The sequence below is a fragment of the Rattus norvegicus genome, chromosome 3 (assembly GCF_021556685.1).
Source record: "Rattus norvegicus strain SHRSP/BbbUtx chromosome 3, alternate assembly SHRSP_T2T, whole genome shotgun sequence".
In the NCBI taxonomy this organism is placed as follows: Eukaryota; Metazoa; Chordata; class Mammalia; order Rodentia; family Muridae; genus Rattus; species Rattus norvegicus.
In genome coordinates, this window is record NC_141536.1 from 72,455,046 (window position 1) to 72,527,134 (window position 72,089).

At 37.0% G+C, this 72,089-nt stretch overlaps 4 protein-coding genes and 3 pseudogenes across 4 annotated transcripts; 5 read left to right on the top strand and 2 right to left on the bottom strand.

The window, feature by feature from the left end:
* On the top strand, positions 10,566–10,754 carry Olr585-ps (olfactory receptor pseudogene 585; annotated as a pseudogene).
* Or5w16 (olfactory receptor family 5 subfamily W member 16) lies at positions 11,761–12,696 on the top strand. Its single transcript, NM_001000660.1, is given in 1 exon segment — positions 11,761–12,696. A coding segment is annotated over 1 exon segment (936 nt).
* Positions 12,697–19,887: 7,191 nt separating this feature from the next.
* On the bottom strand, positions 19,888–21,669 carry Rad21-ps1 (RAD21 cohesin complex component, pseudogene 1; annotated as a pseudogene).
* Positions 21,670–27,672: 6,003 nt separating this feature from the next.
* Positions 27,673–28,608, bottom strand: Or5w17 (olfactory receptor family 5 subfamily W member 17). Its single transcript, NM_001000659.1, is given in 1 exon segment — positions 27,673–28,608. A coding segment is annotated over 1 exon segment (936 nt).
* Positions 28,609–41,518: 12,910 nt separating this feature from the next.
* Positions 41,519–42,463, top strand: Or5i1 (olfactory receptor family 5 subfamily I member 1). The gene is given in 1 exon segment (NM_001000329.1): positions 41,519–42,463. A coding segment is annotated over 1 exon segment (945 nt).
* On the top strand, positions 47,811–48,283 carry Olr589-ps (olfactory receptor pseudogene 589; annotated as a pseudogene).
* Positions 62,319–63,251, top strand: Or5w18 (olfactory receptor family 5 subfamily W member 18). The gene is given in 1 exon segment (NM_001000658.1): positions 62,319–63,251. A coding segment is annotated over 1 exon segment (933 nt).
* The last annotated feature ends 8,838 nt before the right edge of the window (positions 63,252–72,089 follow it).

Below are 72,089 nucleotides of genomic sequence, written 5' to 3' on the forward strand. Positions count from 1 at the left end.
ACTTCTCCCTTGGGGTCCCTGTGCTCAGTCTGATGGTTGATTGCAAGCATCTGCATCTACATGGTCAGGTTCTGGCAGAGACTCTCAGGGGAAAACCATATCATGTTGTTGTCGAGCACTTCTTGGCATCACTATTAAGACAGAACTGGCATGGTGGGACAAATCTAAACAAGGACCACATCCCAGAATGCTCTTTAACTTTAAGTAATCTATTAGCTCTTAGATGAATGCATCGATGTGTTTAACAGTTGAAAAAAACCAAAGCTGCCATAATGCTATGAACTCTGAAAACACCATTCCACAACACTCAGAAGTGTAGAGATTTTCCCAGAAGGACTTTTTTCCATCTCACATTGTTTCTGTGATGTCACCCTAAGTTTTCAAATATAAAATTGCAATATTCTTCTTTCCCTCAGTAGTTAATAACTAAGTACAATTGGGAGAGCATTGTTTTTCCTTTGTACCACTCAAGAAGACTTTGTAAAGTCCTGGAACTGTTTTCAGATACACTGGCTCTTTCTAACAGTTGTGTTTCATTTTTGTGAAAATATTCTATAGTGAACTTTATAAGTAAAATATAAAGTCAATGCATAAATAGATAAAACACTGTACCTAATAAAATTATTCACTAAATGAGAACTGGATACCCTATGACTTTCTTCCAAGGTTCATGAATGGACAGGATTTGAACTGGTGGCTGGAGCAGCCTGGGGTAAAACAATATATTCTGGATCTAAAAGACCCATGTCATCATTAATTCAACGGTTATGGTTGTTGGCACAGGATCAAGTCACTCAACATCCCAATGTAAAGCAAGGAAGTCCTCATGTACTCGGTCAAGAGACAGAGAGTCAGTGGCTGCTGGAAGATAGTGAGCCAGTTTTCTTTAAGGATATGGCCTCTGGTTGGTCAAGCATCATCTAGGTATATCTCCATACCTAAAATATATCCTGAAAACATGAATAAAATTTAACATGCTATCAAGACAACAATAACAAAAATCAAGCAAGAGAACATGAAGACATAAATGAGTATATGATAAAGATATGAGGGAAGGAATTAGTGTGAATATGAAAAAATATGTTAACTATATGTTTAATGTTTTAAAGAATAATGTGTTAAAATAGAAAATGGCTTCATAAAATAGTACATTTAGGGGTGATTAATTTTTTTGGAATCATTGACAAAGGTAGAGAATGTGAAGGAAGATATTATTTAGAATATAAATGATATATTTAGTAAGCAGGAAAAGTGGAAAATAACTCATAAAATCAAATGGAAATTATATTTTATTTTCAAACCTATCACTACAATTTCCTTGTATACTTAAGCTGCAGTGGTTACTTGCTGGTACAACAAGGGGACTTGGAAAAACATATCATTATATTAGATACATAAGATTATTATATAGACCACTATTTCTTATTTTAAATGCAAAATAAATATTTTATTATACTGTCAAAAATACTACTACTACTAACACCACCACCATTTGTATAGGAGTTTGTCTTCACTCAGTCAAATATTAGAAATATTTGGAGAACAGGTGCGTTGTAGTAAGACAAACAGGATAAAGAAGCATTGTTTTTTCCTGGTTGCTGCCGCTGCAGAGAGCCCCTGGGCAGCACCCCACGAGCGAATCTGCGACTCGGGACCACAGGTAAGACCAAATTTTCTGCTGCAAGAAAGCTGCCTGGTGAGCTTGGGACACACGGAAGCAGAATTTCTCTAGGACCTGGCACGTTCTGTGTTTACCGGAAGTCCCACACCCGCGGATCCCAGCCCGCAGCAGCTCTCTGCTCCCAGACCCGGTGAGAGAGAGACCCAACCGCCTGGTCAGGTGGGCACTCCTGAAGCTGCAGAGCGGAAGAGACCACCAACACTGCTCACCCCTGCCCACATCCCTGGCCCAAGAGGAAACTGTATAAGGCCTCTGGGCTCCCGTGGGGGAGGGCCCAGGAGCGGCAGGACCCCTGCCAGAGACACCGCCAGACCCTGAAGGAAACAGACAGGATAAACAGTTCTCTGCACCCAAATCCCGTGGGAGGGAGAGCTAAACCTTCAGAGAGGCAGACAAGCCTGGGAAACCAGAAGAGACTGCTCCCTGCACACACATCTCGGACGCCAGAGGAAAAAGCCAAAGACCATCTGGAACCCTGGTGCACTGAAGCTCCCGGAAGGGGCGGCACAGGTCTTCCTGGTTGCTGCCGCTGCAGAGAGCCCCTGGGCAGCACCCCACGAGCAAACTTGAGCCTCGGGACCACAGGTAAGACCAAATTTTCTGCTGCAAGAAAGCTGCCTGGTGAACTCAAGACACAGGCCCACAGGAACAGCTGAAGACCTGTAGAGAGGAAAAACTACACGCCCAAAAGCAGAACACTCTGTCCCCATAACTGACTGAAAGAGAGGAAAACAGGTCTACAGCACTCCTGACACACAGGCTTATAGGACAGTCTAGCCACTGTCAGAAACAGCAGAACAAAGTAACACTAGAGATAATCTGATGGCTAGAGGCAAGCGCAGGAACCCAAGCAACAGAAACCAAGACTACGTGGCATCATCGGAGCCCAATTCTCCCACCAAAACAAACATGGAATATCCAAACACACCAGAAAAGCAAGATCTAGTTTCAAAATCATATTTGATCATGATGCTGGAGGACTTCAAGAAAGACATGAACACACTTAGGGAAACACAGGAAAACATTAATAAACAAGTAGAAGCCTACAGAGAGGAATCGCAAAAATCCCTGAAAGAATTCCAGGAAAACACAATCAAACAGTTGAAGGAATTAAAAATGGAAATAGAAGCAATCAAGAAAGAACACATGGAAACAACCCTGGATATAGAAAACCAAAAGAAGAGACAAGGAGCTGTAGATACAAGCTTCACCAACAGAATACAAGAGATGGAAGAGAGAATCTCAGGAGCAGAAGATTCCATAGAAATCATTGACTCAACTGTCAAAGATAATGTAAAGCGGAAAAAGCTACTGGTCCAAAACATACAGGAAATCCAGGACTCAATGAGAAGATCAAACCTAAGGATAATAGGTATAGAAGAGAGTGAAGACTCCCAGCTCAAAGGACCAGTAAATATCTTCAACAAAATCATAGAAGAAAACTTTCCTAACCTAAAAAAAGAGATACCCATAGACATACAAGAAGCCTACAGAACTCCAAATAGATTGGACCAGAAAAGAAACACCTCCCGTCACATAATTGTCAAAACACCAAACGCACAAAATAAAGAAAGAATATTAAAAGCAGTAAGGGAAAAAGGTCAAGTAACATATAAGGGGAGACCTATCAGAATCACACCAGACTTCTCGCCAGAAACTATGAAGGCCAGAAGATCCTGGACTGATGTTATACAGACCCTAAGAGAACACAAATGCCAGCCCAGGTTACTGTATCCAGCAAAACTCTCAATTAACATTGATGGAGAAACCAAGATATTCCATGACAAAACCAAATTTACACAATATCTTTCTACAAATCCAGCACTACAAAGGATAATAAATGGTAAAGCCCAACATAAGGAGGCAAGCTATACCCTAGAAGAAGCAAGAAACTAATCGTCTTGGCAACAAAACAAAGAGAATGAAAGCACACAAACATAACCTCACATCCAAATATGAATATAACGGGAAGCAATAATCACTATTCCTTAATATCTCTCAATATCAATGGCCTCAACTCCCCAATAAAAAGACATAGATTAACAAACTGGATATGCAACGAGGACCCTGCATTCTGCTGCCTACAGGAAACACACCTCAGAGACAAAGACAGACACCACCTCAGAGTGAAAGGCTGGAAAACAACTTTCCAAGCAAATGGTCAGAAGAAGCAAGCTGGAGTAGCCATTCTAATATCAAATAAAATCAATTTCCAACTAAAAGTCATCAAAAAAGATAAGGAAGGACACTTCATATTCATCAAAGGAAAAATCCACCAAGATGAACTCTCAATCCTAAATATCTATGCCCCAAATACAAGGGCACCTACATACGTAAAAGAAACCTTACTAAAGCTCAAAACACACATTGCACCTCACACAATAATAGTGGGAGATTTCAACACCCCACTCTCATCAATGGACAGATCATGGAAACAGAAATTAAACAGTGATGTCGACAGACTAAGAGAAGTCATGAGCCAAATGGACTTAACGGATATTTATAGAACATTCTATCCTAAAGCAAAAGGATATACCTTCTTCTCAGCTCCTCATGGTACTTTCTCCAAAATTGATCATATAATTGGTCAAAAAACGGGACTCAACAGGTACAGAAAGATAGAAATAATCCCATGCGTGCTATCGGACCACCACGGCCTAAAACTGGTCTTCAATAAAAATAAGGGAAGAATGCCCACATATACGTGGAAATTGAACAATGCTCTACTCAATGATAACCTGGTCAAGGAAGAAATAAAGAAAGAAATTAAAAACTTTTTAGAATTTAATGAAAATGAAGATACAACATACTCAAACTTATGGGACACAATGAAAGCTGTGCTAAGAGGAAAACTCATAGCGCTGAGTGCCTGCAGAAAGAAACAGGAAAGAGCATGTGTCAGCAGCTTGACAGCACACCTAAAAGCTCTAGAACAAAAAGAAGCAAATACACCCAGGAGGAGTAGAAGGCAGGAAATAATCAAACTCAGAGCTGAAATCAACCAAGTAGAAACAAAAAGGACCATAGAAAGAATCAACAGAACCAAAAGTTGGTTCTTTGAGAAAATCAACAAGATAGATAAACCCTTAGCCAGACTAACGAGAGGACACAGAGAGTGCGTCCAAATTAACAAAATCAGAAATGAAAAGGGAGACATAACTACAGATTCAGAGGAAATTCAAAAAATCATCAGATCTTACTATAAAAACCTATATTCAACAAAATTTGAAAATCTTCAGGAAATGGACAATTTCCTAGATAGATACCAGGTATCGAAGTTAAATCAGGAACAGATAAACCAGTTAAACAACCCCATAACTCCTAAGGAAATAGAAGCAGTCATTAAAGGTCTCCCAAACAAAAAGAGCCCAGGTCCAGACGGGTTTAGTGCAGAATTCTATCAAACCTTCATAGAAGACCTCATACCAATATTATCCAAACTATTCCACAAAATTGAAACAGATGGAGCCCTACCGAATTCCTTCTATGAAGCCACAATTACTCTTATACCTAAACCACACAAAGACACATCAAAGAAAGAGAACTTCAGACCAATTTCCCTTAGGAATATCGACGCAAAAATACTCAATAAAATTCTGGCAAACCGAATTCAAGAGCACATCAAAACAATCATCCACCATGATCAAGTAGGCTTCATCCCAGGCATGCAGGGATGGTTTAATATACGGAAAACCATCAACGTGATCCATTATATCAACAAACTGAAAGAACAGAACCACATGATCATTTCATTAGATGCTGAGAAAGCATTTGACAAATTCAACACCCCTTCATGATAAAAGTCCTGGAAAGAATAGGAATTCAAGGCCCATACCTAAACATAGTAAAAGCCATATACAGCAAACCAGTTGCTAACATTAAACTAAATGGAGAGAAACTTGAAGCAATCCCACTAAAATCAGGGACTAGACAAGGCTGCCCACTCTCTCCCTACTTATTCAATACAGTTCTTGAAGTTCTAGCCAGAGCAATCAGACAACAAAAGGAGATCAAAGGGATACAGATCGGAAAAGAAGAGGTCAAAATATCACTATTTGCAGATGACATGATAGTATATTTAAGTGATCCCAAAAGTTCCACCAGAGAACTACTAAAGCTGATAAACAACTTCAGCAAAGTGGCTGGGTATAAAATTAACTCAAATAAATCAGTTGCCTTCCTCTATACAAAAGAGAAACAAGCCGAGAAAGAAATTAGGGAAACGACACCCTTCATAATAGACCCAAATAATATAAAGTACCTCGGAGTGACTTCAACCAAGCAAGTAAAAGATCTGTACAATAAGAACTTCAAGACACTGAGGAAAGAGATTGAAGAAAACCTCAGAAGATGGAAAGATCTCCCATGCTCATGGATTGGCAGGATTAATATAGTAAAAATGGCCATTTTACCAAAAGCAATGTACAGATTCAATGCAATCCCCATCAAAATACCAATCCAATTCTTCAAAGAGTTAGACAGAACAATTTGCAAATTCATCTGGAATAACAAAAAACCCAGGATAGCTAAAGCTATCCTCAACAATAAAAGGACTTCAGGGGGAATCACTATCCCTGAACTCAAGCAGTATTACAGAGCAATAGTGATAAAAACTGCATGGTATTGGTACAGAGACAGACAGATAGACCAATGGAATAGAATTGAAGACCCAGAAATGAACCCACACACCTATGGTCACTTGATTTTTGATAAAGGAGCCAAAACCATCCAATGGAAAAAAGATAGCATTTTCAGCAAATGGTGCTGGTTCAAGTGGAGGGCAACATGAAGAAGAATGCAGATCGATCCATCCTTATCACCCTGTACAAAGCTTAAGTCCAAGTGGATCAAGGACCTCCACATCAAACCAGACACACTCAAACTAATAGAAGAAAAACTAGGGAAGCATCTGCAACACATGGGCACTGGAAAAAATTTCCTGAACAAAACACCAATGGCTTATGCTCTAAGATCAAGAATCGACAAATGGGATCTCATAAAACTGCAAAGCTTCTGTAAGGCAAAGGACACTGTGGTTAGGACAAAACGGCAACCAACAGATTGGGAAAAGATCTTTACCAATCCTACAACAGATAGAGGCCTTATATCCAAAATATACAAAGAACTCAAGAAGTTAGACCGCAGGGAAACAACCCTATTAAAATTGGGGTTCAGAGCTAAACAAAGAATTCACAGCTGAGGAATGCTGAATGGCTGAGAAACACCTAAAGAAATGTTCAACATCTTTAGTCATAAGGGAAATGCAAATCAAAACAACCCTGATATTTCACCTCACACCAGTGCGATTGGCTAAGATCAAAAACTCAGGTGACAGCAGATGCTGGCGAGGATGTGGAGAAAGAGGAACACTCCTCCATTGTTGGTGGGATTGCAGACTGGTAAAACCATTCTGGAAATCAGTCTGGAGGTTCCTCAGAAAATTGGACATTGAACTGCCTGAGGATCCAGCTATACCTCTCTTGGGCATATACCCAAAAGATTCCTCAACATATAAAAGAGACACGTGCTCCACTATGTTCATCGCAGCTTTATTCATAATAGCCAGAAAATGGAAAGAACCCAGATGCCCTTCAACAGAGGAATGGATACAGAAAATGTGGTACATCTACACAATGGAATATTACTCAGGTATCAAAAACAACGAGTTTATGAAATTCGTAGGCAAATGGTTGGAACTGGAAAATATCATCCTGAGTGAGCTAACCCAATCACAGAAAGACATACATGGTATGCACTCATTGATAAGTGGCTATTAGCCCAAATGCTTGAATTACCCTAGATCCCTAGAACAAACGAAACTCAAGACGGATGATCAAAATGTGAATGCTTCACTCCTTCTTTAAATGAGGAAAAAGAATACCCTTGGCAGGGAAGGGAGAGGCAAAGATTAAAACAGAGACTGAAGGAACACCCATTCAGAGCCTGCCCCACATGTGGCCCATACATATACAGCCACCCAATTAGACAAGATGGATGAAGCAAAGAAGTGCAGACCGACAGGAGCCGGATGTAGATCGCTCCTGAGAGACACAGCCAGAATACAGCAAATACAGAGGCGAATGCCAGCAGCAAACCACTGAACTGAGAATAGGTCCCCTATTGAAGGAATCAGAGAAAGAACTGGAAGAGCTTGAAGGGGCTCAAGACCCCAAAAGTACAACAATGTCAAGCAACCAGAGCTTCCAGGGACTAAGCCACTACCTAAAGACTATACATGGACTGACCCTGGACTCTGACCCCATAGGTAGCAATGAATATCCTAGTAAGAGCACCAGTGGAAGGGGAAGCCCTGGGTCCTGCTAAGACTGAACCCCCAGTGAACTAGTCTATGGGGGGAGGGCGGCAATGGGGGGAGGGTTGGGAGGGGAACACCCATAAGGAAGGGGAGGGGGGATTGGGATGTTTGCCCGGAAACCGGGAAAGGGAATAACACTCGAAATGTATATAAGAAATACTCAAGTTAATAATAATTATAAAAAAAGAAGCATTGTTTTTTCACATAAATTTTTCTTTCCATATAATGAAGTTGTTAAAGATGGAAATACAAGGTAATGTCTGGATATCCGGTATACATGGAGATCAGTTAATGTGACTATACTTGTTTGAAAATAAACAAACTGATCATTTTTACTAGCATATCCATAGTTATTTACAACAAAGATCAAAGATTTTGTTCAAAAAAGTCCACTGCTGAATGAAGAGTTTCTTTTAAATCATTTGTAGAAATGAAAGTGTTGAGCAATTTCTTGAGGAAGTGATTTCAAGGCTAGCTCTTTATCGTAATGCAATAGATGGAAGTCAAAGCATTCCACCAATATTGAGAGGTGAATATTCCTTATAGAAAATTTTGGTGATTTTTGATTGCCTGTAATATTTCATTTTCCAGTTCAAAAAAGATGCTAGGAATGATAACATTTTAGGATATAGAAATTCTCCTTTAAAACGACAGCAACAACAAAAACAAACAAAAACATTTTCTTAATGTATATTTTGAAAAAAAAAGATAATCTCCATGCAATCACAAAGTTAATGCCAGATATTATGTAACAAAACACTTTTAAATTACCCCTTTCTTATGCGGAAACCCATGATAGTAATGAGAGGATGATTTGGGCAATGAGATATGAAAAACTAAAAAGAATCTATCAAGTGCTTAAGAGTCTGATCAGTCATAAAATAATTAAAATAGGTATGTTCAGGATGGAATTGAAAGTACATTCAGACAATTATGAAAAAGTGTATAGGATTATTATTTCTCCAACTTGGAAATGTTGGAGATTATTTAAGAGATGGGAGAAGTAAAGTAAAGCCTGCAGAGTAGGGATATAATTATGGATAGGGAAATGTCTATTTCATTGAGTGTCATTGCAATTCTCAATAAGTGTCTATCCCTTATCAACAATAGTATCATGTGTAAAGTATAAAGATGATAGCCAGGAACGTAGTTGTTGGATATTCCCTAGAAAATATTGAGCCCAGAAGCTAATTGGGATATAGCAAAATAGAAAGTCTTGGCCTTAGGGAAATTATGTCCCATCAGTACAAGTTGAAATTAAAAGTGATCAACCAGTTTTTTCTGTAATTGCAGGTAAAGATGGAAAGACTCACTGGAATCAGGTAGGTTTGGGAATACATACTTGCAAGGCTAGAAGAAAACACAGTAACTCATTTGAAACATGAACTACACAGTTGACAAATGAGTGAATACATGGCTCTGGCTCATCTGCTATGCAGTTGCATGAATCATGCCAGCGAAAGAACAGAGACATACATTTTTAGATGAATCTGAGGGCCTTCACTTGCTTGTAAAAGGTTGGTAAATATATACAATATTTTAGTATTTATTATGACAAATATTAGTATGCTGTTTCCTTTTCAAAGCTGTGAATCTGTGATGTGGTATGGAAAACATTAATTTCTTCTAATTTCATGCAGATAATAATAGATGATCAATGCTATGAATAGCAATACATAACAACTCAAGTTTATGTAACGTTACTTTCATAATGTTGGGATTAGACAATACATTCCACATTAGCTTTCTCATGCAACAGCAAAGAAACTCAAAAGACATCTTAAGATGTAAACACATAAATTTATATGTTAAGACAGGAAACAGGAATTTGGACAGCTTCTTTTTTCTTTCCACATTTTCCAAGAAATGTGTAGTCACTTTGTCCGCCAGAATAATCAGCTCATAATTATTTTTCTTGCTTCTTTACTCTTCTGAAGAGTTGGACCCAGGTTAAAAAAAATAAACACAGCAGTTAAAAAATTGTGCACAATATAAGAGGAGTGGCCAAACTTTTAAATAAATTGTTTTAATTTTCTGTAAATGCTATAAAACTACTAACATTTCCAGAGAAAAATTGATCTATTATGTGAGAATTTGGCTATGCTTCATAATTACTTTAATAATATAGCAAATAATACAGCAAATGCAGTTATTGTATTGAAAAGTAGAACTCCTGTCTTATCGTATAAGTGAAAAAGTAGCTCTATATTGCTTGTCTGTTATTAGATACTTTCTATCTATTATATTGTATTTTGATGAACTTCTATTTCATTTAAACACATTTACTGATAATATGTAGAGGATAGTAAAACAAGTAAGACAAATAATGAGTTATATCTACATTTGTAACTCAATATGTGGTACAAAAGTAAATACAGTAGAAGCTTTTGTAAAGTCTACCAAATTCCTTTGACCTGAGCTACTTCTGCAGTTAAACTTATATCCTTAATAAACTAAATAACACTGGAATTGTGTTTTGATCTCCAATAATTCCACATATTCAGACAAAAAGTGCTATGCTATCACAGCACTGATAATTTTTATGATTGTATAGACCAAGAACAAAAGAACAAAGAAAGAGAACGGTTTTTCAATTTCAATTTTTTTCTTTGAGCAATTACTAATAGCCATGACATTAAAGTGTTTTCATTCAAGGTGCTTCTGGATGTTTATATCACCATTTTGCTGGGAAATCTAGGAGTGATCACACTAATTAGAATTGATGATCAACTTCACACTCTAAAATCAAGCTGTTAATGATGTTTTTTTGCTATAATTGTGTGACTTAACTGCCTTCAATTTTCAATTCTGCAATTTTGTAAAAGTTTCAGACATTTAACTAATAGGACAAATTTATTTTTAGAATGACTGTGTAAGTCACATTATAAGCATATGTAATTTAATTTTTCCATGTTTTCTCAAATATCAGTGAAATTAAAACATTATAAACATTCATGTTAATCAAACTACATATAAACTATATGCTAATAGGATTCAGTATAGAAAAGTAGAATCATTTATCGATGACCATGAACAAGCATTCTCTGACATACACCTATTTTTTAAAAAAGACAAATACAAGAGACTGAAAATATGCACATCAGAAGCTTCTAATGTTTTCAGGCACTTTCCGGGTATTTACAAACCCAGAAGCATTTTGTAACACTAGATTGATCACTTTTTTTAATTGTGCTTTGAGTCTGGTATGTTTAAATCAATGAATGATGTTAGGAGACAGATGCTTTAATGAAATAGGTATCATTAAGAAAATATAGCAAAACTATAACATAGCTATTTCCATAAATGTCTTTATATTTGATATGATGAGAGGTTAAACTATTATTCTTTCTAAATATGAAGAATGAGATCCTTTGGTTTAATTTCATGAAATGTTTAGGTTTTCATATCTTTGGGGTTCCCAATTCATATTTTGTTATTTCCCTCATATGAATTGTGCTCTGATAACAACTTTTAGGCTTCTCAATCCCACAGCCTCAGGATGAATGTAAAAATCACATGTCAGGAATTAGTATTTATATTACATAATTATCAACTGCTACTTTAAATATTCAAGGGAATTTTCAGAGAGTGTGACACTTTAAGAGTGATTTGCTTCTAGACTGTTTTATGAATACACAGAAAACCTTCTATAGAATAATATTAGAGCCTGAATATTGACTACAATCTTCTTGCCTAGATAAAGTAAAACCCAGTCTATTCCTTTAATACTTTCTGCATCTATTCAGGCAAAGAACAAAGAAGAATGGATGTCAGAAACTGCTCCTCAATCACTGAATTTATTCTAGTGGGAATCACCAATGACCCCAGCATGAAAGTGGTTCTATTCGTTGCTTTTCTTCTCATCTATCTCATTATTCTTGTGGCAAATATTGGAATGATCGTTTTGATTAAACTGGATTCCCAGCTTCGCACACCGATGTACTTCTTCCTCTGCCACCTGTCTTTCTCAGACATCTGTTATTCCACTGCTGTTGGGCCAAAGATGCTAGTAGACCTACTGACCAAATGCAAATCTATATCTTTTGGGGGTTGTGCTTTGCAATTTTTTGTCACCTGTATCTTTATAGATGCTGAGTGTGTGCTGCTGGCAGTGATGGCTTTTGATCGGTACAAGGCCATCAGCAATCCCCTGATATATGCTGTAGACATGTCCAGTAGATTTTGTTACCAACTTCTGGCTGGAGTGTATATATTAGCAATGATAGATACTCTGATGCATACTATAATGACCTTTGAGTTATGTTTCTGTAGGTCAAATAAGATTAATCATTTCTTCTGTGATCTTCCACCTATCTTATTATTATCTTGCTCAGATATATATGTCAATGAATTAGCAATGTTTGTGTTTTCTGGGTTTGTTGAGTTATGTACTATTTCAGGACTTCTTGTCTCTTACTGTTACATTATCACATCAGTCTTGAAGATCAGCTCTGACGAAGGCAGATTCAAAGCATTCTCCACTTGTGCCTCCCATCTGACTGCAGTTGCAATTTTTCAGGGAACTCTGTTCTTTATGTATTTCCGGCCAAGTTCTTCATATTCCTTAGATCAAGACAAAATAGCCTCATTGTTTTATACCCTGGTGATTCCCATGCTCAATCCTATTATTTACAGCCTGAGAAACAAGGATGTGAAAGAAGCCCTGTACAAAGTGAGAAATAAAAGGTTGTTTAAATAATTACATTATATTTGTATATGTGCAAGATATAGTAGAGGCGATTGTTGCAAAATTATACTGCATGAATCATACGGAATCTGTGTCACCTAATTTAACTGCTTAAAAAATATATTTCTCCTCAATTTTAGAGATAAGGTAATGTTATCGATATACTGATCAATCATGTTTATTTACTATTTCAGTTACAAAAATAGTTTTTATTCAATTTTAATTTTATTATGTACTTTTTATATATTTCTTTTTATTGAATCGCTGAGGAATCTCTAGATTATGAAAAATAAATCTTTATTAAGGTGAAAGACATAGATATTAACTACATATTGTAAACATTACTAATTTTAGGAAAAATAAAATTATACTTTTTTCTGCAGCAAAATGTATTTGGAGAGTAATCTAGAGTTAAATCAGTTTTTTAGCTTGAAACACAACTTTTATTAGAAAAGTTATACATAACAGAGCATGGAATTTTCTTCTTTTAAAACAGCCTATTAAAAACTTTAATTAAAAATATTTTTGGGAGGGCGAGAAACCACGGCAGGTGACATTAAGATTCTGCTCTGTGTATTTACAGGTTGTTATTAGTGTTCTTAAGGGATGGATGGTACTGGACTTTGTATGTTTAGGTGGGCAATTATATCTTACCAATTGGGTCAAAGGTTATTGTGTTGTGTGGTCTTTCATATGTAGATTTAAGTGTAATGGAGTGTGGGGCGGCTGGTCTGGGATGTGTGCTTCTGGCAAGATATCCAGCAGATATCTTGGGGCACTGAGGTGCCAGACCTGAGTGGGGATAAAAGACAACCCTACTTTTTTTTTTTTATATTTTTACAACAACAGATGGTGAACCAACCTGTGGGCTAGAAACCACTAGTAATCCTAAGAATTGAGAGAAAGTTTTATTTTCTAAGAGGAGACCAGGGCCATGTTAAGTCATGTGATATCTCAAGGGTGGGAATTCAAAGAAACATGGAAGCAGCCTGGGCTGGCAGGCCGTAGGTCCCCTGCTGTGTGATAAGTAATGGCAGATCAGAGAGTTAGAGATTAAAAGCTGCTTTTTAAAGAAAGTTGTTTAGAAAGTCTTTCAGGATACTCATATTCCTTCTAACGTGGGCTCCACAGAAAATGTGGGATGAAATCCTTGTTAGACAAGCTACTTCTTAATGACAGGCATTAAAATGTGATTAAGTTTGTTTTTAGAAAGAAGAGAGTAAAGAGATTACCTGAATCACGTGGGGATTTTCATCCATGGTTCGGAACTTAGGGAAAAATTGGTCACTGACTCCAAATAGAGAGTTGTGATAAATGTAACACCAGGCAGAGTGAATGCAGACATAATATAGAAGTTATTAAGGTTAAATAAAAATCTGTGGCTCTGGGTAGAGAACTTATCAGATGGATATATTTTGGGCTAAAGTCCTGAGTTTTCAGTTGGTTATTGGTTTTAGAATTGATAGAAGGTGTTTAGATTTGTTTCAAGGAGAGTACAGAGATTTCCCGAATCATGTGGGGATTTTCATCCATGGTTCGGAACTTTGATAGGTAAACCTTACTCACTAACTCCAAGTACAGAGTTGTGGTAAGTGTCTGTAGCACCAGGCAGAGTGAATGCAGACATATATTATAGAAGTTATTAAGGTTAAATAAAAATCTGTGTCTCCAGGTAGAGAGCTTAACGGATATATTTTGGGCGAAAGTCCTGATTTTAAGTTGTTTATTGATATTGGGATTGATAGAAGGTATTTACAAGTTATTAATGTTAAAGAAAAATCCATGGCTCTGGGTTGCGAGCTTGACAGGTTGATATACTTTGGGTTAAAGTCCTGGTTTGATACATTGCTTATTAGTATTAGAATTGATAGAAGGTGTTTAGTTTGTTTTATGAATTACTCCACTAAAGGCCATATGGCTCATTGATACTGGCTAGCGAGAGTTTGTGGTTACTTTTGGTATTTACCACAACAGGAAGCTCGGATTCTCTTAATGTGGGCTCCACGGGAATTTTGGGTTAATTTCCTGATATCATAGAGTACAAAAGCCTATCAGGTTCATTGTTCAGCTTACTTCCTTTTTAAAAATTGTTTAATCTTCATAATGGGTATGACTTTGAATTTTATGGTTATATTGTTACTCTGGGAGAGAGTGCAAGATACAAGTTTTTCTGGTTACAGACTAAGGAACACAATATTTTGGGAGAAAGATTTTGTCTTTTTGATTCTAAAAAGTTTGATTAGGCTCTGGAAACCTCACAGAGTCATACTGATCAGATTTAATAGAAATAGACAGCCGGAAAAAAATTGATTCAGGAGAATCAAACAAAAAGATATCTCAATTCTAAACTTTTGTCTTGAGAGTTTTATTTTACAGAATGTGCCTACTTGGATTCCTGGTCTCAAGGACTTTCAGCTGGGTCCAGCCAGGACACGTCCCACTATAGCATTTGATTCATTCTTCCTACCCCCTACCCTTGAAGATATATCAACACCCACGTAGAGCTTGAAGAAGTTATGATGGAATTGTTGCCCCAATTCCTTGCCTGGACTTTTGGGGGGCTGAAAGCAGTTACTCTAAAGTTGTTTTTATGAGAAATTTAAAATTTGTTGTAATTTAATAAGGAGGAATTAGCTAGATTGAGTTGTACAGTCATAATCTCATTTGGTAACTAAGCTAAAATCGTATCTTTGCTTTGGTATAAAATTTATTTGTAAAAAAAGTTTAAAAGTACAAGGTTTAGAGCCAGTCCTTTTGTTGATGTCATTACAAACTCCTGAGTTGATTATACATGTGAGTTAAGGACCAAATAGCAAATTCATGGCTGTGACTTCGTGAGAGCACTTTCAAGATAATATTAGCATATAAAGACAACAGTCCAGATTGTCTTGTATAGATAGATGGTTTTCAAAACCGTCAGAAATCCACAAAATTTGAAATTTATAGTTATCTTTTGTTGAGACGTATCTGCTCCTAACAGTTCCCCGTTGTTGGATTTAATGAAGAATGAATATCTCTGTCTCCAGGTGAAGCAATACTTTGTGGCTAGGCAGCCACTGGGCACAACTGCCTGTTTCATCTGCAGAGTAATACTATCCAGAAAATTACAAATTGTGCAGAATAGTCGACTGCTAACACAGGGTGATCAGCCCTTCAAAATCTGCATTTCAACAGTGTGTCAGCTGATTTTGGGCCAGAAGGCTGAAGACTTACACTCACATGTTGCTAACAGGGGACTGTGCTAGTGGAGATTTGTTTCTATAGCCTCTCAGTTCTGGAAGTCGTGTTAGGCTTCCTATGTGTATAGATATTTGGTCATTCTCAGATTTCTGACAGGGTTGAAGATTGATTATAGTCTCATAGCCTATCAGGCTGTTTAACTCTATTGGATAAGATAGTATACAAGCTAGCCAAGCTATAACATAGATATTAAGCCTTTCTTAAGCTGGAATGGATAACTAAATGTTCTGTTTAATTGATAAAGTATTGGACTGGGTATATATATTTTATGCTTTTAATTACAAAAATAATAGTTTTGTTCTCAGCTTATATTTGAGAGAAAAGGTTTTTTTTTTTTTTTGGTTAGACAAAAAGGATGCTATGTGGGATGATGTCACAGGTGAGGCAGGTACAAGATAGAAGGAGACTTGTCAATGTATGAGAAGGAAGGATGGATGGAAGAATACTTGGAAGGAAGAGGAGGAGACTGGAGGGAGAGGGCGAGAAGCCATGGCAGGTGACGTTAAGATTCCACTCTGTATTTACAGGTTGTTATTAATGTTCTTAAGGGATGGATGATACGGGGCTTTGTATGTTTAGGTGGGCAATTATATCTTACCAATTGGGTCAAAAATATCTTTGAAGAAGAAATCCATAGCAATATAACCTAATAAAGGAATTTTAAGATATATCACTTAGATACCCAAAGTATGTTTAATTAACATAAAGTGTTTTTATGTCTTGTGATTTTTACATTAACTATGACTTTTTTCCTTTTATTCTATTGCATTTTTTAAATTTATATTTCAAATATTATTCCCTTTAGCGGTTTCCAGTCCATAATGTAGAAACCATTCCATCCCCCCATCCACCTTCTTCTATAAGGGTATTCCCCCACCCATCCATTCACCCCTTGCCACATATCCACCCTGACATTCCCTACACTGGGGGTCCAACCTTGGCAGGAACAAGGGCTTCTCCTCCCATTCATGACCAACAAGGCCATCCTCTACTACATATTCAGCTGGACCCATAGATCTGTTCATGTGTACTCTTTGGATGATGGTTTAGTCCCTGGGAATTCTGGGTGGTTAGTATTATGGTGTTACAAACTATTTCAGCTCCTTCAATCCTTTCTCTAACTCCTCCAATGGGGACACCATCCTTAGTTCAATGATAAGCTGTGAGCCTTGCCTCTGTATTGGTCATGCTTTGGCACAGCCTCTCAAGAGACAGCTATATCAGGCTCCTGTCAGCATACATTTCTTAGCATCAGCAATATTGTCTAGGTTTGGGGGCTCAGTGTATCTGGGCTGGATCCCCAGGTGGGGCAGTTTCTGGATGGCCTTTCCTTTAGTCTCTGCTCCAAACTTTGTCTCCATATTTTCTCCTATTAATGTTTTTGTAACCTCTTCTAAGAAGAACTGAAGCATCTGCACTTTGTTAGTCCTTCTCCTTGAGCTTCATGAGGTCTGTGGATTGTACCAATGTATAATCCAAGCTTTTGGACTAAGGTCTACTTTTCAGTGAGTGCATACCATAGGTGTCCATTTGTGATTAGGTTACCCCACTCAGGATGATATTTTATAGTTCAATTTGCCTATGAATTTCATGAAGTAGTTGTTTTTAATAGCTGAGTAGTACTCGATTTCTATATCCAGTCCTCTGTTGAAGGACATCTGGGTTTTTCCCAGCTTCTGGCTATTATAAACAAGGCTGCTATGAACATAGTGGAACATGTGTCCTTGTTTTATGTTGGATCACCTTTTGGGTACATGCCTAGGAGTGGTATAGCTGAGTCCTCAGGTAGTACTATGTCCAATTTTCTGTGGAACCTCCAGACTGATTTCCAGAGTGGTTATACTGGCTTGTAATCTCATCAACAATGAAGAAACATTCCTCTTTCTCCACATCCTTGTTAGCATCTGTTGGCATCTGAGTTTTGATTTTTAACAATACTGAATGGTGTGAGGTGGAATCTCAGGGTTATTTTGATTTGCATTTCCCTAATGACTAAGGATGTTGTGTTTCTCAGCAGATTGATATTGTGTGGTTGAGAATTGTGTTGTTTAGTTTTGTACCCCATTTTTCAATAGAGTTATTAGATTATCTGGAGTCTAATATTAGTACTCTATTGGATGTAGGCATGGTAAAGCTCTTTCCCCGATCTTTTGGTTGCCATTTTGTCTTAATGACAGTGTCCTTTGCCCGAGAGAAGCTTTGCAATTTATTGAAGTCCCATTTGTCAATACTTGATTTCAGAGCATAAGCCACTGGTGTTTTATTCTTGAAATTTTCCCCAGTGCCTATGTGTTTGAGACTCTTCCCCACTTTTTCTTCTATTAGTTTGAGTGTATCTGGTTTTATGTGGTGATCGTTGATCTACTTGGACAAGAGCTTTGTACAGGGTGATAATAATGGATCAATTAATATTCTCCTACACACCTCCCGCCAGTTGAGCTAGCACCATTTGTTGAAATTGCTATCTTTTTTCCACTGGATGGTTTTATCTCCTTTGTCAAAGATCAAGTGACCATAGATGTGTAGGTTCATTTCTGAATCTTCAATTCTATTCCATTGTATTTTCAAGAACAAAATTAAACCCAAAAAGTGACAGAATCTGGACCAACAAAATGTGTAACAAGAAACTAATGACCATGTTATAATCAAATATTCAATTATTTATAGTATCTTTTTACAAAAGGGATATCCATGGTTTATAGGTATGTTGTATTGAAAAGAAAACTGAAAAGCAATTTTCTACAATATCATTCTCAAGAAAGTTAATCATTAAAATAGTCATTATGAGTTGACACGTTTAAAATATTTGACATAATTTTAAATTACTGAGTATACATGGAAGTCTAAGTTTTAAAACTCATTCTCCCCCTACCCCATAGATGTACCAACACTTAACCTATAACTTTCAACATATTTTTTCCAACAAAATCCACACATGTTTTGATATTCATAAAGTAACATAATTCTGGTCCTATCTGGTTTGTTAATAATGAAGCCTTTATTAGAATGATTTTTTTCCATTTAAGATATAGGAATATGATACACGATTGCAGTTTTAAAGTTATTAAAATTAGTTTTCAATATAGAAATGTGTAGCTTTGGAAAAAGATAAGTATTAACATGTATAATAAATATCAGAGATACCTTTAGTTTTTAACAGCATTCTTTGCCTAAAGTAAGTCAATCTGGTGTAGTTACTCATTGGTTTGCCATTTGGCAGGCAAGAGAATTTCTATTTTCATGATCTCATTACTCAAACAAACATCTGAACATCTTTGAGAAAGTGATCTGCAGCCCCTGAGGAGTCACAGCACTGTAGAAGTCTGATCATTCTGAGCTGCACTAGAGTCAGAGTTCCTGAACGAAATGATTTCAGAACACAATAGTCAAAGAGGATCAATCAGCAGAAACTCACAAATTCTTGCTCATTATGGACTTACTTTAAAACATGATCAAGATGACAAGCATGATGCTAGTTCTCACACTATCTCTAGGTACAGTGGTTAACCAGACTGTTGGTTTCACTGATGGGAATACATTTTTCTCTTCCTGTCAAGAGACTCAAACCATAGTTCTTAAAGTGGCAGGCATTTCCCTAGGCAGGTTTTCTTTTTATACATAGCAATGGAAAACTAACATAAAAATGAGGACTTTTGATTGTTACTCCATATTCTTACCTGTACCAATATTGCACATATCTGCTCTGATCTATTAAAAGTTTTCTGGGTTTTTGGGGTACTGTCTTCTCCAGGAATACAAACCCAAGCCAAGTAAACAATTTTCCTTAAAATATGGTTGACAAAATTAGAAACACTGTGGTGGGTGAGGGGATGAGGAAAGAAATGACAAAGATTTTGTACAAACAAAAATCTAAAAACTTCCTTAAAGAGTTTTGGTGCCCTACACATTGGGACAATTTTTATGTACTAGTGAGTTAACAGTAGCTATAATGCATCTAGCTCCTCAGATAATATGGAACCTTGGTCCAGGTATTGCAATGTCACTGTATGGCTCTTCCTATAGTAGCTTGATGTCTTACTGCTTTTTAAGAACCAAAGAGCTGTAGAAATTTGCTGCTGCCTGCTTTTGGTTTGTGTTTCAACATACCTTAAATAAACTGACAGTCTCTGCTCTAGTTTTAGCAAGAGCTCACTGAAGACCATGAAGCATATGCTGAGTCCTTTTGTTTCATCTCATTTCTTCATGATCCTGATCACCCCCTGATGGACTGTCAACCTCTTCCTCTTCTGTGACCTTCTCTTTCTTCTCCTCCTTTTCTGGTTGAAGCTCTAATTCCAGTATCAGCTGACAGATATTTGGAGGCTCTTCTGGGGGAAGTTCTACTGGTGGTCTTCCCATTAGCTCTACCTGCTGGGGAGGTTCTACAGGCTCTGGGTCTATTTGTCGGACTTTTAACTCTTTGACAGGGTTGTGGGGACATGGCTGACTCATCTCTCTTTGCTCTGATGGGCTCCATCACTGAGTCCTAAAGGTGGTTTTGCTCTTCTATTATGAGCTCATCAATGACACCACACTGCTGCTATGTTCCCTTTCCTTCTTTTCCTAAGGTCTTCTGGTACAAGTGGAGTTCAGCAGCATGTAAAGAGCTTCAGAAGTTGGTTATTCCAAAATGACTGCACTAGTGAGGAGAAAAGCTTCTTTACCCCTCCTATCGGTCTCCACATCACTAGTTTCTTGGTAGGCGGGGCCAGGTTCAGAGTTGTAACAATATCAGAATAATCACTAAGTTTGGCTCTAATTGTCTTACTCTCCAATTCTTAGACACTGTCAACAATCAGCTTCCTCTTCCTCTTGCCTTTTGCTTCTTCAAGAGTTATATCAATGGACTCCAAGGCAAAAGCTTCCTCCTCATTTGGGACAAGTGTAGTTTGATCAGACATAGTTGGCATCGGTTCAAAAGGATCTACAAAGTCAGGACTATCAGGCCCACCCTATGAGCCACTGTCCTCTTCATCATGTGTAGGCTGCTCTGGTAACATGAACTGAGATAAGGCAGAGGGATTGTCAAAGATACCACCATCATTATTAACGTTTGACATCGAATATACCACCCATATCCTTCTCTAGAATTTTCATCATTGTACTAGTCTTTGTACTCTAAATGATTGATTTTTTTCATTCAGGTTGCTGGCACCTCTGCTCAGGCTCCAGGAGGAGGTTGGAAGCTCTGGTGCTCACTAACATGTCATCATCCTCAAAAGCATTGCCTTCTCACACTATTTTACAGTGGTCCATTCAGAAATCCCCAACATCATTTTCCTGTATGATAGTCATATATCCATCTATTTTTCTGATGGCTATCTCTTCTACTATGCTCTGTTCATGGGGAATTGCTGGGTGATGTGAATGCCATCCAAATCTGGCAGTGGCTGGTCAAAATAGTGAATTTTCTCAAATAAAGTAATGTCATTATAAGCCACTTCCTGATTTTCCTCAGGTAGGTCGGTAACACCTGGCCAAAAAGCCATTTTTATTTTAATAAATGCTTCATTACAGCTTTCGAGGAAGTATTTGGCCTTCCTGTGATAGATGAAGACTACACCCAGCAGGAAGTTTCCTGACATCTGCAGAGCCATCTTCACCTTTGGTGAGATGATGCTATCCACACTGCTCTCTAAGTTACACTCAAACACATGGGCTTTGGTTAGCTTCTTGTCCCAATGGGCCATCACCTATATTGTGCAGAGGCCGTCGTTTACTGAGGACAAAATATGTGTAGAACATTTTTCTTATTTACCATGAAATAAGAAGAAACCTGTATCTCTGCAGAGAGCTGGGATAGGTGAGTGGCCTGGGGAGGGGAAAGGGTTAGGAAAGAAGGCAGGGAGAGGGAATACCACCACCACCACCACCACCACCACCACCACCACCACCATGGTTGCAGCCTCCTTTCTGATTCACTCAAACAAGAACATGAGCAAAGTCTTTTTTTAATTGAATATTTTATTTATTTATTTACATTTCAAATATCCCCTCTCCTGGTTTCCCAACTACATTCCCCCTATCCCTTCCCCCCTCCTTTATACTCATTGTCCATAATAAAAAGTTTCTTGGATGAGAATCTGTTAAGTTCAGCTTTGACCTCCAGGAAAAACTGACATGGAATACAGAATTGGAGATTATTGACTGGGGCATGTGAGAATGTTCCCTACGAAAACAACAAAGAATTATTTTGAAAAATCTCCTTTGGGGCCACAAAAGGCAATTGCAAAAAGGAGAAAGGGGGAAAGAATCACACACACACACACACACACACACACACACACACACACACACACACACACATGCACTCACACATGGACATAGTGGATGAATCAAACTTCTTTAAGCTCCAACAAGCAAATTTTATTCCCACACAACTTACACATCCCAGCAAAATCATTCATGCAGTATAGAAATTACAATGTGACTAAATTCCATTTTTTTAGTGATTGACTATAAAAAAAACAGTATGTTTCCCCAATACCTTTACATGAACACACACTATGTAGTACAGGTATTTAAAATGAACAAATTATTCCCAAGAATTCATATACATACATAACTAAGCAACCTGATATAGATTAACAAAGTTTGAGCAAACAAGATAATTTTCTCAGCCAGTTTTTCTTCCTGGCAGATAGCAATTTGTGGTTGCAAAGATAGAATCAATTACTTCATTATCTTAAAAAGTAATCTCATAAAAATATTAAAGGATCACAAATATAAACTTATATAAAATGTTTATATTTTACTTTATCATTTATAATTTAAATTGTCAGAATGCATAACTACTCACCAGCAACTTTTACTAAATCATATCAGGAAGTTGAGGGCAAAAATAGGTACAAGGAACTAATCATCAAATAAATTGCCAGTCCGCCCTTAGTAAGACTCACTGCAGCCAATACTAGTTAGACTGTCATTGTTCTTATTCCTTGGCCTAAAAAATTCCCTAGCACAATGATTAAGAATATGTTTTTAGTGGGAGGGTGGGAATAGGAGCATGGTCAGAGAAGCAGGGGGAGGGGAGAGGGGGTATGGGAGAGGGAATGAAGGGGATAACATTTGAAATGTTAATACATAAAATACCCAAGAAAAATAAAATTAAAGAAAGAAAATGTTTTTAATTGGGATATTTGGGTTGTTGGTGTTTATCTTCTTGAGTTCTTTATAAATTTTGATATTAGCCCTCTGTCAGAAGTAGGGTCGGTGAAGACCTTTTCCCAATTGGTAGGTTGCTGTTTTGTCCTATTGACAGAAGCTTTTTTGTGTTTGAAGAAGCTTTGCAGTTTCATGATGACCCATTTATCACTTATTGATGGCCTGAATCATTGGTGTTCTAATCAGGAAATTGCGTCCTGAACCAATGCTTTCAAAGGTATTTCCTACTTTCTCTTCTATGACATTTAGTGTAGGTTTATGTAGAGGTCCTTGATCCACTTGTACTTGAGTTTTGTGTAGGATTATAAGTATGGATCTATTTTCATTCTTCTGCATGTAGACATCAAGTTAGAACTGTACAATTTGTTGAAGATGCATTCTTTTTTCCATTGTAAGGTTTTGGCTACTTTATCAAAAATCAACTGTACATAGATATGTGGACACTTCCTAACACAAATACAAAAATAAGCTTCTCATGTCTTTTCTTCAGGGAGCCCAACATGCCTCATTCTTCTCAACAACTTTTGGCAATAACTATGGTTCATTCCTTGAAATGTCAATTGGTGGATGTGAAGACAAGTTCTCCTAACAGGAGACTCATTGCCTAAATATTGGATTTTTATCCCAACCCTTGGTACCAGCCATGTGAGTACATTTTTAGTGTGCATATCTCTGTCACAATTCTGATTTTCCAGATTCTTCCTAGTAGTTCTCTTTAAGTTCTGGTTGTAGCATCTTAGAGCTTTTACAGAATAGTGGAAATCCTTCCACAAAGTAAATGCAAAACTCACAGACCAATTTGTCAGTTTTGTAACTAACATTATACCACCTTTAAGAACAAATTTTCTATGACAGTTGAATAAATCCAATCAATCTGCATCCTAAAGGACATTTTGCCAGAGGTTGTAAAGACCCCATGTGCTGCAATTATCAAACATTTATACCATCACTTACTCCATTATCTTTCTCTTTCTTCCCCATCTTCAGTGCTTATTAAATGCTATGCTGATAATTCACTAACAATCATTTCTTCCTTCACATTTACCAGTTCTGTTAAAATATTCATGAAATTCCTCCCCTCTAAAATGTTATTGAATGATGCCATTTCTCTTTTCCAATTTTATTTGTAACTTTTAGAATTTATGTGTACAGTATGCATTTTCATTAAATTCACACCCACTCTTCTGCTTAATTATTAACTTTCATTTTCTTCAGACTTTATGTCCTCCTCCTTTTCTAGTTACATTAGCACACAAAAGCCTATTTGTGTTCTCTGTCTGTTCACAGGTGTGTGATTGTTGGGAGCGATGCCCTTGAAACCCTCCATTATTGATGTTAATATTATGGTTAGAGTTAAGTATGACTGAGTTCATGGAAAATCCCCAGCCAGCTGCAGAAGACTAATACAAATCTGGTGGTCAGGATAAATAATGGTATGATAAAAGTTGTGACCTTGCTGAGAAATATGTCAAGATGTCCAATGTGATGGCCTGTAACCTTTCTGAAAAACCAACATCCTGCTGACTAGTAGATATGACAAACCTGTGACCTTTCTAACATCCTGTTAACATCAGCCAATTGCCTGACCAGAAGAGAGCTGTGTTCTTGGCCTGTGTAAATGTTTCCCACTTACCCTCTTCCTCTGTTACCCCTGATATGGTATGAATTCAGCCTTGGGAAAAAATAAAATTGTTGCCTTGATCAGACTCTTGTCTTGGTGTCCTTCTTTGTGTCTCTTGTCCCCCTTTCTCTTCCAGGTACCCTCAGCACGTTTGTTGACATGTGATCATCCCTTGGATCATGCTTTATTGAACAAGGCCAATTAATGAAAGTCTCAGTTAATGAAAACTGAGTTCTTTCCTTCATCAGTGATAAGCAATCAATGTCCTCAGAAAGAGCTGCAAGTGCATAAGCACCTTTTGCTCTATTCTGGATTGTTGAATGCCTTGCTTTGGAAAGACAACCACCCTATTCTTACTTCACAAAAATCAGTGGTGGTCTCATGGCCATAAAACAATTTTGCACCAGTCTTTCCCTAACCTCTATCTCCAATCTGTTCTGCCCTTTTTTCAAGATGTTGACTGGGATGCAGAGAACAGGTTATAGATGCCACAATTATGGCTGAGTACTCCACATACACTCATCCTTGGCTCTTTGACTTGTATATTTTGCACTTTCTACTGAATGTGTTTGTGTATGTGTTTGTTTGTATGTGTGTGCATGCCACTGATGAATTCTGAGAGCAAAACCAATCTCTAGGTATGAAAATAAAAAGTAGAGGTTCATTTTATAGTAATCCAGAAATATGATTCCATTTTTCAAATCAAAACTATCAATAGAGTACCAGAACTTAAAAATTCCTCAATGGTGGAAAATGGTCTGAGTTATCAAAGCCACTGAGGGCCTGTGGTTGTTGTGTCAGATCATGTCACTAACTTGCATAATATTTGGTGAGAACTTCAGCTTTATTTTATTAAAAGTCTCATTTTAGGGGAATCTTTTCTAGCCTAATAGGATAGAAAAACCTACAGTCCTTTTTCATAAGGACACCAATTTCATTCCATAATACTCTGGGTGATGAATTTATCTGTTCCAAAATTGTTTACTGTTGCTTTCAAGTTTGGAAACTCAATATATAGAAAAGAAAAGAAACTGCAGTATTCTTAAGTTACCAATTAAATACAGTAGAAATTAATAAAACATTGATACTAATTGAAAACCCTAAATCATTTACTCTAAATTAAAAATCATTATAGATTATTAAATGTAATAAAAAGCCTAATTAAAAAAACACATTTTGATGTTACTGAATTCTAAAATAGTCTTACATAGGTACACTTCCCACTATGAATAACCCAGTTGCTTTCATGTCTATAATAAATATGAATAATTAAAATTTTCTTATTTTGTATGTTCAGTCATTTGCATAGATGTCATTACTATGCTTTCAGATAACTCATTCAGTGGTTTAAACAACAGAAACTGTTACAGAAGAAAGGGATAATAAAAGAGTTGTCCATCAAAATACTTTGTTATGTCTATACTTTCCCATTTTCTGGAAGATAGCAATTACATCCAGTCATTTTACTACAAGGGCATCTTGTATCTTGTACTCTTTATCTGTTGAAGCATATGGGGAAGATGCATATTTGGGTGCCTCTTTATTTGTGTGCATTTGTGTAATATGCTAAAGGTCTCATTACCAGTGTCTAGTATTGACTTAAAATACCATGTTTTCTCCAATTTTGCTTTATTGCATTTTCCCTATTTTATTTACCAAACAGAATACATAATATTGACATTGTAGAGCTGCAATGTCCAATCCGTCAATGGAAACTAATTCTCTCATTTGAGGTTAAGGGTTTTTTTTTTAAGTATTATTTGAATAGTGCATCAAGGGCATTATTATTATCAGAGTAGCATTTAAGAAGAAAAATGGGAGAAAGAAAAGATTCTTTTTCATTATGAAAGGGTGATAATGGTAAAGAAGGAGACAAACAATAATGGACTAAGTCCAGTTTAGATGACTGGTGACCCCCGCACATACATGTGCCTAAATATTTTCATTATTGTTCAGAATTTATTCAAGTTAAATTTGTTCATTTTCTAACTGGATTGGAGTAGTGTTTCTTAAAATCCATATAATTACATGCCCTGCTTCAAGACCCTGTTCTTTCTCACCAGCAAGTATTTCTTTAGATCCAAGAGTCCTGATTTCCTATCTTTTTTTTTTAAATTGCCAGTATTTTGTTTTCATAGAAAGTATTCTGATTTCACTTTCAAAACCTTCTTCCCAGTTCTTCCCCAACTCTCTTTCCATTTGGATCCACAACTTTTCTGTCTTTCATTACAAAACAAACAGACAACTGAGGAAAGACAATAAAATAATGTAAGATAGATCACACACACACACACACACACACACACACACAAATCAGAATACGACAAAAGTACTAAACAATTAGAATGACAAATGAACTCAATGATAAGCACAAGAAATATATGTAAATTCAGAGACACACATGTATGTATTTTCACAATTTTCCCAGAAATACCAAATGAGTGCTATAATATAGAAATTCTTTCTTCTGCCCATTGAGTGTAGAGACTTAGTTCTAGATTATGATTAAATTCTTTTCTATTTTGGAATAAAATAAAATTTTATTCTTTTGTAAAAATTGTGCAGGTTCTGAGTATATATTTAATAACCTCATTTTATTTGAATGTATGATTTATTGTTATCAATATAGAAGTAGCTTTTGGATTCAATACAAAAATATATGCAGAAAAGGTAACCATTTAAACTCAAGAAAGCTTAACAAAATTAAAATCAAATGAAAGAATAAATGCAGTCATTTCACAAGTGAAATGTTCAGAAAAATTTCTGCACATGTGTATCACATCTGACTCCATAGCAAATATGAATTATAAAACATTAGAATACTTACAGCATTTTCTTATGATTAAAATTATTTGAAATGCTTATGCTAAACATGTAAATTATTAACACAGCTTTCCTACAATTATGCAATATCATTGTATACAAATTACCATCATTATTTGAATTGTATACACATAATGCAACTATTTACACCACCTTTTATTTCCCAGTTTTTGCAAGGCCTCTTTTACATCTTTGTTTCTCAGGCTATAAATCAGAGGGTTCAGCATAGGAATCACCAGAGTATAAAACAGGGAGGTCATTTTGTCTTGATCTAGAGAATAAGAAGTACTTGGCTGGAAATATGTAAAAAGCAGGGTTCCCTGAAAAATTGCAACAGCAGTCAGGTGTGAGGTACAGGTGGAAAAAGCTTTAAATCTTCCTTTGGCAGAATGGATCTTCAAGACTGATAAGATAATATAGCAATAGGAGACAAGGACTCCTGAAATCGTGCTCAACTCAATAAATCCAAAAATAGCGAATATCACTAACTCATTGACCTGAGTATCTGAACAAGATAGTAACAGTATGGGAGGGATATCACAGAAAAAATGATTAATCTCATTTGACTCACAGAAACATAAGCGGAATGTTAATGTTGTGTGTATCAAAGCATCTGTCATTCCTACAAGGTAAACACCAGCCAGGAATTGGTAGCATACCCTGTTGGACATGTCTACTGCATATAACAGGGGTTGGTTTATGGCTTTGTACCAATCAAAAGCCATCACTGCCAGCAACACACATTCAACATCTATAAAGATACAGACAAAAAAGAATTGCAAGGCACAACCAACAAATGGGATGGTTTTGTACTTGCTGAAAATGTCTATCAACATCTTGGGCCCAACTGCAGAGGAATAGCAGAGGTCAGAGAAAGAGAGGTGGCTGAGAAAGAAGTACATTGGTGTTTGGAGCTGGGGATCCATCTTGATCAAAATAATCATTCCAATATTAGTTATGAGAATACTAAGATAAATAGCAAGGAACACAGTAAATATTAGCACTTTCATGTCAGGGTTATTGGTAATTCCCAAGAGGAGGAATTCATGTAATGAAGAACAGTTTCCCTTGTCCATGATTCTTTCTTCGTTTCCTATCATGTTGTAAAAGTCAAAGGAAAATTGATTAGATGTCTTTTTTCTGGATATATTAATAAATAATCTTTTAGACAAAAGAAATTTGCTTAAATATATACTTCTAAAACTAGTGAGGTAGAAGTAGTTTAAAAGAAACATTGTGGTGTAAAAATAAAGTTCTACTTCAGGAAGTTGAAATTTGAATTGTTTTATAATTCATGGGGGATCTGAGTTGTCTGTGTCTCCATCATTCATATTAGAAAGTGCTTTTTGAAAAAAATTAATGGTGATTTTTGTATCTAAAATGGTACAAGGAAACTTTCAAATTTTGAAAGTCAAAACAGAAGGGTTGTGAACTGACATATCTTTGTCTACAAAAAGCATGATCATTGCATATTCAACAAATATAATCACTTGAATCATCAACAGTTATATTGAAAGACAGTTACTAAACAGGATTATCATATCAGTTTTGGAGTATAATTTTAGTTAAAATCAAAATATAATTTGTTGGTTTTTGTTTTCTTTCTAACCTTATTTGAGGGTTTGCCAAACTACTAACATCCCTCTTTGTAACTTGCTTGACTCTCAGTATGAATCCCTTAAACAGCCAATAAGAATGAAATAGAAGCAAGGATTTATAATATGTATGATTTAAATTGTTGGATTTTTAGTGATTTTATTTACCTAAAAAAGAAAATACAGCAGTTATTTCAATTATTTATGACCGATTTGTCTTTGTCTTTTGTAGTTATAAGTATACATAGAAAGTGCCTGTCTGACTCCCTAGCTGCCTATCTACCTAGCTGTCATTTATTTACCTAAATTTGAATTGGGTAATTAGCTGTTAGAGATTCTAGATTTAAATATCATGGTATGTGGTGTATCTAGGATTAAAGCTATATATTTTAATATTTCATATTTATTATTAGCCAAATACAAAGAAATAATAACCATTTGAATAGTTGTTATCTTTAATTGAATGACTACACATTATTCAATCATTACAAACTCACCAATGTTGCTTTTCAAAATAAAATAGCTTCTTTATTTCTTTATTTCTCAGATGCTGGATTCACTAGCATATCTGAGATGCAAAAATCCTTCCTACCTTTTACTGGTGTCAGGAGTACATATCTTGTTAAATTATTTATTTTTTCAACTACTGACAACTGGGATTTGCACAAATCAGCATCTGCCTTCACTCTTCTGCATTATTTGAATATGGATAATTAGATACATATTTTCTCCTGAGAAAAACTGTACAAGGTTCAGTAAAGCTAAACTTTTAATTCTTTACTCTTTTCACCAATTGATCTTTCAAGAGAATTTAATTAACTATAATTATATTATAACTATGATTATTTTATAGTTTAAATAAATATAATTATGTTATATCTATAATTATATTATAACTACAACACACTATAGTTTGCTACCATGAATTAACTTCTGCAAATAAAACCAAACATCCAATGAACTCGAAATGGCACCTATATTGATAAATTTCATTACTTTCTCCCCCTTTTCCCTTTTCTTTACCTTTTTTTATTTGAATTCTGAGACAGTCTTCTTAGTCTGTAATATATAGCAATGTAACCATATGTATTTTTCATTAATACATATTTTATTATTGTCTGCAAACAGCAAAAGAGTCACGATCTTTAAGTTTGATTTATTGTTTGAGCTAGTGATTCATTTTAACAGACACCCAAACACTACATCCATGACTTTGAAACATGTGTTCATTAGTATACAGGTGTTTGGGTATTTAAATAGTCAAAAGTCACAGGGTGACATTAGTGACGTGTATAATTTAAGGCAAGGGAAAGAGTTTGTTGATTATATTTTTTACATACTTATATACATAATAAATAAAATGAAACAAAACATGTTTAAGGATAATTATTACAATAAATAATTTGTTCAAGAAACAATTAACATACAGAGGGTTGTTTAGCAAGGTTATGATAATTTAGACAAATAGAGTAAGACGTTGTAGAGTAAATGAGGGAGAGAGGAATTGATAATACAAAAGATATCTTTTCATTTGAATCACTCCTTATAGCCAAACACCACAGAATTCATTACTTTCAAAACATCTCAGAGTTGTCCAAAGTTCCTTTATTTCCCTGGTTAGCATGTTTGCCCATTAATAATGATTTCCTCAATCCAAAGACACCTCTCTCACACAATGGGTTTAGAATTTTTATTTTCTACTTTGAGACATTATGATTTGTATTTCAGAACTACTTTAAAGCTTATGTGAATTATATGCTGGTTAATTAGTTTCTTCTTTTCCATTATAGGATAGAATCAACTTTCTCACAAATATAATATTTCCATGCAATGCACAGTTTCTGAATGTGTTAAAAATAACAGTGAGAGCTGGGTGAGGTGGTATATATCTTTAATCCTAGCACCCAGCAGGCATAGTCAGAAGGCACTTAGGGCCACAAAGAAAGACAGCGTTTCTCTCTACACACACACACACACACACACACACACACACACACACACACACACACACACACAAAGAAATAATGTTCAGTAAACATATATTTAAAGTGGGAGGAACAATAAGAAAATTTTAATGCAAATATGTGTCAGAAAATTTCTGCACAAAATGTACTAAACACACACACACACACACACACACACAAACACACACACAGGAACTTTATATATAGATTTATTTCTATTCTTATATGCATCTGTGTTCTTGCATGAGTTTATGTGCACCACATGTGTGAAAGACCCCGTGGAAATCAGAAGGCATTGCATCCCATGGAACTGGCATTAGAGATAGTTTTGAATTGACATGTGGGTTCTGAAAATCAAACTTTGGCTCTTTCAAGAGGAGTGAATGCTCTTAATCACTGAGTCATCTCACAATCCCAAGAAATTTCTTTCAAAAGAATTTCTTTATTATACCTTACCAGACCCATGTTTACAAAATTGGGTTTTCAGTATGGCATCACAAAAATAGTTCCAGTTAAGTAATTTTATGTTCAATTAGAAAACAATAATCACTTAGTGCTGGGATTCAGCTGGGAGAGAGCTGAGCTTCTAGGAGTACTGATACACCTGGGAGCATGGGTGAGATTACCATTTCTGCTCCAAAGGACTATCCTGGAGCCCTCAGGATACAAGAGGTGAAGATCAGTCTGGGACAGGATCCTACGAGTTTCTGACTATTTCAAGAGCTGACACTGGAACATGCTCTTTGTGACTAGATCCCACAGGGAGAGAACTGTTATCCCAGGAGTGAAGAAACACAGACTTTCAGAAGGATCAAGCCACTTTCAAAGACAGCAAGACCAGCTAACACCAGAGATAACCAGATGGTGAGAGGCAAGTACAAGAACATAAGCAACAAAAACCCAGGTTACTTCGCATCTTCAGAACTCATTTCTCCCACCACAGTAAGTCCAGGATACCCCAACATACCTGAAAAGGAAGGTTCTGTTTTAAGTCACACCTCATGATGATTTTAGACAAAATTAAGAAGGAAATAAATAAATAAATAAATAAGGAAAGAAATACAGGACAACTCCAGTAACCAGATACAAGCCCTTAAAGAGGAAACATAAAAAAATCCCTTAAAGAATTACAGGAAAACACAAGCAAACAGGTGAAGGAATTGAACAAAACTATCCAAGATCTAAAAATGGAAATAGAAACATAAAAAAAATGAAAAAGAAAGATAACCCTGGATATAGAAAACCTAGAAAAGAGATCAGGAGTTATACTTGCAAGCATCACCAACAGAATGTAAGATATAGAAGAGAGAATCTCTGGGGAAGAAGATAACATAGAAAACATTGACACACATTGTCAAAGAAAATGCAAAGAGCAAAAAGCTCCAAACCCAAAACATCCAGGAAATCCAGGACACAATGAGAATTCCAAACCTAAGGATAAGTATAGAGGTATAGAGGAGAACAAAGACTCCCAACTTATGGGGCCCGTAAATATCTTCAACAAAATTATGGAAGAAAATTACCCTAACCTAAAGTAAGAGATGCCAATGAGCATACAAGATGCCTACAGAACTACAAATAGATTGAACCATAAAAGAAATTCCTCCTGTCACATAATAGTTAAAACACAAAATGCACTAAGCAAAGAAAACATATTGAAAGCATTAAGAGAAAACAGTCAAGTAACATATAAAGGCAGATATATAAGAAGTACACCAGACTTCTACAGAGACTACGAAAGCGAGAAGATCCTGGACACATGTCATATAGAACCTAAGATAACATAAATGCCAGCTGAGGCTGCTATACCCTGCAAAACTCTCCTATACCATAGATGGAGAAACCAAAATAGTCCATGACAAAACCAAATTTAAAAAATATCTTTCCACAAATCTAGTACTGCAAAGGATAACAGATGGAAAACTCCATCAAAAGGAGGGAAGGTACAACCTAAAAAAAGTAATCTTTCAACTAACCACACAAACATAAATCCACCTCTAACAACATAAATAATAGGAAACAACAATCATTGTTCCCTAATATCTCTCAACATCAATGCACTCAATTCCCCAATTAAAAGACATAGACTAACAGACTGGATACATAAACAGGACCCAGTATTTTGCAACATACAGGAAACATACCTCAGTGACAAAGACAGACACTTCCTCAGAATAAAAGATAAGGAAAAAGATCCAAGCATATGATCTCAAGAAACAAGCTGTAGTAGCCATACTAATTTCAAATAAAATGGACTTTCAATCAAAAGTTATCAAAAAAGATAAGGCAGGACACTTCATACTCATCAAAGGAAAAATCCACCAAGATAATCTTTCCCTTCTGAATAACTATGCTCCAAATTCAAGGGCACTCACATTCATAAAAGAAACTTTACTAAAACTCAAAGCACACATTGCACCTCATATAATAATAGTCACATCATTCCACTCCCATCAATGGACAGATGATGGAAACAGAAACTGAACAGAGACACAGTGAAACTATTAAAAGTTTTGAACCAAACGAATTTAACAGATCTGTAGAACATTTCACCCTAAAGCAAAAGAACATATCTTCTGCACAGTACCTCATGGTACTTTCTCCAAAATTGACCATATAATCGGTCATAAAACAGGTCTCAACAGATACAGAAAGATAGAATAATCCCATGTGTCCTATCAGACCACCACGGGATAAAGCTTGTCTTCAATAACAATAAGGAAAGAACACCCTCATATACATGGAAGTTGAACAATGCTCTACTCAATGATAACCTAGTCAAGGAAGAAATAAAGAAAGAAATTAAAGACTTCTTAGAATTTAATGAAAATGAAGGTACAACGTACCCAAACTTATGGGACACAATGAAAGATGTGCTAAGAGGAAAACTCATAGCTCTGAGTGCCTGCAGAAAGAAACAGGAGAGAGCATATATCAGCAGCTTGACAGCACACTTAAAAGCTCTCTAACAAAAAAAAAAAAAAAAAAAAACAAAAAAAAAAAACAAAAAACAAATACACCCAAGAGGAGTAGAAGGTATGAAATAATCAAACTCAGAGCTGAAATCAACCAAATAGAAACAAAAAGGACAATCGAAAGAATCAACAAAACCAGGAGCTGGTTTTTGAGAATATCAACAAGATAGTTAAACTGTTAGCCAGACTAACCGGAAAGCCTAGAGACAATATCCAATCTAACAAAATTAGAAATGAAAAGGAAGACATAACAACAGAAATGGAAGAAATTCAAAAAATATCATTAGATCCTATAAAAAGCCTATACTCAAAAAATATACAACTGGAAAATATAGATGAAATGGATAATTTTTCTAAACAGATACAAGCTACCAAAATTAAATCAGGATTAGATAAACCATATAAACAGTCCCAAAACTCCTAAAGAAATAGAGCAGTCATTAAAAATATCCCAACCAAAAAAAATGCAAGACAAGATTGGTTTAGTGTAGAATACTGTCAGACGTTCATAGAAGACCTAATATCAATACTTTCCAAACTTTTCTGTAAAACAGAAACAGAACGAACACTACCATGTTTGTTCTATGAAGCCACAATTATATGTATACCTAAAACACACAAAACCCAACAAAGAGAAGTTCAGAAAAATTTCCCTCCTGAATATTGTTTCCAAATTAATAAGAGTCTCACAAACTGCATCCAAGATTGAATCAAAATGATCATCCATCCTGATCAAGTTGGCTTCATCCCAGGAATACAGAATATATGGAAATCCATCAAAGTAACCCACTATATAAACAAGCACAAAGAAAAAAAAATCCCACATAATCATCTCATTAGATGAGGGGAAAGCATTTTACAAAATTCAACACCCCTTCATGATAAAAGTCTTAGAAAGATCAGAATTCAAGGCCCATCACTAAACACAGTAAAAGCAATAATCCACAAACTAGTAGCCAACATCAAGCTAAATGGAGAAAAACGAAGCAATCCCATTAAAATCTCCTAGACAAGGCTGCTCGCACTCTCCATACCTATTCAATATAATATTTGAATTCCTTACCAAAGCAATTAAACAACAAAAAGAGGTCCAAGTGAAACAAATTGGAAAAGAAGGAGTCAAAATTTCACTATTTGCAGATGATATTATAGCATGTTTAAATGACCCAAAATATTCCACCAGAGAACTCCTACAGCTGGTAACTCTAGCGAAATGGCTGGATATAAAATTTACTCAAACACATCAAAGGATGAATAGTCTCAGAAAGAAATTAGGGAAATAACACCCTTCATAAAAATCCCAAGTAATATAAAATACCTCCATGTGACTAGAACCAAGCAAGAGAAAGATCTGTATGGCAAGTACTTCAAGTCTCTGAAGAAAGAAATTGAAGAAGATCTCAGAAGCTTGAGAGACATCCCATGATCATGGATTGGCAGGATTAATAAAGTAAAAATGGCCATCTTGAGGAAAGCAATCTACAGATTCAATGTAATCCCCATCAAAATCCCAAGTCAATTCTTCACAGAGTTAGAAAGAACAATTTGCAAATTTATTTGGAATAACAAAAATCCCAGGGTAACCAAAACTATCCTTAACAATAAAAGTACTTCTGAGGGAAATCACCATCCCTAACTTTCAGGTGTATTACAGAGCCATGGTGATAAAAAGCTGTATGGTTTTGGTAGAGAGACAGGCAGGTAGATCAATGGAAGATCCAGACATGAACCTATGCACAAATGGTCACTTGTGTTTGACAAAGCAGCTAAAACAATCCAGTGGTATAAAAGTAGCATGTTCACCAAATGGTGCTGGTTCAATTGGGGTTCAGCATGTATAAGAATGCCAATTGAGGGGTTGGAGATTTAGCTCAGTGCTAGAGCGCTTGCCTAGCAAGGGCAAGGCCCTGGGTTTGGTCCCCAGCTCCGAAAAAAGAAAAAAAAAACCTGAAGAATGCCAATTGATTCATTGCTATAGTCTTGTACAAAGTCAAGTCCACGTGGATTTTGAATCTCCATATAAAACCAGATACAGTGAAACTAATTAAGAGCAAGTAGGGAAGAGCCTTGAACAAAGGTTTACAAGGGAAAGTATCCTGAACAAAGCACCAATGGCTTTTATGTTCTAAGATCAAGAATTGGCAAAGAGGACCTCATAAAATTACAAAGGTTCTGTAAGGCAAAGAACACTGTCAATTGGACAAAATAGCAGCCAACTGATTGGGAAAAAAAATCTTTACCAATCCTATATCCAATAGAGGGGTAATGTCTAATATATACAGAGAACTCAAGAAGTTATGGTCCAGAGAATCAAATAACCCATTTTAAAAAATGAGCCACAGAAGGAATTCCTATCAGAGGAATCTCAAATGGCTGAGAAGAAATATTCAACAGGGCGGTTTAGTCCCTGGGAGCTCTTCGGGGTTTGATTAGTTGATATTGTTGTTCTTATGGAGTTGCAAACCCTTCAGTCCTTTCTATAACTCCTCTATTGGGGACCCAATTCAGTCCTATGGTTGATTGCAAGCATCTGCATCTGTATTTGTCTGGTTCTGGCAGAGCCTCTTATGAGGTAGCTATTATCAGACTCCTGTCAGCAATGTACTTCTTGGTATCTACAATATTTGTCTGGGCTTGATGTCTACATATTGGAGGGATCTCCAGGTGGGGTAGTCTCTGGATGGCCTTTAAGGCTTGATTTTGCAGTGTAGGGGAATAATGGGGTGGGGAGGTGGGAGTGAGTGGGTGGTTGGGTAGGGAGCACCCTCATAGAAGCATGGGGATGTGGTAGCGGGTTTTTGGAAGGGAAACTGGGAAAGGGGAAAACATTTAAAATGTAAATAAAAAGCATATCCCATAAAATAAAATAAAATAAAATAAAACCCAAAAAATCATTCAAATTTTCCTCTAGCCCACCACCCACCAGACGTAGTAGAAAAAGCAAGGTTATTAGAATACAGGGGAAGTTGACCACCTGTTTAGAAATAGTTCTTCAGAGTGTTTCCAAACTATGTTGTTCAAACACCTAACATGAATCGAATAAGCGGCTGCAGACCAGTTTACTTGGCAGACAACACACATGAATCAGGAAGGGCAGTTCAATCCGGATGAGACTGTGAGGCTTACAAAACCAGCTCAAGTCTGGAAACGCAGCCAGAATCCACAGGAACCTCATGAGAAGTTCTTTGCTGAGTTTCTTTCTATGAAGTCACCACAAGTGAAGTCGAGTAACATAGTGTACGATGAACCACTACATGCATGTTGTCAGCAAAAACTAAAGATTTGGACGAAGGCAAAACCAGAGCTGCTGCTTCCACTGTCTGTGCGGTCATATTTACATTCTTTTTAAACATCACACATACTTTAACATATCTACTACTGAAAAATATCCTTTCATCTGTGTCTGCAACAGTAAAACATTAATCTTTTCGGTTTATAGCTTCTGGTAAATTTACTGTGTCTCTGTTTAGTTTCTATTTCCATGATCTGGCTGTTCCTGAGAGTGGAATGTTGTAGTCTTCTACTATTATTGTGTGAGGTTGAAAGCATATGGATTTAGTATGTTTGAGTCCCTAAGGTTAGTTACCAGTTTAAAAAAATAGAAAAGCAAGAAAAGGAACAAATCCAAATATTATTGAGAGTGATAATTACCTCTACAAATAATTAACACTGAGAGTTTTTTTCAGTAATTATTAATATGTTTATAAGAAAACATACCGCAGTTGCGGTAATCCAATTTGGGTTCCCCAGGGTCCCTTGGAAGGATTCATTTGGGATCTCAGTTATCAAATCCCCTATGGCATGAGAGTGTAGTAAAAAGTCCTTTGTTCTTCTGTGAAATTATTCATTTAATCTATTTGAAAACAGTCCTGTCCTTGGTAAGTCATTTTGGTGGGTGTAAAAAGGACTTCCCTTGCATCAAAATTAGGTTTTGTAGATTTGAGATAAATAAAAATGATGAATCATGACTAAAATGGAAGGAAAAGATAAAGAGATTTGGTTTGCAAAAAAAAATTTCTCACTATTATAGCAAAATAATTTGTAACATCTTTGTGTAAATACAGTTTTTGTTATAGATATGAAATTTTCTATGCTGCCTATTTGAAAAACTGAAATATTTTATTTTATATTAAACATTGTTTTTGGGTGGGTCTATTTTTTAAAATTTTCTTTTATATTTAGATTTCCGAGGACTTAAGGTTTTTTGTCTTCTTCTTATTCCCTTCATGTCTTCTTCTTTGGTTTCTATGACTCCCACTAGGCATGTTTTATCCCAAGTTCCCCGGAGTGGCTCCCACGCTTTTCTTGAAAATGAGAAAACATTTCCTCCACTCAGCCTGTCTCAGCGCGATTTCACTAGGAAGTCTTGACCACCCTGTTTGTTCTTCCCCAGTGACTTTGACTAATGATACATTTCTAAATCATGACTGACTAGTGGAATATTTTTGTACATTATTTTAAGCATCTACCTGACATGTAATAGGGATAAGATGGAAGTTTATGCCAAGCTAATAATACATCTAAGAATTGTGGGGTCATAATTGTTTTTATCTCCACTTTGTTTCAATTTTCCCTTTAACCTCAAATTTTCTATTCCTTTATTTTTCCCTCTATAAAATAAGGTTGTTAGGTTAAGACTGATAATGATTGTAGGTTTTACTTGTATTCTTAAGTTGTTTTGGCGACACACTGATAAGCTACAAGGAAAGTATTTGAAACATTGCATTATATCTGAAGAACCTTATACAGCTAGTAGTTCCTGTTTGTAAAGCTGTGTAAGCATCTTAAAATACTATTTCTACTTGTTATTCTGTCTAAAATGTGATGTATGAGAAAAACAAAAAGAAAGGAATCAAGAGATGATAGGCAGACAAGTGAATAATGTACACACAAATATGCAAATAATTAAATAACTCTTTAGCCTAACACAGAACCACAAGATGCATCAATATTGTTTTATAGATTGTACAGTAAGTTAATGTTCAAAAGTTTTATAACATGAATATAACCAAAACAAATTATATTTTATTACATACTAGTAAGAAGGTAATGTCTTGGTTAATATCATAATACTTTAAAAGCTACCAAAAAATGAGAATTACTTTCCACTATCCCAAATGGGGTATACCTTTATACTCTCTGTTGATAGCCTTCTCTCTGATAATGAACCTTCTGTTCTCTGATGTACACATATTGTAAGGGATGTTTTAATGATTAAATATGAAAGACATCATACTAATTATTCATACCACCTTAGCACCTTTATTCTAGTGAATAAATCACTCATGAAGCCAATGACTCGCAGTCTTGTCTACAGTTCAATATTATGGAGGAATTTTCTCACTTGAGGATACCTTCTATTCTCTATTGAGGCTACCTGTGTCAATTGGACAAAACAAAAAAACAAACAAAAATAAATACAAAATCAGCCAGCCCATCATACATGTACCTTTTAAATCTTGGCTTTTGGAAAGCAAAAAGAAAGGGAATTAGTGAATACTCTAGAAACAGGTATGTTTTCCTTCATGAGGCTCTTGGTAACATTAATATAGGCTTTGAATATTTCACTCATTTTTTTATCTTTCCAAAATAATTTTCCAGATTAAGTACAGATTTTATTACAAAATTATACTACATAAAACCATTCAAATCTTAATCATCTACCACTTAAATAGTCCTAAAGCACAAAAATATTGATTATCAGACTTCTCAGATACAATAACTTTTTTCATACTATGATAAAATTTTTAGTTATTTTATTTGTAACTAATATTTGTGAAAGTGATAGATAATTTTACAGGCTTTTTTTAAACTTATTTTTTGTTGGATATTTTGCACATTTACATTTCAAATGTTATCCACTTTCCCACCTTTCCCATACTCTCTCCAACCTCCCTCTGCTTCTATGAAGATGCTCCCACTCCTACCTACCAACTCCCACCTCATCATGCTGGCATTTTCCAAGACTGGGGAAACAAGCCTTCACAGGACCAAGGACTTCTCCTCCTATTGATGCCAGACAATCCTGTCCTCTGCTACATGTGCGGCTGGAGCCATGGGTCCATTCACGTGTATTCTTTGGTTGGTGGTTTAATCTCCAGAAGCTCTGGGGGATCTGTTTGGTTGATATTGTTTTTCTTCCTTTACAACCCCTCAGGTCCTTCAGTCCTTTCTCTAACTCCTCCATTGCTGTCCCTGTACTCAGTCTGATGACCATTAGAAATTAATTTATGACCAACTACTACAATATTTTATTTAGTCAACTAAATAATATTTAGTGGGTAATGCTTAATGCTTTAAACTAAGCATATGTTACCAAAGATGCTTACCAACATAATCAGTTTTTTTAATTATGGAAAACTCATAATTATCCTAAATTTTCTCTTTCTCAAACATACTTAGTTTTTGGTTCCTAAAAATTCACTTAATCTCACTAATAATGGTTCATTTTTTCAGTTGGAAAATAAATAGTTATCTAGTATGTTTTTGTTATACAACTACACCCACATTTACAAAACATAACCCCTGTGTCTTAGAATTGCTATTCCTTTAATGAATTACCACATCAAAAACATCTTGGGAAGGATTTATTTTGCTTACACTTCCACATTAATGTTTATCATTAAGGAAAATAAGCACACGAACTTAAGAAGACAGGGACCTGGAGGCAGAAGCTGATGCAGAGGTCCTGGAGGAATACTAAATACTGGATTGTTCCTCATAGGTTGCACAGACAGCTTTCTTATAGAACCCAGGACCAACATTGCAGAGATAGACTTATCCACAATCACTTGGACCCTCCCACATAAATCACTCATGAAGCCAATGACTCACAGTCTTGTCCATAGTTCAATATTATGGACAAATTTCCTTGCTGCAGGATTCTTTCTACTCTCTATTGAGGCTACCTGTGTCAATTGGACAAAAAAACAAAACAAAGTAAACAAACAACCAAATAAAAAATAAATAAAAAATCAGCCAACCATCATGCATGTAACTTTTAAATCTTGGCTTTTGGAGAGCAAAAAAGAAAGGGAATTAGGCTTTTCTAAAATTCTTCTTAAATAAAAATCAAGGTATCAATTTAAATACATATGGTTTTTCTTTTAACATAGTGTTTCTAATAAACATTTCTTCATTCTTATCAAGAGGCTATGTGTTTATGTTCAAAAATGTAAACAAAACCATGTATTCTTTAAACATAGTACAGAAAATGCCAATTGTTCAATGTCAGAGTTATAAATCAAATAGTACCAGACCTTCTTTAGTTCCTGGCATCCACAAAAATCTGAAATATATCTCTTAAATATTGTGTTTGGAAACAGTGTGGGTATACATTTTTATTTCTTTAGTAGCATGTTTAAAATCATGAAATAACCTTATTTTGAATTGTCTTACTTTTCCACCTGTACCATATTTTTGATTTCTCTAAAAGAGAAAAACTCTGTAGTCATGGAATTTACAGATGGAAACTACACATTGGTCACTGAATTTATCCTCTTAGGATTTCCAACACGACCTGAACTCCAAATCATCTTATTCCTTCTGTTTCTGATGTTATATGGTATGATATTGATAGGGAATATTGGCTTGATGTTGTTAATTAGGACGGACTCACATCTTCAAACTCCTATGTACTTTTTCCTCAGCAACCTCTCCTTTGTAGACCTTTGTTATTCTTCAGTCATTGTTCCCAACATGCTTGTTAATTTCCTCTCATCAAAGAAATCTATCTCTTACCTTGGCTGTGCGTTGCAATTTTATTTCTTCTGCACATTTGCAGATACCGAATCCTTTATCTTGGCTGCCATGGCTTATGATCGCTACGTTGCCATTTGCAATCCTTTGTTATACACAGTTGCAATGTCCAAGAGTCTCTGCACATGGTTAATCGTGCTGTCATATGTTGGTGGCAACATGAGTTCCCTTGTTCACACATCTTTCGCCTTTATTCTGAAATATTGTGACAAAAATATCATTAATCATTTCTTCTGCGACCTCCCTCCTCTGCTGAAGCTTTCCTGTACAGACACGTCCATTAATGAGTGGCTACTTTCCACTTATGGGAGTTCCGTGGAGATCATCTGTTTCTTCATCATCATCATCTCCTACTTTTTCATCCTTCTCTCAGTCTTGAAGATCCGGTCTACGAGTGGGAGAAAAAAAACCTTCTCCACATGTGCCTCTCACCTGACCTCTGTGGCCATCTATCAGGGCACACTTCTATTCATTTATTCTCGGCCCAGCTCCCTATATTCCCCAAATACAGATAAAATCATCTCAGTGTTCTACACCATTATTATCCCAGTGCTGAATCCACTTATTTATAGTTTGAGAAATAAAGATGTAAAGGATGCTGCCAAGAAAGCTCTAAGGTCTAAAATACAATCCTCATGACAAAGAACTCTTCAAGATGCATCTCATTCCAACTATAGATGCCTAAGTTGGAACTTCTGGCAACAGGAGCAACGAATATAAATATTCAACTAACAAAAACATTCAATAACACAGAATCATTTCTTAATCCCTACTCATAGTACTCTCTAAGGTGTTAAAAGTGAAGCTTTTGGGTTGGTGGTTTTTATTTTTTTGGATGAAATTAATACTTTTGATGTCATTTAAAACATTATAGGTATAAAAAGTTAAAATGATATTATCTTAATAAATGGATACAAGGATCTGTGAAAAATTTCTAACCATTTTGATGAATATTTTTGGTAGACTAGTTATTGAAGGAATGATTGTCAGCACAATAAAGATAATATATTCAATGGGAACCCTAAAGCTGAGTGATTTTCAAGTAAGTTGAGAGTTAGGGGGAAAAAGTCCGTTCTCATTGACATTTTATTTCAAAACAAAATCTTGCAAGTCAGTGTGTTAATTGTAAAAGATGTAGTGAAATTAGATGTGTTTACTAAAACCATGATCACAATAGAATGATCAAAAATGTTCTGCAATTAGGTTGTGGTCACAATTCTATAGCCTTATGGACATTCTAAAAAGCATGGTAATTTTAAAAATGTTCGTTTTAGTGGATAACATACTATAAGGACTGGAGAGATGGTATTTTCCCTTCCCGCAGGGGAACCGTGTGGTTCCTAGCACCCACATGGCAGCAGAAAACCTCTTGCGACTTTCTAGAAGATCCAAAATCTTTTTCTGGCCTCTGTTGGCAACAGGCAGTCATGTAGTACACATGAACTCATGCAGAAAAAAAATGCTAGTACACATAAAACAAAAATGAATTAATGTTCATATAATCCCTTTGTGTTTTGGTTAAAACTGTCTTTGTATTATTCAAATGCTAGTTTCTCTACCTGCAGAGCTCTGGGTACAGACCACACTTTGTAATGTTTATGAAGCATCACCTCTCTCATTGTTTTGTAAATAAATAAAGAGGACTTGGCCCCATTTGTATTGGTCAATACAGAGCTGATCAGCCAATTATCTGGGCAGAAGAGAATAGGATGGGACTGCATGTTCAATGTGATTGAGAGTGTCCTGGGGAGACTAGAGAGAGAGGAGAGGAAAAGAAGGACCACAATAGAAAGAAATTATGGAGAAGCCAGATGGAGAGAACAGCCTTACAGGGTTACAAATGTTCAGAACCTGGACAGCTTAGGCATGCAGTTTGTTAATAAAAATACCAGGTGTCTGGGTCAGTTATACTGGACATAGACTAGACTAGATTAGTCATAGAAATACTCTGTAGTTATTAGGATACAAAGTTGGTAGGGGAAAACCCCAAAGAATTACGGTTACAACTAAATATTTTTTTTTTATAAATAGTGGCCTTCCTAAAGTATATATCTAACAAATATTTTAATACTGAACATGAAATGTACAAGGAAAGATGTATTGTGGGTAATTAAGTGAAGGCATTTAATGTTTGACCTATTGAATTTCTACTTTGGAGAAGGAGAGTTTGGATTTCTAATGTATTATATCATATACACACATATACACACATACACACACACTGAAACTGTTCTTACTGAAATAGAATAATTAATAAAAATAATAAAGTCTTCAAGCTATATTTTTGCTAAGGATGGTGATATATTTACAGAGACTAATACAGAAAATGAAACCAGTCATTCTGAAGCCTAGGGGAAATGATTACACAACCTTCTGTTACAAATGTCATAACATAATAAAATACCACTGTCACAGTGTTTGGGGTCAATGAATGAAAATAATATTTTTAAACGGAACTGTGAGTCTCACAAAATGTCACAGCGCCAGCAAAACAGCATTGTAATATTTTATTCTAGTCTTGTATATAAGAAAGCCCCAATTATTTTATATTTATGAGTGCAGGTGTTGACTTAAGTGATGTAAGTATTAAATATAAATTATTGACTTATTGTGTCACAAATAATGTATTCAGTATAAATGCATTAAGAAATATAGTCCATATTATTTCCATAATCTATATTATAGATGAGAAGTAAATGATGTTCTACCCCATAAATATGATGTTGATATCCAGCAGTTAAAATGAAGAAGACTCTGATTTTAGTGGCTAGACAAGGCTGCCCACTCTCTCCCTACTTATTCAATATAGTTCTTGAAGTTCTAGCCAGAGCAATCAGACAACAAATGGAGGTCAAGGGGATACAGATCAGAAAAGAAGAAGTCAAAATATCACTATTTGCAGATGATATGATAGTATATTTATGTGATCCCAAAAGTTCCACCAGAGAACTACTAAAGCTGATAAACAACTTCAGCAAAGAGGCTGGGTATACAATTAACTCAAATAAATCAGTAGCCTTCTTCTACACAAAAGAGAAACAAGCCTAGAAGGAAATTAGGGAAACGACACCCTTCATAATAGACCCAAATAATATAAAGTACCTCGGAGTGACTTTAACCAAGCAAGTAAAAGATCTGTACAATAAGAACTTCAAGACACTGAAGAAAGAAATTGAAGAAGACCTCAGAAGATGGAAAGATCTCCCATGCTCCTGTATTGGCAGGATTAATATAGTAAAAATGGCCATTTTACCAAAGGCGATCTACAGATTCAATGCAATCCCCATCAAAATACCAATCCAATTCTTCAAAGAGTTAGACAGAACAATTTGCAAATTCATCTGGAATAACAAAAAACCCAGGATAGCTAAAACTATCCTCAACAATGAAAGGACTTCAGGGGGAATCACTATCCCTGAACTCAAGCAGTATTACAGAGCAATAGTGATAAAAACTGCATGGTATTGGTACAGAGACAGACAGATAGACCAATGGAATAGAATTGAAGACCCAGAAATAAACCCACACACATATGGTCACTTAATTTTTGACAAAGGAGCCAAAACCATCCAATGGAAAAAAGATAGCATTTTCAGCAAATGGTGCTGGTTCAACTGGAGGGCAACATGTAGAAGAATGCAGATCGATCCATGCTTATCACCCTGTACAAAGCTTAAGTCCAAGTGGATCAAGGACCTCCACATCAAACCAGACACACTCAAACTAATAGAAGAAAAACTAGGGAAGCATCTGGAACACATGGGCACTGGAAAAAATTTCCTGAACAAAACACCAATGGCTTATGCTCTAAGATCAAGAATCGACAAATGGGATCTCATAAAACTGCAAAGCTTCTGTAAGGCAAAGGACACTGTGGTTAGGAGAAAAAGGCAACCAACAGATTGGGAAAAGATCTTTACCAATCCTACAACAGATAGAGGCCTTATATCCAAAATATACAAAGAACTCAAGAAGTTAGACTGCAGAGAGACAAATAACCCTATTAAAAATGGGGTTCAGAGCTAAACAAAGAATTCACAGCTGAGGAATGCCGAATGGCTGAGAAACACCTAAAGAAATGTTCAACATCTTTAGTCATAAGGGAAATGCAAATCAAAACAACCCTGAGATTTCACCTCACACCAGTGAGAATGGCTAAGATCAAAAACTCAGGTGACAGCAAATGCTCGTGAGGATGTGGAGAAAAAGGAACACTCCTCCATTGTTGGTGGGATTGCAGACTGGTACAACCATTCTGGAAATCAGTCTGGAGGTTCCTCAGAAAATTGGGCATTGAGCTGCCTGAGGATCCAGCTGTACCTCTCTTGGGCATATACCCAAAAGATGCCCCAACATATAAAAAAGACACGTGCTCCACTATGTTCATCGCAGCCTTATTTATAATAGCCAGAAGCTGGAAAGAACCCAAATGCCCTTCAAGAGAGGAATGGATACAGAAATGTGGTACATCTACACAATGGAATATTACTCACCCATCAAAAACGACTTTATGAAATTCGTAGGCAAATGGTTGGAACTGGAAAATATCATCCTGAGTGAGCTAACCCAATCACAGAAAGACATACATGGTATGCACTCATTGATAAGTGGCTATTAGCCCAAATGCTTGAATTACCCTAGATGCCTAGAACAAATCAAACTCAAGACGGATGATCAAAATGTGAATGCTTCACTCCTTCTTTAAAAGGGGAAACAAGAATACTCTTGGCAGGGAAGAGAGAGGCAAAGATTAAAACAGAGACTGAAGGAACACCCATTCAGAGCCTGCCCCACATGTGGCCCATACATATACAGCCACCCAATTAGACAAGATGGATGAAGCAAAGAAGTGCAGACCGACAGGAGCCGGATGTAGATCGCTCCTGAGAGACACAGCCAGAATACAGCAAATACAGAGGCGAATGCCAGCAGCAAACCACTGAACTGAGAATAGGACCCCGTTGAAGGAATCAGATAAAGAACTGGAAGAGCTTGAAGGGGCTCGAGACCCCATATGTACAACAATGCCAAGCAACCAGAGCTTCCAGGGACTAAGCCACTACCTAAAGACTATACATGGACTGACCCTGGACTCTGACCTCATAGATAGCAATGAATATCCTAGTAAGAGCACCAGTGGAAGGGGAAGCCCTGGGTCCTGCTAAGACTGAACCCCCAGTGAACTAGACTGTTGGGGGGAGGGCGGTAATGGGGGGAGGGTTGGGAGGGGAGCACCCATAAGGAAGGGGAGGGGGAGGGGGATGTTTGCCCGGAAACCGGGAAAGGGAATAACACACGAAATGTATATAAGAAATACTCAAGTTAATAAAAAAAAAAAAAGGAAAAAAAATGAAGAAGACCTTGCTGACAGGAGCCTGGTTTAGCTGTTCACTGAGAGGCTCTGCCAAAGGCTGACCAACACAGATGCAGATGCATGCATCCAAACATTAGACTGAGCACAGGAACCTCAAAGAAGCAGTTAGGGCAAGGACTGAAGGAGCTGAAGGAGTTTGCCACCCCATAGGAAGAACAATAATATTGACCAACCAGATCCCCAAAGCTCCCAGGGACTAAACCAACAACCAAAGGGTACTCATGAGGGACCCATGCCTCCAACTGGATTTGTAGCAGAGGAAGACCTTATCAGGCATCACTGGGAGGGGAGACCCTTGGTCCTGTACTGGTTGGATGACCCAGGGTAGGGGAACGCTAGGGTGCTGAGGCAGGAGTGGGTGGTCAGGAGGGAGCGCACCCTCACAGAGGCAAGGGAGAGAGTGAGAAGACAATGGGTTTTAGGAGGGGAAACTGGGAAAGGAGATAACATTTGAAATGTAAATAAAAAATAACCAATGAAAATGGAATAAATGAATTTTAATTATTTTATATTATAGACTGGAAGAAAGAACTGACATAGAAAATCCTTCCCTGAATGAATTAAAATTTGTGGGAGTTACCAATGACCTTGAGATGAAAGGGACACTTTGTCATGTTTGTACTTATCTATCTGATTAATCTTATAGGGAAAGTTGACATGATCATTTTTAATGAGGATGGATCCCCAGCTCTACACATCTATGTACTTTTTCTTGAGTCATCTCTCTCTGTTTATCATGCTTACAGCTTGTATTTTCCTAGTGTGAATTTTAGACACTTTGAAGCGTTCCACTTATATATCTCTGAGTCCAATGAGATCAAGCATTTCTTCTGTAATTTATGTGTATTTTACCTTCTCCCATACTCAGATACTTATTATTTATAGTTTTTTTCGACTGAGCCCTATCACAGGGGTTTTTGTTTCTTATTGTTACATGATCGTAAGGCTTGAAAATTCACTCTACTGTGTGGAGGTTCGAATATATCTTTGTATTTCACACTTGACTGCATTTATCAATATTCAATTAACTCTAATATTCATCTAGTTTTATCAAATTTCTTTTTTCTTTCATTTATTGTTTCATTTTTATTTATTATTTTTATTTACTTTATACTATGAACCTAGCTTTCTCTTCCTCCTCTAGTATGTAGCTCCATACTACCTCTTTTCCCCTTCTGCTTTCTCTCCCTTTCTCCTCAAAAACAGGGGAGACCTCTCAAGGATATCAACCAGCCTTGGCATATTAGGTTTCAGTAAGTCTAGACATATCTTCTTATATTGAGGCTAGGTAAGTCAGCCCAGTTAGGAGGAAGGGAATCAAAGGCAGGCAATGCAGCCAGAAAGCTTCCACTCCCACTTAGGAGGTCCCATGTGAAAAACGAGCTACATGGTTGATACATATATTTAGAGAGCCAAGATCCATCCCATGGATGCTTTCTGGTTGGCAGTTCAGTCTGTATGAGGCCATATGAGCTCAGGTTAGTTGATTACATGGGTTTTCTTGTGGTGTCCTTGACTTCTCTGGCTCCTTCAATATGTATTTACCCTTTTGCACAGGATTCCCCAAGATCCACTTACTGCTAGGCTCTGAGCCTCTGCATCAATTTCCAACAATTGCTGCATGAACCCTCTCTGAAGACAGTCATATTTACTATTGTATTGGCATGCCAAGTCACTGCAGAATTAGGCAACTCATCTACCACTAAGGTCAGACAAGAGAGCACAGATAAGGAAACAGGATTCACAAACAGGCAACAGAATCAAGGACAGCACCAACTCCATTTGTTGGGGGAATCAACAAGAAAACCAAGCTGCATATCTGTTACATATGTGTGGGGGAATTGGTTAAGACTACGTATGCTGTTTGGTTGGTGATTCAGTTTGTGAGCTCCTAAGCTCCCAGGTTAGTGGAATCTTCTGAACTTCTTCTGGAGTCCCTATCCCCTCAATCAATCCCAATTCCTTGGAATGACTGCCAGATCTCTCATGGTTGTGGGTCTCTCTATCTGTTTCAGTTAGATGCTGGATGGAGTCTCTCAGATGACAATTATGCTAGGTTCCTATCTGTAAGCATAAATGAGTCACATTAATAGTGTCAGGTATTGGTTCTTGCACATGGGATTGGGCACAAGTTGGTCCAGTCATTGGTTGGCAACTCTGCTCTATCTTTGTCCCTGTATTTCCTATAGGCTGAACAAATTTTGGGTTAAAGATTTTATGGGTGGATTTGTGTTCTTATTCATCCACTGAGAGTCCTGCCTGGCTATAGAATGTCACCACTACAAGATATAAAGAACTCAATAAGTTAGATACCATCAAATTAAATTATTCAATTAAAAATGGAGTACAGAGCTAATAGAGAATTCACGACAGAGGAATTTCCAGTAGCTAAAAGACATCAAGAAATGTCCGATGTCCTTAGTTATAAAGGAAATTGAAATCAAACTGAATCTGAGATTCTACCTTCCACCCATCAGAATGGATAAGACCAAAAACTCAAGCAACAGTACATGCTGGCAAGGATGTGGAACAAGGAGAACTCATCCCCCCCAACCACCAAAGATGGTGGGAATGCAAACTTGTACAAACACTCTGGAAATCAATTTGGCAGTTTCTCCAAAAAAATTGACATGTCTACCTCAATATCCAGCTATACCATTCCATGGAATGGTAAAAGTACTCAGCTATTAAACACAAGGACGTCATGAAAATTGCCAGCAAATGGATGGAACTAGAAAACATCATTCAGTGTAATGTAACTCAGACCCTCCCCTAAAAAATCATACATGATATGTATTCACTTATAAGTGGATGTTAGGCAATAAGTACACAACTATGATCCCCAGCCCAAAGAAGCTAAAAAAACAAGGAGGGCCTAAGGAAAGATGCTTGAATCTCATTCAGAAGGGGAAATACTCATCAGAGTTGAATGAAAGGAAGGAACTGGCTGTGAAATAGGATGATGAGGGGAGCAGGGTTTGGGGATGGAGAGATCAGGTACAGGGAAAGGGAAAGAGGACTAGGAGAGTGAAAGGAAATCATTGGCACCTGGAAGGGAAGCTCTCTAGAATATTCCAGGGACAAGACGTGGGAGATGCTCCAGAGAGTCTATCAGGGTGGCTCTTTTTAAATGTTTAGCCTTTCATCGATACTTTGTGAGTTTCATATCATGCACCTCAGTCTCACTCACCTCCCCATCCCCTCCTGTCTACCTCTGCCATTGCATCCTGGGGACACAAAAGTAAATAAAAATACAAAACAAACAAAACTAGCAAATCAAAGCATAGAAAACATCTCATTGTAGAACATGTGTCTCAGTGAGTCCCATAAAATACTCCTCAATTTGCACATCTTCACTTGCAAATGTTCACTGTAATGAGTAATTGGTCTGACTTGAGGTTTCTGGCTTTTGCCATACCATAAATATTTGGTCATCACCTGGACTCCTTCCTGCTTTGCTATTACAGCCCTGGGTCATAGAGATCCTCCAGCTTTGGAACAGCAGGGCTGGCTCCTTCACATTCTCCAACACATCACATACATTGTAGATTTTGGAATGGGCAAACTCAAAGGCTTGGAACTGGGCCTTGGGAGTATACAAGCTGGCAGCCTTTTGTCACTCCCACATCCACACCACCAGGGCAAGCTCTCCAGCACTGGTCCAGCTAGATCACCTAATGTGATCTAACAGTAGGAAGCAGAGTCATCTCTCCCACTCTCATGACTTTGGGGCAGGCTCACCTATATCCAAGACTCCATAGCTAGCTCTATTGCACTGTTCAGTTGGGACATAGGGTCCATTTTCCCAAACACTCAGGCAGGCAAGGGGTGGACCACTGCTATTGGTCCTACAACCATAGAACTGACTTATCTGTGTTGTAGCTGGTGAGAGGCAGAGCCAACTAATTTGCTCTTATGATATGATACTGGAGCCATTTCTCTGTACTGTTGTAGGTGGCAAGGGTTGAGGGTGATTGTGGGAATCAATCCTGTATCCATGCCATCCCATGGCAGATAGCTTTTCCTTGCTTTTGCCCTGCTACCAGGACTAGCTCTCCTGTGAGGCCAGGGCAGGGCCAGCTGCCAGCTCACCTGAGTGCTTCAACTTGAAGTGTCATCATTCACCACCAGGGGCAAGCCAGGTTGACAGATTATAAAGAGAACTGCTGACTCCCCCAGCGCCCCCACCTCCCTCTCTCTCTCTCTCTCTCTCTCTCTCTCTCTCTCTCTCTCTCTCCTCCTCCTCCTCCTCCTCCTACTCCTACTCCTCCTCCTCCTCCTTGTCCTCCCATTCTTCCTCCTTTTTGTCCTCTCCTCTTTCTGTTGCCATGTGTTCCCAGCTGGCCTCTCTTTCTCTCTTTCTCCATTCTGCCCTTCTCCCTTCTTTCTCTGCCGCTACCATTTTCACATTTCCACACAGTAAATCTTCTTTATGCTAGGTAGGTGGCATGGCATGATATCTCAGGGGAAAACCTTGACATAGGCATGCCAGGTATTCCCTTATATTTTATAATGCAACTCACCCATTATTGTGACCTTGGTTCCACAGGTGTCAAGGGGCAAGATGGGGATGGCATCTCCACCAAAGGAAGACATGTGGCAGAGCCAGATCTCAAGTTCTTATTACCTTTATTAATGATGTGTCTATTTAAACTCTGTGATTCCCATACTGAACCCTCTGATTTGCAACCTGATGAACAAGGTTGTGAATGAGGCTTTGAAGAAAGTTAAAAAGCAAAATATGGTTTTAAATATATATTCAGTATCCATACCACATTCCTGACATTCACTTTCAGTTTTAGCTATTAATTATCGTTTCTAGACTGACTTTGAAATTATAAAACCCCTTCCTTAACCACCCATATTTGAAATTACAGGACTAGCCCAGTTAGTCTGTTTTTACATAGTGTCTTATTACATTGAATTTCATAGTTTCTTTAGATTTACTTAGTTTTTACTCTTCCCATTTTCACAGAATTTTGTAGGCTCTTATTGAAACATTTTCATAAGCCAAAGTACGCACACATACCAGTAAGCCTAGCATAATAGAGCCATGGCAAGAAGATTCTCTGTCAGAGTGAGGCTAGGCTATACTTCTCTGTATTATGTATTTTTTCTTTCATGTGAAGTCTTTTCTCTATATTCACAAGTGCTATCGTCTAATGTCATAGATAAACTACTTGCGCAACCCCAAAACTCATGATCTTCAATACTAACATTGTTAATGATGACTCTTGATGTATAATACATTTGCTTATGAAAGTAACATGTTAAGATAAAGATATAAAATTATTTGCTCAGGAATGTACTTGCTAACTCATGTTATAGACAACTGCATTGTATATTTGATATTAAAATCCAGAACTCAATAAAATATCAACTATTTACTAAAAATTGTGTCCATATAAATACATGAATGAACAAAAGAGATTCACTGCTGCATTATCTGCCTCAGCAAAACTTCAAAAGTAGATTCATCTACACATAAGACATAAGCCAGTAAGCATTTAGTGAATAATCTATAGTTGTCAGAAAACAATTCACTGTCAGTCACCTGGATTTTCTTCATACTATAAAACAATGGAAGACACTTTAAAATTTTTTGAAGTTGTAACAAGCATCATGGTCTCCACTTTTCAGAATTTTAACTTTAATTTTATGATATTATGAAAGTGTAAATACTACACAATGATGAGGTAGACTAAAGCACTTCTGAACTGAGCAGAAGAGAGTTTCACAAACAGCATAGGATAGAAACAGAAGACAAACAAAGAAAAACTGCTATATCCATTAATGCTTCAAACCTCAAAAATATACACAGTAGGTCTCCTGTTTTTAAGTAGGATTGCAGTGGATGTTTGAAAAATTTAGGGTTGGGAAACATGTTCATTTCTTAGTCTGTTCTTGAATTTTCCAGTGAAGAAATATTTTCATTTGTGATAATGTATTTCCTTTTCTTTTTTCAAAATTAATATATTATTGGATATTTTTTGAATTTACATTTCAAATGTTATCTGCTTTATAGGTCTCCCCCCTTTTATAAACCCCTCTTCCTGCTTCTATGAGGGTGGTCTCCATCCCACATATTCACTTCCACCCTAACATCCTGGCATTTTCCTACACTGGGGATATGAGCTTTCACAGGACCAAAGGCTTCTGCTCCTATTGATGCCAGACAATACCACCCTTTGCTACACATGGGCTGGGGCCATGGGTTCCCCGCCATGTGTACTTTTTGGTTAGTGGTTTAGACCCTGGGAGAATTGGGCGGTCTGTTTGGTTGACATTGTTGTTCTTCCTGTGGGTTTACAAACCCTTTCAGCTACTTCAGTCCTTTCTCTAACTCCTCCATTAAGGTTCCTGTGATGGTTAAGTATAAGAATCCTTATCTGTATCAATAAGGCTCTGCCAGAGACTCTCAGGACAAATCCCTATCAGGCTATGGTCAGCAAGCATTTCTTGGCACAAGCAATAGTGTCTGGGTTTGGTGGCTCTATATGGGATGGATCCCCAGGTTGGGCAGTCTCTGTTTGACATTTTCTTCATTCCCTGCTCCATTCTGTCCATGTATCCCCCTTTCACCTTCCATGAGTATTTTGTTCACCCTTATAAGAAGGAAAGAAACATTCACACTTTGGTTTTCCTTCTCCTTGAGCTTCATATGGTCTGTGAATTGTTTCATGCATTTTTGAGCTTTTGGGATATTATCCACTACTCAGTGAGTGAATTCCATGTGTATTTTTTGTGACTGGGTAATGCCACTCAGGATAATATTTTTTAGTTCCATCCATATGCCTAAGAATTTCATGAACTCATTGTTTTTAATAGCTGAGTAGTAGAAGGCAAGATTACTTGGCATTACCGTAACACAGTTTCCCTACTACAGCAAACCCTGTATACCTCATTACACAGGAAAAGCAAGTTCATGTTTAAAATCACATCTCATGATGATGATAGAGGACTTTAAAAATAACACAAATAATTCACTTAAAAAATACAAGATGAAACAAGTAAATAGGTAGAAGTCCTAAAAAAGGAAACACAAAAAAATCCCTTAAAGAATTACAGGAAAACACAAGCAAACAAGTGGAGGAATTGAGCAAATCCATCCAGGATCTAAAAATGGAAATAGAAACAATAAAGAAATTACAAAGGGAGACCACCCTAGAAATAAACCTAGGAAAGAGATCAGGTGTCATAGACACAAGCATCACCAACAGAATACAAGAGATAGAAGAGAGAATCTCTGGGGCAGAAGATACCGTAGAAAACATTGACAAAACAGTCAGAGAAAATACAAAATGCAAAAATGGTTGGATCCAAAACATCTAGGAAATCCAGGACACAATGAGAAGAAAAATGTAAAGATAATAGATATAGAAGAGAGTGAAGACTCCCAACTTAAAAGGCCAGTAAATATCAACAAAATTATAGAAGAAAACTTTCCTAACCTAAAGAAAGAGAATCCTATATACACACAAGAAGCCTACAGAACTCCAAATAGATTGGACTGGAAAAGAAATTCCATCCTTCACAAAATAGTCAAAACACCAAATGAACAAAAAGAAGAAAAACTATTAAAAGCAGTAAGGAAAAATAGTAATTTAAAGGCAGACATATCAGAATTACACCAGAGTTCTTAACAGAGAATATAGAAGCAAGAAGATCCTGGGCAATTGTCATACAGACCCTAAGAGAAGACAAATGCCACCCCGGGCTAATATACCCAGTGAAAATTTCAATTACTATACATGGAGAAAGCAAGATATTCCATGACAAAACCAAATTTAAACAATATCTTTCTACAATGCAGCCCTACAAAGAATAATAAATGGAAACCTCCAACACAGGAGGGAAAACTATACCCTAGAAAAAGCAAGAAAGTATTCTTTCAACTAACCCCAAAGTATTGAGTATTCCTGAGATTTTGGGCTAATATTTACTTATAAGTGAGTGCCTACCATGTGTGTTCTACTGTGACTGGGATAATGCACCCATGATTATCTTTTCTAGTTCCATCCATTTGCCTAAGAATTTCAGAATTTATTGTTTTTAATAATTGAGTAGTAAAACATTTTATAAATGTACTATATTTTCTGTATGTTGAAATATGTCTGTTTTTCCAATGTCTGGATATTATAAATAGGCTGTCATGAACACAGTTGAGGATGTGCCCTCATTACATGTTGGAGGATCTTTTGGGTATAAGTCCAGGAGTGGTTTACTTGGGTTCTCAGATTGTACTATGTCCAGTTTTCTAAGGTACTGCCAGAGTGATTGCCAGAGTAGCTGTACCAGTTTGCAATTCCACCAAAAATGGGTGTTCCTTTTTCCACATCCTAGCCAGCATCTGTCATCTGAGATTTAATGTTAGCCATTCTTACAGCTGTGAGGAGGAATCCCACGGTTCTTTTGATTTGTGTTTCTCTGATGACTAAGGATGTTGAACCTTTCTTTAGGTGCTTCTTGGCCACTCAATATTTCTCAGTTGAGAATTCTTTTTTTTTGTCATCTGTCCAGAATTATATTTATTTTTTTCCTTATTAACTTGAGTATTTCTTATTTACATTTCGATTGTTATTCCCTTTCCCGGTTTCCGGGCCAACATCCACCTAATCCCTCCCCCTCCCTTTCTATATGGCAGTTCCCCTCCCCATTCTCCCCCCATTACCACCCTTCCCACAACAATTCGTTCACTGGGGGTTCAGTCTAAGCAGCACCAAGGGCTTCCCCTTCCACTGGTGCTCTTACAAGGCTATTCATTGCTACCTTTGAGGTTGGAACCCAGGGTCAGTCCATGTATAGTCTTTGGATAGTGGTTAGTCACTGGAAGCTCTGGTTGGTTGGCATTGTTTTTGATATGGGGTCTCGAGCCCCTTCAAGCTCTTCCAGTCCTTTCTCTGATTCCTTCAACAGGGGTCCCGTTCTCAGTTCAGTGGTTTGCGGTTGGCATTCGCCTATGTATTTGCTGTATTCTGGCTGTGTCTCTCAGGAGAGATCTACATCCGGTTCCTGTCGGCCTGCACTTTGCTTCATCCATCTTGTCTAATTGGGTGGCTGTATATGTATGGGCCACATGTGGGGCAAGCTCTGAATGGGTGTTCCTTCTGCCTCTGTTTTAATCTTTGCCTCCCTATTTCCTGTCAAGGGTATTCTTGTTCCCCTTTTAAAGAAGGAGTGAAGCATTCACATATTGATCATCGGTCTTGAGTTTCATGTGTTCTGTGTATCTAGGGCAATTCAAGCATTTGGGCTAATAGCCACTCATCAATTAGTGCATACCATGTGTGTTTTTCTGTGATTGGGTTACCTCACTCAGGATGATATTTTTCAGTTCCATCCATTTGCCTATGAATTTCATAAAGTCATTGTTTTTGATAGCTGAGTAATATTCCATAGTGTAGAGGTACCACATTTTCTGTATCCATTCCTCTGTTGAAGGGTATCTGGGTTCTTTCCAGCTTCTGGCTATTATAAATAAGGCTGCTATGAACATAGTGGAGCACGTGTCTTTTTTATATGTTGTGGCATCTTTTGGGTATATGCCCAAGAGAGGTATAGCTGGGTCCTCAGGTAGTTCAATGTCCAATTTTCTGAAGAACCACCAGACTGATTTCCAGAATTGTTGTACCAGTCTGCAATCCCACCAAAAATGGAGGAGTGTTCCTCTTTCTCCACATCCTCACCAGCATTTGCTGTCACCTGAGTTTTTGATCTTAGCCATTCTCACTGGTGTGAGGTGAAATCTCAGGGTTGTTTTGATTTGCATTTCCCTTATGACTAAAGATGTTGAACATTTCTTTAGGTGTTTCTCAGCCATTCGGCATTCCTCAGCTGTGAATTCTTTGTTTAGCTCTGAACCCCATTTTTAATAGGGTTATTTGTCTCTCTGCGGTCTAACTTCTTGAGTTCTTTGTATATTTTGGATATAAGGCCTCTATCTGTTGTAGAATTGGTAAAGACGTTTTCCCAATCTGTTGGTTGCCGTTTAGTCCTAACCACAATGTCCCTTGCCTTACAGAAGCTTTGCAGTTTTATGAGATCCCATTTGTTGATTCTTGATCTTAGAGCGTAAGCCATTGGTGTTTTGTTCAGGAAATTTCCTCCAGTGCCCATGTGTTCGAGAAGCTTCCCCACTTTTTCTTCTATTAGTTTGAGTGTATCTGGTTTGATGTGGAGAAAATTGATCTACTTGGACTTAAGCTTTGTACAGGGTGATAAGCATGGATCGATCTGCATTCTTCTACATGTTGACCTCCAGATGAACCAGCACCATTTGCTGAAAATGCTATCTTTTTTGCACTGGATGGTTTTGGCTCCTTTGTCAGAAATCACATGACCATAGGTGTGTGGGTTCATTTCTGGGTCTTCAATTCTATTCCATTGGTCTATCTGTCTGTCTCTGTACCAATACCATGCAGTTTTTTATCACTATTGCTCTGTAATACTGATGGAGTTCAGGGATAGTGATTCCCCCTGAAGTCCTTTTATTGTTGAGGAGAGTTCAAAAATCCTGGGTTTTTTGTTATTCCAGATGAATTTGCAAATTGGTGTTTTGATGAGGATTTCATTGAATCTGTTGATCGCTTTTGGTAAAATGGCCATTTTTACTATATTAATTCTGCCAATCCATGAGCATGGGAGATCTTTCCATCTTCTGAGGTCTTCTTCAATTTCTTCCTTCAGAGGCTTGAAGTTCTTATTGTACAGATCTTTTACTTGCTTGGTTAATTTTTTATGTCTGTACCCCAGATTTAATAGGGTCATTTGGTCCTTTGGAGTCTATCTTCTTGTATTCTTTGTATATATTGGATATTAGCCTTCTATTGGATGTAGGATTGGTAAAAATCTTTTCCCAAACCTGTTGGTTGGTGTTTTGTCCTAATGAGAGTGTCATTTGCCTTAAAAATGCAAATTTATGAGGTCCCATTTGTCGACTTTTTTATTGACTATTTTGTGTATTAACTTTTCAAATGTTATCCCCTTTCCCAACTCTCCTGTAACCCCTCCCCCTGTTTTCATGAAAATGCTCACACTCGCACCTACCCATTCCCAGTTCAATGCCCTGGCATTCCCCATACACGATTGTTGATCTTAGAGCATGAGCCATTGGTGTTCTGTTCAGGAAAATTTCCCCTGTGCTCATGTGCTCAAGGCTCTTCACTTTCTCTTTTATTAGTTTTAGTGTATCTGGTTTTACATAGTGGTCCTTGATCTACTTGGACTTGAGTTTTGTACAAAGAGATAAGAATGGATATATGTGCATTCTTCTACATACTGACTGCCAGTTGAACAAGCATATTTGTAGATAATGCTGTCTTTTTCCACTGACTAGTATTAGCTCCTTTGTTAAAGATCAAGTGACCATAGGTGTATAGGTTCATTTCAGGATTTTCAATTCTATTTCCGTGATCTAACTACCTGTCTCTGTACCAATGTCATACAGTTTTTATCATTATTGTTCTGTAGTGCATGTTGAGGTCAGAGATGATGACTTCTCCAGAAGTCCCTTTATTAATAATATTCTTCACTAACCTGGGTTTTTGGTTATTCCAAATACATTTGCAAATTGCTCTTTGTAACTCAATGAAGAATTGAGTGAAAATTTTGATGGGAATTACTTTGAATCTGTAGATTTCTTTAGGCAAGATGGCCATTTTTACAGTATTAATCCTGCCAATCCATGTGCATTGGTGATTTTTCCACCTTCTGAGATCTTCTTTGATTGCTTTCTTCAGGAACTTCAAGTTCTTATCAAAGGGGTTTACAACGCCATAAGAAGAACAATATTAACCAACCATTACCCTCAGAGCTCTCAGGGACTAAACCACAAACTAAAGAGTATACATGGAGGGATCTATGGCTCCAGCTACATATGTAGCAGACAATTCCCTTGTCTGGCATCAGGATGGTGAGAGGCCCTTGGTCCTGTCAAGCCTCAATTCCCCAGTGTAGGGGAATGCCAGGGTAGTGCAATGGGGTGGCTGTTTGGGAGGGAGATCACCTTCATAGAATCAGGGAGAGTGAGAATGGGATAGGGGAATTCAATAGGGGAAATTGGGAAAGGGGGAAACATCTGAAATATAAATTCATATAATATCAATAAAATTTTCTAGTGTCTGTAACTTCAGTATTGTGGAACAAAGAGAAATAGTCGTGAGAGTTCACTGTCCTGTCAACTTAGTCACAGTTAGTGAACTTCCTTGCAATTTTGAGATGCTTCATCAAGAGAATAAACTAGAAAGTTCTAGGAAGATATCTAACATCCTATTGTGGTCTTAAATAGCACTTATAGGACACACACACACACACACACACACACACACACACATGCACACACACACAAGCACACAACTGTTACAATTCCAAGTGTAGTAAACAGTCACTAATGTCTTTGAAATTCCTGATAAATTATCTAAAAAGACAGAGAGTATCCAGAAGGTTCAATAAATTGCATGTTCACTAGGAATAGATGTGTTTTTATGTGCATGAACACAATACTGCTGGATTTAGTCATAAAAGGAAATATGTTTGATGTATTCAAATGCTATTTACTTGAAAACCTTAGGGTAAATATAGTAAATCTGCTGCAAAAGGCTATATTTTGTATAGTTATAATTTTATGATCTGTGCTGAATAGGCAAATGTTTATCATCAGAAATGTGTATTCCCGAGACTTCAGACAACTGAAGAGGGAGGATGACTACTAATGAATATGAATTTGTTACTGAAACTTAAAGAAAATATTAGAATCATATAGTATTTGTGGCTAACAACCAATAAATATACTGGGAAATTAAATACAGTTTTGCTTTAAAATGTTGAAAACTACACTATATGTTTTTATTGAAAAATAAATAATTATGTCAAGGTTGTCATATTTCTGGCATAATGAAAAGTTAAAATATGAAGGTGTGTAATACTACAGAAGAGGATGAGGCTGTTAAGATGGCATATTTTGGTTTTTTAGACTTCTGCTTTGAAGGGAGAACCAAACCTAAGATTATAAAGAACAACTAATAGTTTATTTTCTGACATATATTAATTGGTTGCCATAATAAAGAATTAACACTGGACTTATCATCTGGAATTCAGACCCACAATTATAATTAGTCACACAAAAGCCCAAGGGAAATGAGTCCCAATTGTCATTCCCTAAGATAAAATGGTATCTCTCTCATATGCAGGTGGCAGAGACCTGCTGCTCAACTAAGGTAGGTTCTAAGCTTCCAAATCTAAACACAGAAGATAAAAATTCTAAATTACCTTCATAGAAAGATATATCTTATATTTTACTTGTTACTTCATTTAGTTCATGTGTTTTTATTTTTAATTGCTGAAAATATTTATTTGTGGTGAATGGCAATAATGTGTGTCCAAGTAGTAGGTAATAGTAGTAACAAAATAAATTATTTTAGTCTGGTTACAGGACTTTATTTCTTTTATAATTGTGTAACACATGAACTGAATTGACTTTTAATATCAAAAGCGATTATAAGTAGTGAGGAACATATTTAAATTGAGCTCCATGTGTGAATCTTGCCATGATTTGTTACATCTAGCAAATTCCTGAAACGTTTTTCACACACATTCCAAGTTTTACATATCTTGTCATTGTGGACAAAGAGATAGATCCAATCCAATAATAAAAACAAAATCTCTCTCTCTCTCTCTCTCTCTCTCTCTCTCTCACACACACACACACACACACACAGACACACACACTCACACAGAGAGAGAGAGAGAAAGAGAGAGAGAGAGAGAGAGAGAGAGAGAGAGAGAGAGAGAGAGAGAGAGAGAAACATAGATAGAGACTGAGGAGACCAAGACAGAAATAGAAAGAGAGACAGATACAGACAGACATAGAGAAAGAGAAATAGAGACAGAATTAGGGCAAATACAGAGAGATAGAGAAATTCTATATGCAAGAAAAATATTCTATTTTTCATCCAACTTCCAAAGTTTCTGGATTTGTTAAATCATTGTTCCTTTCTGCATGGAACACTAATCATGATTCTGTTTATCTTCTGGATCTGGTTAGCTCTCAGACATATACTCAATTATAGGATATTTTTTTGTCTATTTCCATCAATTGATGAAATACAATGTCCATTTCATCCAGGGAAGGATGCTCTAGACCCTGGTGAACAGTGATGATGAAGTCCTTTACTCTTTATGTAAGACACAATGCCCTGGTTCATCTAGTTGGATATCTAGGGGCCACTTGAGGCTCCCATGGGCTAGGAGGAAAGGACATTCATTAAGCTAGGTTTTCTTTCCCTTTCTGTCTTGTATGCACTGCTATCAGAGAAAATATGGGTTGGTGAGCTCCTTCAGTTGCTGATATGTTTGAGATGGATAACTGTTTGGTATGTAGTAGTAAAAACTAAATCTTTGTCAATTTCCAACTTTATATATAATAGTTAATTTTAAGATCAAGCTTAATAGAATGCATAATCACTTTTGTTTTATTTTTCTGGCATATGTCATTGTTCTGGAGACTTGCCTATTAGTAGGAGACTCTTGACTGCTACAAACACTTAATAAGGACTGTGTGCAAACTACACAGTTTGCCAGAGGAAATCAAGTGTAGTAACATAGAAGCCTCTTAACAATATTTAATTACCTGATCCACACTTCTATAACATTAATAATTCTTTCCAAAGCCATCATCATTTATTTAGGAGATAATGAGATCCTCTCTGTCACATGAAAACTGCAAAGCACATAAGACTATATGTTATACTGTCTTTAATGCTAGAGTTCTTTGATATTTTAAATTTTAAATATTTCCTTCAGCTAAGTATACTCCATGACAAGGAAAAATGAATTAAAAAAATTAGGGAACTTGTAGAAAGCAGCATGCTCCATGAATAACAAAGAAATATGACCAAATTTTCTAAACACTTTAGCTGTTAAACATCTAACACACATTAGCTTTTTTTCTTTCAAGTAAAAAGCAATGAATTTTTGAACTGACTTATGACTTGCTTACAATATATTAGTAATACCTGAAGCCAATCATATTCTGTGTTGTAGGTGCATTGTTGATATTCAGGAGGCAATATCTTCTGCCACTTTCTTTAACATTTTGCAAACATTATAGACATGCAAAGAAGGATGGAGAGAGAAAATTGTTCCTTCTTTACTGAATTCATATTAATGGGAATTACCAACAACACTGAGGTAAAGGCAGCTCTATTCACAATATTTCTAGTGGTCTATCTGATCAACCTCATTGGGAATCTTGGAATGATTGTTTTAATTAAAGTGGATCCACAGCTACAAACACCAATGTACTTTTTCCTCAGTAACCTCTCCTTCTGTGATCTTTGCTATTCCTCTGCAGTTGGTCCTAAGATGTTAACAGACATATTTGGTAATGATAAGTCAATTCCTTTTTTTGGCTGTGCTTTGCAATTCTTCATTTCCTGTACATTTGTGGACTCTGAGTGCATACTGCTGGCAGTGATGGCTTTTGACCGATACCAGGCCATCAGCAATCCCTTACTTTACACAACGAACATGTCCAGCAGACTGTGCTCCTTGCTAATGGCTGGAGTCTATCTTGTAGGTGTGGCAGACTCTTTGATCCATACAACATTGACATTTCACTTGTGTTTCTGTGGATCTAACGAAATTGATCACTTCTTTTGTGATATCCCTCCCATCTTACTACTGTCCTGCTCAGACACACAGGTCAATGAGTTAGCAATATTCACAATTTTTGGGTTTATTGAACTGAGCACCATCTCAGGAGTTCTTGTCTCCTATTGTTACATCATCTCATCAGTCTTGAAGATCAGCTCTACTGAAGGTAGGTTCAAAGCTTTCTCTACTTGTGCTTCTCACCTGATTGCAGTTGCGATTTTCCAAGGAACTGTGCTCTTTATGTATTTCCGGCCAAGTTCTTCTTATTCTCTTGATCAAGACAAAATGAGCTCACTGTTTTATATCCTTGTGATACCGATGCTAAATCCTCTGATTTATAGCCTGAGGAACAAGGATGTGAAAGAAGCTCTGAAAAAACTGAAAAATAAGAGATGCTGTTGAATACATATTGAAAATTCTCTACCTTTTTCGTATAATGATTATTTTCTTAAAATTATGTCATATGAAAACTTGAATTTGATTAATATTTATTTAGTGAAACTAGTATTTACTTTAGTGCTAGAGTGCAGTAAAATTGTTCCAAAAATGCTACAGTGTATTCTATGTGCATGTGTGTATGTGCACACGTGTGTATATAAAAATGTGTTTATGAGTATATGTGGGTGTGTGTATTTATCCTTTGCTTTTACTCAGATTTTATAAGACTGTATAAACCAACACCAAGATTTGTTGAGGAAAATTTGCAAGATAAAATTTACTGGAATTTAATAGAAATATTCAACAAACTTAATTTTTTATCCTGGTCTTATCTTCTTTTCCTTCATATTTCTAAGTCTCACCTTGCTTGTTATTTTCAAAATGTACATTTTGTCCAAACATAATGCTATAGCTCACTGTGCTGTGTTATTATTGCACCCTGTTTCCTGGATCATGATACACATTTTTTTTTCCTATTTGGCTCTGAAAGAACAGAGATACCTAGAATATGGTAATTTGTATATAGGTTCAATATGCTAGGATGGAGGTTGATAAGTAGGTATTAGCCAAAAGGAAGTTTGGAATACCCACAATAAACTCACAGACTATATGAAACCCCAGAAAAAAGAAGATTACACCAAAGTGTTGATGCTACAGTCCTACATAACATAGGGAGAAGAGAATAATCTCTGAGAAGTACAGGGAGAGGGGGATCTGGGAGGGAGAGAGGAGGGGGAAGCAAAAGGGGAAACCAGTTCAGGCAAGGGAGGAGATGGGTGAGAAGTAGAGAGGATCAGGAATTTGAAAGTAGCTGTGCAGCAGTGGGGGAAGGAGCTACTAGAAAGTTCCAGAGGACGGAGATCTCAGAGGTTCCCAGGACCCAACAGCGAGGACATTAGCCCAAATACCCAACAAAGGGGAGACAGAACCTGCAGAGACCATATGCAGTGGAAAGGCATGGCCCCCCTGTTGAGGAATGGGGCCAACCATCCACCTCAAAAATATTAATCCAGTATTCCTCCTGTCAAAAGGAAATGCAGGAATAAAGAGTGGAGCTGACTGAGCAAACTGAACTGCCGAACCACCCATCTGGTTCCACCAATTCTATACTTTGCTCACATTTGTTGTGTTGGTTACTGAGTTCCTGAATGTCACTCTATATCCTGCACCTGGTCTATGCCAGTGTTTCCAGTCAGTATAGTTCAGGCAGTCTTCCACGGATGCTCACAGGTTAACCTGATCTACAGTTCCTCACTGACACTCTCTTCCTTGGTGTCAAGTCAACAGTTAAAAGTGCACATCACAATTCCTGACTACAAATAATTTACCTTCAATGATAAATTATATAAATAAATATGCTTTTCAAGTAAAAAAAAAGAGTGGTGCTGAAACTGAAGGAAAGGCCATCCAGAGACTGCCCCACCTAGGGATATATTTCTTCTGCTGTCACCAAACCCAGACACTATTGCTCATGCCAAGAAGTGCTTATTGACAGGAACCTGGTATAGCTGTCCCCTGAGAGGCTTTCCCAGAGCCTGATCAATATGAATGTGTTTAAATACAGCCAAACATTGGACTGAATGAGGAGACCCCATGGAGAAGTTAGGGCAAGGACTGTAAGAGCTGAAGGGGTTTGCAACACCATAGGAAGTATAATAATACCAACTAACCATACCTGCCAATGCTCCCAAAGGACTAAAACACCAAGCAAAGATTACACATGGAGGAACCCATGCTGGCTATGTAGCAGAGGATGACCTTATCAAGCTGGGATCACTGGGAAGGGCGACTCTTGTTCCTGTGGGCTTGATGACCCAAGATAGGAGAAGAACGCTAGGGTGATGAGACAGGGGTGATTGGCGGGAGGGAAAGCATCCTCATAGAAACAGTGGGAAGGAGAAGGGAAGATAGGGTGTGTGGATGGGAAACTGGGAAGGGGGATGACATTTGCAATGTAAATAAATAAAATATCCCATAAAAACGAAGAAAAAAGAAAAGAAAAAAGATTTCTACAGATAATTAGACATTAAGTACAAAAGGGCATTTTACATTTTCTAAGGTTCACTTTGTATTTTAACCTTATGGAGATCTATTACTAAGAATCCTCATAAATTAGTTAAAACATAAGAATACTATTAAGAGACTCAAAAATGAATGTTCTAGAATTCTGTAGATGCAGTTTCTAGTATTATGTTGAACTAGAAATTCACCCTCTGCCCTCTCTCCTCCCTCTCTCCCTCCTGCTGCCACTGCAAATGTTCTTATATACATTAACCATTTCAGGCAGAGTTGAGAGTTCTCAATCTTTATTTGGAGTAATTGTGCTAGCTGATAATTAAGTTTCATTATTTCTAGGATGTTTTCAAGTTATCAATTTTATGGTTTATATTATCTTGATTGTATATTATGAGTAATTCTTATGTAAAATTAATAGAACTTGTAGAAATATTAACATAATAAAATTAGTGCTTCACATGCATATGGAATAATTGTGTTTAATCCTTATTATGTTTTTATCTGAAACAATAGCATCAGTGAGATAATATTAATTTTAAAAAGCCAATTATTCTTAAATGTGTCCTTGTAATGGCATGATAATTGTATTAGAGTTTCTTTTATTATTATTATATTTTTACATCCAAACTTCTGTTTCCCTTTCCTCCAAATCCCTGCTTTCCCACTTCCCCACTGCCTACCCTCGTCCACTCCTCCTAATACATTTCTCTTTTGAAAAGGGCAGGCTACCCATGGCATGTCAAGTTGTAGTAAGACAACTGTTACAGCTCTACAAGGCAACTTAGTATGAGTAAAAGAATTGCAAAAGCAGGCAAAAGACTCAGACAGTCCCTGCTCCAACTGTTAGGAGTCTCACAAAAAGACCAAGCTACACGACAGTAACATATATGCCTAGGATGTAGGTAAGTTTCATGCAGGCTTCCTGGTTGTCGTTTTAGTCTCTGTCAGTCCCTGTTAACCCAGGTTAGTTGGTGCTGTAGTTTGTCTTGTGGCGTACTTGATCTCCCTCGCTCCTACAGTCCTTTCTGTCCCTTTTTCTGAAGGGTTCTCTTAGTGCCACATAATTTTTGGCTATGGGTCACTGTATCTGTTTCCATGAGAGGCTGGATGAAGTCTTTCTGCTCTCACATGACAACTGGATTGTGTATCAATTTATGAATATAGCATAATTATCATTAAAGATGCATTTCATTGACATTTTTTTCCCAGTCATGTTTGGTTATATGCTAGTTCTCTGAGCTATACAGCCTCTGGGTGCTGGCCTTTCTGATCATGCCAGGGATGGGGTTCCATCTTTTGGCATGTACCTCAAGGTGGACAAGTAATTGGCTATTTATACAACGTCTGCACCACCTTTACCGCAGCACATTTTCTAAGCAGGAAACATTATAGATTAAAGGATTTCTGACCTATTTAATGTTTCAATACCTCCACTGGAAGTCTTACCTGGTTACAGGACATAGACTCTTCAGTCCCCACATCCTCCAACAAGTCTGAGTCTTAGCTAGTGTAATCTTCATAGATTCCTTGGGGTTTTCATTTCATGCATCTTCTAGCCCACCCCAAGATATGCTCCCAATTCCAGTTGTCTCTTTTAGTCGACTCTTCTTCCATTCTTTCCCAACCACCCGCTCTCTCTTGTTTCTGTTCCCACACACCCTCCACCTCCAGACCACCACTGTTGTCTATTCCATTTTCCCTTCCTAACAGATTAACGCACCCCCTAACACTTGACCACTCCTTGTTAATGAGTTTCTGTGGACTTGTGGATTGCTGCATAGTTATCCTCTACTTCAAGGCTATTATCCCCTTTTAAGTCAGTACATACCATATTTGTCATTCTGGGTCTGGGTTATCTCATTATGAATTGTATTTCTAGTTCCATTTTCATGTCCATACCATTGATATGCATATTTATCTGTATTAATGCTAACACAATTAATTCATTTTTTAAATTTTTATTATATATTTCTTTACTTACATTTCAAAGGTTATTCCCTTTCCGCGTTTCCTGTCCATAAGCCCCCATTCTCTCCTCTCCCCCTCCCCCATACGGATATTCCCCCTATACAATCCCCTAATTGCCACCTCCCATATTCCTCTGCACTGGATGTCCAACCTTGGCAAGACCAAGGGCTTTCCCTTCCACTGGTGCCCCAACAAGGCTATTCTCTGCTACATATGCAGTTGGAGCCCTGGGCCAGTCCATGTATAGTCTTTGGTGGTGGTTTAGTCGCTGCAAACTCTGGTTGGTTGCATTGTTGTTTTTATGGGGTTACAAGCTCCTTCAACTCTTTCAATACTTTCTCTACCCCCCCCCCCCCGGGAGGTCCTGTTTTCAGTTCGGTGGTTTGCTGCTAATAGTGAAACATACTGACTCATATAGAAAACGATTACAGTTTCTTTTTAGATCATTTCAATTTTTAATCATTAATATTCACAAACACTTCTATAATCACTGCTCTACTGATTTGGAAAACTGTATGTGAACATCTATTCTCATTGGACACACCAGTGTGCAGTCACACGAAATAACCTCTCCTAATTTTTTGTTTGTGTGTATGTTTTTTTGTTTTTCTATTTGGCATTTTTGTTGTTGTTGTTGTTGCTGTTGTTTTTTTTTTTTTTTTGACAGAGTCTTGGTACTATTTAGCCTTGTACTGAAAATGTACAGCAGAATGGCCTAGAATACACAGAAATCCACCTATCTTTGCCTTCTGAATATTAGAACTAAATGAACATTACACCATGCCTGGCTCCATCTCTAGAATATACACAAGTAGAAAAAAATGATTAAACCCATTCTATAATATGAAAGAAACTTTGTCACATTCCATCACTTGTGGTAGGATAAAATTTCAAAATCTTAAGTATTTACTGCATACTTCTTAAGAGTCAGAAGATAATGAAAGAGCCAAGAAGCTTGAAATGTGTGTTTTCAGCTACAATTTCTATGTTGCAATCAGCCAGGTTTGCTTTATATCATAATCATAGATGATATGTTAATAATAAGACTTTGGGGACCATTTTTGCTTCACATTAATTGGAGATAAATTAACTCTTATTCGTATATTCAAATGCCATATAATCGTGAAAAAGGCGAAAATATCACCAAACAGGAAGCAGAAAGTTAACAAGAAGCATTGTATGCAAGAACACAGATTGAAGAAATATGTAGTATTGACTGTATATAACAAAGAAAATACGCACTAACTTTAAAGCTTGATTGAAGCATTTAAAATATTATTAATAAAAGCTATGCAATGTGTAGCCTTTCAAAGGTGGGTTAGGAGAAATAATAGATTAATAATTGTTTGGTGCAGAATAATAGGATGAAAAGGAAAATGATAGATCAGTGGATAAGAATTTATTTCTGGGGCTGGAGAGATGGCTCAGCTGTTAGGAACATTGATTGCTCTTCTGGAGGTCCTGAGTTTAATTCCCAGCAAACACATGATGGCTCACAACCATCTGTAATCAAATCTGACGCCCTCTTCTGGTATGTCTGAAGACAAAAACAGTGTACTCATATAAAAATACATCTTTTTAAAATTTATTTATTTATTTACTTATTTATTTACTTATTTAATTTTTACCCTTCAGATTTTATTCTCCTCTCAGTCCACTCTTTAACTGATCCACATCCCACACCTCCTCCTCATTCTCCCTCCTGTCTCCTAGAGGATGTCCCCACCCCACCCACCCTGGTGAGACCTTTAAACTCTTGAGGGTTAGGTGCATCTTCTCTGACTGAACCCAGACTGGGAGCCCTCTGCTCTATATGGGTTGGAGGCTTTATATTAGCTGGTGTATGCTGGCTGGTTGGTGATACAGTATCTGAGAGATCTCAGGGATCCAGGTTTATTGAGACTGTTGGTCATCCCACAGGGTCGTCCTTCTCCTCAGCTTCCTCCAGTTTTTCCCTAATTCAGCCAGAGTGGTCAGAAGCTTCTATTCATTGGTTGGGTGCACATATCTGCATCTGACTCTTTCAGCTGCTTGTTGGATCTTTCACAGGGCAACCATGATAGGTCCCTTTTGGTGAGAACCCCATAGCCTCAGTAATGGTGTCATGTCTTTGGGCCTCCCCTTTGGGCCTGTCACTGACTGCTACCTTCTTTTCCTCAGGTGCTTCTCCATTTCAGTCCATGCAGTTCTTTCAGACAGGAAGAATAGTGGGTTAGAGTTTTGACGGTGGGATAGCAACCCCATCGCTCACTTGATGCCCTGTCTTCCTGCTGGAGGTGGGCTCAGCAAGTTCCATCTCCCCACTATAGGGCATTTCATCTAGAGTCTCTCCCTTTGAGTCCCGAGATTCTCTCACCTCCCAGGTCTCTGGTACATTCTGGAGTGTCCTTCCAACCTCCTTCCTCCTGAAGTGTCCTGTTTCTATTTATTTTGCTGGTCCTCAAGGCTTCAGTCATTTTTTCCCACCCAACATCAGATCATGTTGTCTTCTCTCCCCAACCCCATCCCGTCCCCCATCCCTCCCCTCCTTATAGATGCTTTCTTCTTCCTCCTAAGTGAAACTGAGGTGTCCTCACTTGGGCCCTTAAGCTTGTTGAGCTTTTTGAGTTCTATGGATTGTATCTTGGGTATTCTATACTTGTCTTTTGTTTTCTGTGTTTTGTTTGTTTCGTTTTGTTTTTGACTAATAATCACTTATTAGTGGAAACATACCTTGCATGTCCTTTTGGGTCTGAGTTACCTCACTGAGGATGATATTTTCTAGTTCCATCCATTTGCCTGCAAAATTCAGGATGTCCTCATTCTTAATATCTGAGTAGTATTTCATTACATAAATGAACGACATTTCCTGTATCAATTCTTCTACTTTGGTACACATGGATTGTTTCCAGCTTCTGGCTACACAAATAAGGCTGCTATGAACATAGTGGAACATATGCCCCTGTGGCATGGTGGGACATCTTTTGGGTAAATTCCCAAGAGTGGTATTGCTGGATTTTTAGGTAGATCTATTTCCAATTTTCTGGGGAATCTCCAAATTGATTTCCAGAGTGAGTGTACCAGGTTGCAATCCCACCAGGAATGGAGGAGTGTTCCTCTTTCTAGACAATCTTGCTAACATGTGTTGTTACCTGTGGTTTTGATCTTGGCCATTCTGACTAGTTTAAGATGGAATCTCAGGGTCTTTTTTCATTTGCATTTCTCTGCTCACTAAGGATTTTGAATATTTTTTAGGTGCTGCTCAGTCATTCAAGATTCCTCTGTTATGAATTCTTGATTTAGTTCAATACATCATTTTTTGATTGGGTTGTTTGATTTTTTGTTGGTTACCTTCTTGAGTTCTTTATATATTTTGGATATTAGCCCTCTATCAGATGTGGGGTTAGTAAAGATGTTTTTCCCAATCTGTAGTTTGCTGATTTGTCTTATTGACTATGTCCTTTTCTGTACAGAAGCTTTCCACTTTCACGAGGTCCCGTTTATCAGTCCTTGATCTTACACCATGAACTATTAGAATTCTGTTTAGAAAATTTCACCCTGTGCCAATGAGTTTAAGGTTCTTTCCCACTTTTTCTTCTATTAGATTGAGTGTGTCTGGTTTTATGTTGCAGTCCTTTATTCATTTGGACTTGACTTTGTGCATGTTGACAAATATGTGTCTATTTTCATTTCTGTACATACAGACAGCCAGTTAGACCGGCACCATTTATTAAAGGTTCATTTTTTCTATTGACTATTTTTGGCTTTTGACAAAGATCAAGTGTGTTTAAGTCTGTGGCTTGATCAACCTGTCTGTCTCTGTCCCAATAGTATGCAGTTTTTGTTTTTGTTTTTGTTTTTTTTTTTTATTATCACTATTGCTCTGTAGTAGAGCTTGTGGTCAGGAATGGTGATTCCCCCAGCTGTTCTTTTACTGTTAAAATTGTTTAAGTTATTCTCCTTTTTACCCTTTCCAGATGAATTTGAGCATTGCTTTTATCATGTCTTTGAAGAATTGTGTTGGGATTTTGATGGGCATTTCATTGAATCTGTAGATTGCCTTTGGTAAGATGGCAATTACTGTGTTAATTCTGTCAATCCATGAGCATGGGAGATCTCTCCATTTTCTGAGATTTTCGATTTCTTTCTTGAGAGACTTAAAATTATTGTTATACAGTTCTTTCACTTGTTTAATTAGAATTACCCCAAAATATTTTAAATTTTACGTGTCTATTGTGAAGTGAGTTGTTTCCCTAATTTTTTCTTAGACTATTAACCATTTGTATAAGGAAGGCTACTGATTTATTTGAGGTAATTTTATATCTTGCCACTTTCCTGTAGTTGTTTATCAGTTGGAGAATTTCTTTGGTGGAATTTTTGGGGACATTTATGTACTATCATATCATCTGCAAGTAGTGATAATTTTGATTTCTTCTTTGTCAATATGTATCCCCTGATTTCTTTTTGTCATCTTATTGTTCTAGCTAGCACTTTGAGTACTATTTTTGAATAGATATGGGTAGAATAGACATCCTTGTATTGTCCCTGATTTTGGTGGAATTGCTTCTAGTATCTTTCTATTTAATTTGGTATTGGCTGTTGGTTTGCAGTAAATTGCTTTTATTATGTTTAGCTGTGAGTCTTGAATTCTAGTACTTTTAACATTAAGAGGTGCTGTAGTTTCTCAAGTGCTTTCCCAGCACCTAATGGGATGATCATGTGATTTTTTTCCTTCGAATTTGTTTATATAGTGGATTACTTTAGTCGAGTTTTGTATATTCAACCAACCTTGCATCCCTGGAATGAAGCCTACTTGACTGTGGTGAATATAGTTTTGAA